Genomic DNA, 72089 nt, shown 5'->3' with positions numbered 1-72089 from the left:
TGTGTTGTGTCAGTAGCATGTCTCGGATATTTCATTTTAATGGTGTAATAATGATGGCTATAAGGCCAAGAGTTTGTGTTTAAGTTTGGTTATTTGATGGTGTATTAGTCACCATCAAAGTCTATTAGCATTTATGTGATGAAATAGGAAAGTTGGAACCGAGTTGAGAATGAAAACATTTTGTCCAGATGACACTCGACCGAGTGGTTGCCTACTCGGCCGAGTAGCCTCCTACACTCGACCAAGTGGCCTACCTTGACCCTTGTTTTGTTGATATTTGACCAAATATGGAGCGTGTATCCTTATTTCGTGGTTTATATTAGTTTACTTGTGTTTGGATGAGCATGTTGACCTTACATGGGTGATATTTTGTGAATTGTTTACGTTTGATTATTTGGTGTGGCATTTTGCAAGTAAATGGAAATCGTTGATTCGCCGTGAGTGGATGATGACGGAAATAATGTGATAATCTTGTTTGATGTATGTTAATCGACGTGATTTTATTTTGTTGTGTGAAAGTAAGATGAAAAATGCAAATTACATGTTGCATAGTGACTAGACCTGTCAAACGGGTCGGGTCCCGGGTCGGGTCATACGGGTTAGGTCAGAATACGGGTCGGGTCGGGTCATACGGGTCACGGGTTGGGTTAGGGTCAGAATACGGGTAAAGAATAATATTTTAACATCTTTTTTAAACGATTTTTTTATTTAAAAAATATATTTTTAAAAAGTAAAACTATTATTTTAATCATATTCAACATTTAAATTAATTATATTGACATAATTATTAAAATAAAGTTTTTTTAATAATTATTTATTATTAAATATTATAAAAGTTATTTAAAATTGACTTTTTAGTTGAATTTGCAATTTAAGTAATAAAAAATATAATTTTTTAACTATATTTTCAAATATAATATATAAATATTAATATTTTGAATAAAATTCTTGATTTTCCCTTGACCCAATGGGTCGACCCGTTCGGGTCAGGTCTCGACCCTAAAATAACGGGTCATTTCGGGTTCGAGTCAAATGGGTCGCGGTTTGAAAAAATCGGGTTTGTAACCCTAAGAAAAATGGATCGGACAGGTCGGGTCGAGTTTTGACAGGTCTAATATTAGTGGACTGTTTGCATGATTGCGATTGTGGTCTTCCCTATGAGAGGAAGTGTTGATGATGGATGGGAACGGATATGGAAACACATGTGTGAGCATGTGGTGGATTTAACGCGGTATATGCGTGGCATGGTGTCCGGAAATGGGAATGTTAATCATGGTTGACTCACATTACGAGTAATTTTGAATTATTTGATTGTTTCATGCAGCCCGCATATTCGTGATGTGCATACATGTGAATGTATGAGATTTGACGTGGTATAGATACGTAGTATAATCGAGTTATACCCCATGATAGATATGTATATATAACCAACATGAATGAGAGTTGGTTATGGGATTATAGAGTGGAATAGTGGGTTTAACCTAACACTTGACCTTCGGGAGGCTTGTAGATGGGGTATTATATCAATGGAATTATATCTATATGAGATTTGATTACGGATTTGAAATGAGTAAGAAAGAGTGTTGAACCTGGAACATAGACATTTGTGGAATTTAGCAATGAATGTATGACAGCACATTATGAGGTTTACTAGTTGAACTTCGAGACGAAGTTCTCTTTTAGGGGGAGTGAATGTAACAATTGGGAATTTAAATCAGGAAAGCGAGCATAATATGCACTTGAGTAGTGTATGAGTAAATAGAGGATATATGATAAAGGAAAACGTGTGAGTTTGTGTGAGCCTGGTGAGATAGGTGAGAATCATATTGACATAATGAGAGTGATGATGACAGTAAGAACCTTGAGAGAGTACTTGAGAATCGGTGATGAGACTTAAGGAAAGAAGAGCTAGTAGGGCGAACTTCGGGGACGAAGTTCATTTTAAGGAGGGAAGACTGTAATACCCCGTATTTTATAATTATATATTATATTATATTTCTACGAGTTATGTTATAATAGACGGTAATTATAATAATGATAATAATACATCGTATGAATGCATGTACTCACCTCCACCTACCATTATATATACCCTCTCACCTTATCCACCATCTTATCCACTCAATATCTCACAAAATCCACACAAACCAAAGAGAGAAAAGAGAGAAAGAGAGATTAGGAGAAATGGAGATTTTGTCCCTCCACCTCGAGATTATAAGGTAAAACCGTCTTAAACTTATTTATAAAATATTTAATTAATACCATTAACCCGCCTCGACCTTGACCCGTCATTGACCACTACTCGGACCTCCGTTGACCGCCCAAATGGTTGTTTGACCGAGCCTTTATTTGAGTATTTGTTGTTGTTATGTGACCGTCTTAAGACGGATTTTTACCCCAACTTTCATGGCTGTCTTGGGTGGGTTGTGTTGATGGTTGAGTGGGTGGTGTTAGGTTGTCGAAAATGGGTGTCAAAGGGGGGTTACACGGGTTAGGCTAGTCGGGTTATGTTTGTTGTTTGTTGTTGTTGTTGTTGTTGTTGTTGTTGTTGTCGGTTATGGTGGTAGTCGTGGTGGTTGCTGGTGGCAACGGTGGTCAGGGGCACCATAAGGTGGTTGGTGGCGTCCGGCCGTGGCTAGTGGTGGCCGTGGTGGGGTCGTTTATGTTGTTGTTCTTGTTGGCGTCGGTGTTGTTGTTTGTTGTTAGTATGAAAGCCGTGGTAGCCGGCTGTCCTTTTTTACCGTGGCCACCATGGTTGGTAGTGGTGGTCCACGGTGGCAGCCACTGGTTGTAGGTGGTAGTTAGTCGTTGGTGTTGGGTTGGTTTTGCGGGTTTTAGGTAGATTTAAGATGGGATTTGAATAGCTTAAGACTGGTTTTTATTTAATCAATTGAATTCGTATTTAATTTAATTCAATTTGTTAGTAATTAAATAGATTTAACTATTATATTTAGGTGACGGTTTTTGTGGAAGATTATTATTTGTCGGATTATTTGCGGAGTATGCTAAAAGGTAGGTTAATCCTACTCAGTTTTAATATATGTCTGAATGGTCATGTGAGTCGTATTTTAATGGTCGTTGCATTATAACATGATATTGGCTAAGAAGATTGGATGGGTCGGTAATTTGCATGTTGTGTGTTATGTTGCATTTATTATATTTGTCAAGTATATTGGATAATATGACGGTTGTGATAGTTTGGTTGTTGTTGAGGAGACGAAAAGTGGTTGGGAGACCGTCTTCGGCTTGAGTCTCCTCCTCCCCCTCAACCCCCCTCTCCCTCCCAAGAGGGATGTGCACATTAATGACTTGAGTTTGGAGGGACTCGTGTAATTGAGACACGACGTCTGGCATGGGACCCGGTTGGCTTCCGGGCTTGGTACGCTAGGGCGTGTCCCGGTACCTGTTTGTGAGTTGTTGTGTCGTGGGCATTTCCCTGGCACCGGTGGTTGTGAGTACGTCTGGGCGTGTCCCGGTACCAGCATGGTGGTTGTTTGATAGCGTGTCATTCGTATCATAGTCATGTTGTATATTTACACACTTGTGTCGTGTCGCACTTTATATATTGAAACTAATGTTTGTGTGTCTCTGTAATTGTCACCTATTTCTGGGGTGGCCTGTGTCGCTCCATATGATATTTTCGATCATATGGGGAGCAGGTTAAGTACGTGTTATCTTTGGTAGAACGTGGGAGACGGTACGAGCCTTGATGACATCCGAGTCAAGTATAGTTGTAATACCCGACATTTGTGGGACACGTGAGGGAACCCACATGTACTCGGGAGTAAATGATGATCCTCCTACGAGACCAAGTAAGACCTAAACTAGACCTACTAGACTGCCAGTGGACCGAGTAGAACCCCTAGTGGACCAAGTGAGTTGGCACTCGGTCGAGTAAGGGTATACTTGACCGGGTGAGTGCCACTCGGTAGAGTGAACCAGTCACTCGGTCGAGTGGTACTGCGCTGTACCTGAGAAAGGAAATTCGGGATCTCACCCTAGCCTATTCATTCTCCTCCTTCTTCCTTCTTACACTAAAACCCTCTCCCCTCTCTCCAAAATGCTCCCAATGCCCTTCCCTTGGCCTTGAAGATTGGATTAATGGTGGAACACCTCTCCTTTGTCCTGATCTACCTTTGTAAGTAGAAATCTCATCTTTTCCTCTTTGTCTTATGAGTAAATTCGAGTTATGGTTTACTAAGAGACGTTAATTAGTATTTAGTTATGTAAAATGAGTAATTAGTAACTAATAATGAGGGATTTTATGTTGTAAATTAGTATAGAGTCAATTGTGATAGTTATTATATGATTTATGTAGGATGAGACGGTTTTATGAGATGGATACTTGGTGATTTCGATTAGCTTGTGGATTATGCTAAAAGGAAAGTTATTCTACTCGGTATCAATATTGTATATGCATATTTGGGTGTCTTTCGTCGCTGGTGCATTCATGAGTCGGTTAGTATGTATGTGGGATTGAAGTCATGAATTTGGTCATAGGTTAAGTGTTGTTCTTCCATTTGTCATGTATGGTTGTGAGTGTGTTGTGCTGGAGGTCTTTGGTGGTGGTACTTGATTATTTAGGAGACGTAAGACGGTTGGGAAACCGTCTTGCGCTCGGGTCGCCCCCTTGAGTTTCCCACTCCAAAGGGGATGTGCACATTAATGGCTTGAGTCACATAGGGGCTCGTGTGGTTGAGGCACGACGTCTGGCAGGGGATCCGGTTGGCTTTCGGACCCGGTACGTCTGAGCGTGTCCTGGTACCTTTATGTGAGATGTGGTGTCATGGGCGTGTCCTTGGCACCGGTGGTTGTGGGTACATATGGGCGTGTCCCGATGAAGTAAAACTCTCAAGACTCAGATTTTGATTGAAACTGACTCGATTTGGACAGTGAATGAGACTGTTTAATTGTGATAAAACGACTAAAAACTAAACAGAAACTCTGAGGATTGCAATCGAACAGTCGACAGAACTGTTTATAACCACGGTTCCAGAACTCTACAATCGAATAGGGTAAAGGATGTGATTGGGATATGACTTAATCCAAGCACTAGGCCACTAGACTAAGCCTAAGGATAATTTCAAGCACACAGCAAAGAAAATACCCGACTCTAAGCACTAAGCAAAAGAGGATTTCCCAGCACTAAGCAAAGGAGATTAGTAGAAATCAATGTTTCTAATTTGTGTTTGTTCATTCATCAAATTCTGATTTTTACACTAAGGAATGCCTTGCTTTTATAGGCCAAGCAAAACAATCCTATCCATCCATCCAACCTAGCAATCTAACGGTCCAAAATACCCTAGAAAACCGGTTTCAAAAGGTGGCCCTAAGCCTTACACTAGTTCTTACACAAGTTAAAAATCTTAAAGGAAAAACAAGAAAAGTAAACTAATGAGGACAATGATAATTAGGACTCCTTGGAAGCTTCAAAAGGTCCGGCCATTTAAGGATATAAGAGCTAGAGCATGTAAGAGAGGCTTAAGAGGTTGTCTTGGACAAAATGGGAAACTTGAAAGCGACCCTTGTCCTTGGTGTTGCAAACCGTGTAAAAGGGACCACCCGGTTTGTTCCTTAGCCTTGCTCTATGACAACCACCTTCCCAAGACACCAACCCTTAGACAAAAATGCTCTTGACTCTTCATAGAAGACTTCTAAGCCGAAAAAACTCCATTATTCTTAGACGGATTTCTTATTTGGACCCTATTTCGGTCAAGGGACCAAAACCGGGTACAAACATGTCTAATGTGATTTGTTTTGCTTCACCCGATACCGGTATGGTGATTGTGTGGTGGAGTCTCATTCACATGATCATGTCACATCTACACTTATCGAGTCGTGTTATATGTTTGTGTATTGAAACTGACGTTTTTTGCGTCCGTGTAAATGTCACCTATTTCCGTGGTAACCTGTGTCGATCCATATGATATTTCTGATCATATGGAGAGCATTTGTTTACAGGTTAGCTTTGGTAGCATGTGGGAGACGGGACGAGCCGTGATGACATTCGAGTCAAGCATAGTTGACTAGATTAGTTTAGTAGTCATAAGTTCTATTATTCATTTCATTTATTCTCTTATGGATATGTAATTCCACTAAATATTTATTTATGTTAGTTGTTTCTCAATTGCGACTCCGATTTCATTACCTCGGAAAACCGAGAAGGTATCTTCTCTCAATTACCTTGGGCGGGTAAGAAGGGGTTGTTACAAAGTGGTATCAGAGCTTCGATTTTGGAACCTAAACAAATTAACCAAAATGAACCTAGGTGTGTCTAATAAAATGAACCCGACACGAGTACAATAGGATATCGGTTTTGGATGAGTGGGTGTCCTCATGTCAAAACTAGTGCATATTGCCACGGGTTGTCACTACGTGGGTGGTTACAAATAAGGGTGAATGATATAGACAATGTTGTGTGATTGCATGAATGATATGGTTATGGCTAGACTCTTGCATGCTACGAATTTCATATGTGTATGGAAGTTAAATTCTTAGATTAGTTTGAATAGTGTGTTTTGGAATTGATTAACATGTGTTGGTGTATGGCTAAGAGTAGTGATGGATGCTAGTGGAGTAGCCACTAGTGTTACGGTAGTGCATCATGGATGGTGAGTAGAACAACGAATGAACTAACTCAGAACGGGTCACCAATAGACGGTGGACTCCCGAACCTTGTATTGTCTTGCAGGAAATCCATCGATGAGTTTTATTGAAATTTAGACTCAAGGGGATCACTTGACCGAGTGCGAGTACCAACTCGGCCGAGTAAGCAAGCAATCGACCGAGTGGACACATTACTCACCCGAGTGGACCCAGTTCCAGGAGGTAATACATTCTGGCAAAAACCATCACTCGACCGAGTGGGTCATCCACTCGACCGAGTACGCTCGACACTCGACTGAGTGGGTTAACACGGGCTGGACCGCTCAGCTATGAGCTATTATTTTCCCCAATTCCTCATTCTTCTCTTCATATCTTCATCTCTTTCATCACCAAAATTCCCCCAAAAACCTCCATTGTTGCTATATTTTGCTTGGAATTCATCCTATTACTTCAACTTTCTCATCTAATGCCACTAATTCTTCAAGGTAAGCATATTCATCTTCTTCCATCTTTTTCCCCAATTTGAGTTTTCTTAGATCTACTCTTAAATCCTTTGAGTTTTGTTAATTAGTTGTTCATTTTGCTTAATTCATGATACTAGCAAGCTTTTTACACCATTGTTGTTAATAAAAATCAAATTTTTGTGATGAAATTTTGGCCACCATTGTTGAATTCGAAAATGGTGTTCTTGAGCCAATAATAGGATTTTGTTGATGGTTGTTGTGTCTAATTGGACAACAAAGGCTTAACCTTTGTTATCATGGTAATATGTATAAATTTCGTCTTAAAACTTCTCTTAAATTTTTGAATTTTAGACAAGTCATGCCCAATTTTTGATTTTTATGAGTAAAAACTTAGTTTAATTGCCTTATGAGACCATTATCTAATTGGTTGATAATGTGGTATGTGGTCCCAAAATTAAACCAATCTTGCCTTAAAATTTTGAGTGAAAGTTTTCCATGAACAATGCCTTTTCATATCTTAAGGATAATTTTTCCATGTTGTGGGATTGAGAATTTTATGGCTATTACTATTCTATAAGAATGATTAAAGGAAGTTTTATCTCAATTTTTTAAAAAATCCGACACTAGCCATGTCAAAATTTTAATTCCTTGTTTACTACTTGAGTCACTTTCTTATGATTTCCCCGAAAACCCAAACCATGATTCTTGAATAGCCTTACACTTAAAATTTGTTCAACCCAAAGATTTTAAATGACAAGGAGGCATTTCACTTGCCCGGACCCCTTTTAAAATTTTGCCCGACTAATTCTCATTTTATCGAGGTTGGCAAATTAAATTGATCACATTAACTTGTAATCTCGCAAGTAAGACTTTAAAATGTTGATAAATGGCTAATATGAAAAGAACTGGTGTAATGTGTCATGGTTGAGTCGAAATTTGACAAGCTATATGATGAATAAGAATAATACATGTAATTAAAGTCATGTTTTAAAACCATATTATATCACAAGAGTCTTTAACTTCCGGAAAAGAATTTGTAACATGTGAATTTTTTTGAAAAGTTGGTTAAAATTTCAAAAGAAACTATCTTGGAGATTCGTTGCATTTGACATTCATCAATTTGAGAAATTGAGAAAATCCTCATTAACACCCAACATTTGCTTCCAATTCTTACCTTTCCCGTTCCATCTCTTGTGTGTGATTCTCTGGTAGCATGGCAAGGAACGCTAGAACCGGTCATGGAAGGAATGCTCGCCAACCTCAACAAGAGACACCGCCTGCTATCACCCTCCTGTACTACCCGTCTATAGCTTTTGGGAGTGAGGAGTATCGGGACAACTTTGAGGTCCTAGCCACTAGAAGGATGGCCCCGACCAAGTGCATGTCGGTAAGTACCTTGGAGTCCCTAGGGATAGAGAAGGAGGTGCATAACATCTTCACAGTTCTCGGATTGGAGGGTTTGTACAACTTAGAGGAGAAAAGTTACCACAACCTCACCTTTGAGTTTTTGAGCTCCTTCACCTATGACAAAGAGACCCATAATGTGAGTTTTAGGCTCAAGAATACTCCTTTCAACCTAGGTAGTGATGCTTTTGCCGACCATCTAGGGGTCGGTAAGCGAGTTGTGGGTCACCATGATAAGGTTGAAAAAGACATGAAAGCTTCAAAGTATTATCATCTTTACATAAGCAAGGAAAAGGTTAGTATGAGTAATATGAAGACTAGTGACATTGAGCACCCCAACCTAAAGATTTTCTTGCGCTCCTTGACCAACCTCCTCTATGGGAGGAAGGATCCAAGCAAGCTCAACTCCACGAAGGTATTGATCTTGAGTTCCTATCTTAACCCCCGCCATGAAAGCCGTTTCCACTTCAATGTCGTATCTTTGGTGCGTTTTGCCCTTGGGAGGATGGCCGAGGCGGACCAATGCTCCTTAGATTATGGGGCCTTGGTGACTCGATTGGCCAAGAACTTGTTATCTTACGAACCGAGGGCGGTGGATGCACCCATGTCCAAGAAAGTGGTTTATTTCGATCTTGATTAGTTGAGAGCTAAGTCTTGGGTGGTATATGGAGAGGAGGAAGATACCTATTATTGGAGGGTTGATGATGAGTGGTATATGAAGCTCCCTTCCGTGAGGATCTACCACCAACTTCCCCTTTAGAGAGAGCAGGATCACCCCGCCTCGAGGCCCAAACATATACCATCCCTATTAGCCTCACTTTTGACCTAGATGATGCTACCGAGCAGCGGGAGGCGCCTGCGTTACCTACCTCACCTCGTGCTCCCGTCGAACAAGCTCCCACATATTTTCCCCACTCCATGCCTAAAACTGTGATACCCCCACCTTATACCGGGAACTTTGGCCAAGCCCCACCCACCTTTGACTCCAACTATCTCATGTCGTACCTCATCCACCGAGTGAACACTGACCTTGTGTTGAGGGACATGCACGAGGTGGCCTATAAACAAGGAGTACTACCCGTCCACTGCCCTAGCTTTTGGTCCGGACCCGGAGACACCTCCAGAGTCGTCAAGGCTTATGGTATCCAAACATCATATTGGGAGATCAACTTTCCTTTTGACGTGGGGCACTTGCGTGACCCATACATGGGTGATGCCGGGATTTATCCTAGCAATGTCTACCAAGGGAGTGGAAGTGAGGCGGGAACATCCGCGGCGGCGGAGGCCATGGACCTTGATGAGGTATGGGAGAAGGCGGCTCGTAGGGCAACGGAGGATGAGGAGGTGAATGAAGAAGAGGAAGAGGACAAGGAGGAGGAGCAAGCTCAAGGAGAGAGCAAGACGGGGAAGAGTCGTTCTGGGTGGGCAAGATTGGTGTCAAGCATTGGCAAGAAGAGAAAGGCCTCCGCGTAGTGGTTGTTTTATGCTTCGAACTCTTTAGGACTTTCGTTATCGTTTAGAACTTTGAACACTTTAATTCTCGATTTGTAAGCCAGCCATAAGGCCAATACTAGTAGATGTTGTGTGATTTAATGGTGTGGTAACCACCGTTGGGACTTCATTGCATGTATGTTCGACCATAGAGGAACTTGGAGGCCATTGGTGGCCGAAAATTTGGACTACCCAGTAACACTCGGCCGAGTACCTTTCTTACTTGACCGAGTGGCAGTCTAGTCGGCTGAGTGACGGCTTCACTCGATCGAGTAGGCCGAAAGGCCAACCAGAAAAACTCCTGTAAATACACCCACTCGACCGAGTCGTGTGACCACTCGACCGAGTGATCTTGACTCGGCCGAGTAACCGCTGAATTAGACCAAGTACAGTGAAATTTGACCCTTTCTAGGAGTTTTGGACCACCTACGACGCATTTGACCTTGATTTTAGACTATGCCGACCTACTAAGAGTCGATTAACTATAGAAAACCCACACGATAGACCTTTATGAATTGTTTACTCTTGATCTTGCCACTTGTTTGGGTGGTATAAGAAAATAGTCAAGCTAGAAATGATTATATGATGGCATAAAGTACATAAAAGTGTGCAGGCATTCCGTAATAGTAGTGGAAAAGTAAATAATTGTAGTAAGTACACACCACGTCAGGAGTTTGTAACATTAGTACATATGGTGGTTCAATATGATATGGGAATTATGCGTTGAATATTAAGAGTGGTTGAGCCTAGTCATAAAGAGTACTCATATACTTATATATACATATAGTAATTATACACATAAAAACCCCATCAATAGATATCGATCTTGGCCACGCATAACATATAGATATAGTAAAAAAAAAGTGGAGACCCTTTGGAAAACACAACTTGCGACAATAATGGTAGGTTATCGGGAGAGTATCGTGTGAGACTTATAGCGAACTTCGGGATGAAGTTCCCTTTTAGGGGGAATGAATGTAGGAACTCGGAAAATTTAGAAAAGAAAGAGCACGATACGTGGAAAAGTATTGAGAGTGAACAAGACCTAGAATAGATAGGATATATTTGTGTAACAATAAGAGTGACGATGACAAGAGAACACACGAGAACCGAGAAAGAGGCTCGAGATTAGACCGAGGAATATTTGGGAAAGAGAGTGAGTGGCGAACATCGGGGACGAATTTCATTTTAAGGGGGGGGGGGGGATTTTAATACCTGGCATTTGTGGGACCTGTACTTAGACCTAGGGACATGTGAGGGAACTCACATGTACTCGGGAGTAAAGGATGATCCTCCTATGAGACCAAGTAATACCTAAACTACACCTACTATACTGCCAGTGGACCGAGTAAAACCCCTAGTGGACCAAGTAAGTTGGAACTCAACCGAGTGAGTGCCACTCGGTCGTGTGGTACTTTGCTGTACCCGAGAAAGGAAATTCGGGATTTCACCTTATCCCAACCCTATCCCATTCATTCTCCTCCTTCTTCCTTCTTACACTAAAACCCTCTCCTCTCTCACTACAATGCTCCCAATGCCCTTCCCTTGGCCTTTAAGCTTGGATTAATGGTGGAAGACCTCTCCTATATCCCGATCTACCTTTGTAAGTGGAAATCTCACCTTTTCCTCTTTGTCTTATGAGTAAATTCGAGTTATGGTTTACTAAGAGAGGTTAATTAGTATTTAGTTATGTAAAATGAGTAATTAGTAACTAATAATGAGGGATTTTATGTTGTAAACTAGTATAGAGTGAATTTTGATAGTTATTACATAATTTATGTACGATGAGACTGTTTTATGAGATGGATACTTGGTGATTTCGATTAGCTTGTGCATTACGCTAAAAGGTAGGTTATCCTACTCGGTTTCAATATTGTGTATGCATATTTGGGTGTCTTTCTTCACTAGTGCATTCATAAATTTGGTCATATGTTAAGTGTTGTTCTTCCATTTGTCATGTATAGTTGTGATTGTGTTGTGTTGGAGGTCTTTGGTAGTGGTACTTGATTATTGAGGAGACGTAAGACGGTTGGGAAATCGTCTTGCGCTCAGGTCGCCCCTTGGAGTTTCCCACACCAAAGGAGATGTGCGCATTAACGGCTTGAGTCACGGAGGGTTTCGTATGGTTGAGGCACGATGTCTGGGAGGGGATCTGGTTAGCTTCGGGACCTGGTACGTCTGGCCGTGTCCCGGTACCTTTATGTGAGATGTGGTGTCATGGGCGTGTCCCTGGCACCGGTGTTGCAGGTACCTCTGGGCGTGTCCTGGTTCCGGTATGGTGATTGTGTAGTCGAGTCTCATTCACATGATCAAGTTGCATCAACACTTATCGAGTTGTGTTATATGTTTGTGTATTGAAACTGACGCTTGTTGTGTCCGTGTAAATGTCACCTATTTCCAGGGTGGTCTGTGTCGATCCATATGATATTTCTGATCATATGGGGAGCAGTTGTTTACAGGTTAGCTTTGGTAGCATGCGGGAGACGGGACGAGCCGTGATGACATTCGAGTCAAGCATAGTTGACTAGATTAGTTTAGTAGTCATGAGTTCTATTATTCATTTCATTTATTCTCTTATGCATATATAATTCCACTAAATACTTATTTATGTTAGTTGTTTCTCAATTGCAACTCCGATTTCACTACCTCGGGAAACCAATAAGGTAGCATCTCCCAATTACCTTGGCCGGGTAAGAAGGGTGTTACAATAGTTTGCCATAAGACTATAGTAGTCATGAGTTGTATTATTTTATTTATTTATTAATGGTTATGTAATTAACTAAACTTGTCATTTATAATAAATGTTTCTTGATTGTATCTCCGATTTACTGTCTCGGAAAACCGAGATGAAAACATCTCGCAATTACCTTGGCCGGGTAAGAAGGGGTTGTTAGACTTTATCACGACAACACCCGGTAAGTATATCCTCCACTGGCAGATGGATGTTAATCCATTTCTGTATTCCTTCAATTAATTTGCTGTTATAGCTGCATTTGAAAAATAAGTGAGTCAACGATTCACTCTCTGCACCGCATAGGTAACATGTATCATCATATGTAATGCTTATCCTTTTTAATCTAGCATTTGTAATTAGACTTTTGTGATAATACATCCATGACAGCATTATGCTTAGGGATATTCCAATTATTCCAAACGATTGCATGTCATTTAACAATCTCCCCTTTCTCTCGTAAGCAGTGGTAACCTTTTGAGATTGTATATTCACATCCTTTCTGAATAGACCATTGTTGTTGCTGATAATAATCTATCAAAATAGTCTTAATCGTGCAAAATTTCCTCTAGTGCCACGTAGTCTCTACTGGAGGATTATTGAAGCAAAACAAATCACATTGGGCATGTTTGTACCCGGTTTTGGTCCCTTGACCGAAATAGGGTCCAATTAACAAATCCGTCTAAGAATAATGGAGCTTTTTCGCTTTAGAAGACTTCCATGAAGAGTCAAGAGCATTTTTGTCTAAGGGTTGATGTCTTGGGAAGGTGATTGTCATAGGGCAAGGCTAAGGAACAAACCGTGTGGCCCCTTATACACGGTTTGCAACACTAAGTACAAGGGTCGCTTTCAAGTTTCCCTTTTCATCCAAGACAACCTCTTAAGCCTCTCTTACATGCTCTAGCCCTTGTATCCTTAAATGGCCGGATCTTTTGAAGCTTCCAAGGAGACCTAATTATCATTGTCCTCATTAGCTTACTTTTCTTGTTTTTCCTTTAAGATTTTAACTTGTGTAAGGCTTTGGGCCACCTTTTGAAACCGGTTTTCTAGGGTCTTTTGGACCGTTAGATTACTAGGTTAGATGGATGGATAGGATTGTTTTGCTTGGCCTATAAAAGCAAGGCATTCCTTAGTGTAAAAATCAAAATTTGATGAATGAACAAACACAAGTTAGAAACATTGATTACTACTAATCTCTTTTGCTTTGTGCTTAGAGTCGGGTATTTTTCTTTGTTGTGTGCTTGAAAATTATCCTTTAGTCTTAACCTAGTGGCTTTGTGCTTGGGTTAATTCATATCCCAATCACATCCTTTACTCTATTCGATTATAGAGTTCTGAAACCGTGGTTTAAACAGTTCTGTCGACTGTTCGATTGCAGTTTTCAGAGTTCCTGTTGACTTTTTAGTCGTTTTTATCACGGTTAAACAGTCCATAACACTGTCCAGATTGAGTCCTTTTTAATCAAAACCCGAGTCCTAAGAGTTTTCACTTCAAATTGGTTATCAGAGCTTTAGGTTAACACAATTCCATTGTTGTGTTAGTCTTGGGTTGGTAATCCTTCTTGTGAGTCCACTAAACCTCAACCACATTCAAAAATAAAAAAACAACCGTGAGTGAATAAAGGCTACTTGGAATTGAGACTCAAGTAACACAACTCTCCGAGAAATGCGACCTAATGATAGACTCCTTCAATGCTATCATGGCTAACATCCCAACACCACCAAGAGGCCGAGGAAGACACCCACCTCACCGTGGTAGAGGACGTGGCCGAGGGTTTGGAGCAAGAGACCACGAAGCCAACCATGAAGAGGAGGAATTGCACTCGGATGAAGAGGGTTCTTTCATGGAGACCGAGCATGAAGAGCATCCTAAAGACCTAAAGGTAGAAATTCCGGACTTCCATGGTAGTTTAAATCCCGATGACTTACTAGATTGGTTTAGGTCAATTGAAAGAGTCTTTTAATTTAAATCATACTCGGATGCTAAGTCTTTCAAGGTTGTTATTTTAAAGTTCAAAGGTTATGCATCTCTTTGGTATGAAAACATGAAAAACCAAAGGAAGAGGGATGGTAAGAACCCATAAAATCTTGGTCAAAATTGAAAAAAAAGCTTAGTGACAAGTTTATTCCCAAAGAGTATACTCAAGACATGTTCATTAAACTTACTCAACTAAAACAAGATCAACAACCACTTGAGTCTTACATTAGGGATTTCGAACAACTCACTTTGCAATGTGAAATGAATGAGAAACCGGAACAAAAAATTGCTAGATTTGTCGAAGGGTTGGATGATAAAATTGCTAATAGAGTCCGAATGCAACCATTGTGGTCTTTCAATGAAGTCGTGAACTTGGCTTTAAGGGTGGAAAAATTGGGCAAGGGAAAATCCTCCAACTCAAAATTGCCGACCAAAACAACCACCAAGACTACCTATGCCAAGACCAAACCCAAGGAAATCCACACCCTAACCGTGACCCCCACACTTGACAAAGGAAAAGGCATTGAATCCTCACAAAGAAAGACCTTACCCCTCAAAAAATGTTTCAAATGTCAAGGCTATGGTCATTTTGCCAAAGAATGTCCAACTCAAAGAGCCCTTAGTAGCTTTGAAGTGGTTCATTGGGGAGAGGATGAGATTCTTGTGTGTGATGAGGGTGAGGAAACCGAGGAAACTAAGGATGAGGAGGTAGTATTGCCGGATTCCGGGATGAGTGTAGTCACTTGGAGAGTGTTGAGTGCCCAACCATTGGAAATGGATCAAAGACAACAACTTTTTAGGTCTAGGTGTACCATTGGAGGGAAAGTTTGCAACCTAATCATTGATGGAGGTAGTTGTACTAATGTGGCCTCTAGTGTCCTTGTTGAGAAGCTTTCCTTAACCACCCAAAACCATCCATGTCCTTACAAATTGAGGTGGCTTGACAAGGGAGCCGAATTGAAGGTTGACAAATAATGCCTAGTATCCTTCTCCATTGGCAAGAATTATGTTGATAAGGTTCTTTGTGATGTTCTACCTATGGATGCTTGCCATCTCCTTCTTGGTAGACCTTGGGAGTTTGATAAGAGTGCGGTGCATCATGGAAAGGATAACACTTATTCCTTTGAGTTTGACAAGAAGAAGATCACACTAGCACCTCTTCCACCATCCTCCATGCTTGAACCTTGCAAAGAAGTGATGCTAATCAAGGAGGCCGAAATGGTCCCCGAAAAGAGTAATGAGAAAAGTATTCATGTTCACCTTGCCGAGGGTGTATCCAGGGAACAAAACGAAACAGTCCCTAGCATGGTTCAAAATCCGAACAAGTTCTTTCAAGATGATCCACCTAATGTCGAGCATGTGTCCAAGGAACAAGAAGAGCCGTTCACTAATACGGTTCGAACAAGGGTCGAGGTCCATGAAAATGTTCCTCCAATTGCTAATACAAGAGTGAAGGCCGAGGTCCCTCAAAATCCTTGGTTCGACTATGGTGTCCATAAGTTCAAAGACAAACTAGGGGAATGTTCAAAGTTAAAAGAAAAATCTAAGTGGAGTAATACCAATGATCAAGTCCAAGAGGAGCTCTTTGCCAAGATTGGAGCCGAGAGTACCCTTGGTGGGGTGCAAATTCATCATCCCATGTCTCCCACCCCTAATCCAATTGGGAATGAAAGCAAGGACAAGTCAAGTGCCTACTTGAACGATCAAGGAAATAGGGTCAAGAAACGGGTTCAAGAGGGGATCCTTAACAATGTCCAAACCGTGAGCGTCCAAGATGGTGTGCATTGTGACTACTCCGTACACCCTATTCCAAGTTTAATTGAAGATGAGCACAAGGCCAATGACATGGGCGATAGGATCCAGACAGTCAAGAAGAGTGTTCACTCAAGTAAGCAGAGGAATGGTGTCAAAGAACGGGTTGAACAAGGACTCACTCGTCATGATCAATTCATGGCCAACAAGGAAAGGTCCAAGGATTCCAAGCAAGGGACAAAATTCAGAATTGGGGATCAAGTTTGGGTCTGTTTATGCAAGTTAGGAACCCTTACAAAAGGGGATAAGCTCATGCCAAGAGAAGGAGGTCCGTTCAAGGTCACTAGTCAAGTTGGGTGTGACAAGTATAAGGTCGATTTGTTGGGAACCCATGCCACATTCAATGTTAGTGATTTAAGTCTTTGTGATGAAGAGCCTAGTGATGAAAATGCCGAGGATTTGAGGACAAATCATTCTCAAGAGAAGGAGTTCGAAGCAAAACAAATCACATTGGGCATGTTTGTACCCGGTTTTGGTCCCTTGACCGAAATAGGGTCCAATTAACAAATCCGTCTAAGAATAATGGAGCTTTTTCGGTTTAGAAGACTTCCATGAAGAGTCAAGAGCATTTTTGTCTAAGGGTTGATGTCTTGGGAAGGTGATTGTCATAGGGCAAGGCTAAGGAACAAACCGTGTGGCCCCTTATACACGGTTTGCAACACTAAGTACAAGGGTCGCTTTCAAGTTTCCCTTTTCATCCAAGACAACCTCTTAAGCCTCTCTTACATGCTCTAGCCCTTGTATCCTTAAATGGCCGGATCTTTTGAAGCTTCCAAGGAGACCTAATTATCATTGTCCTCTTTAGCTTACTTTTCTTGTTTTTCCTTTAAGATTTTAACTTGTGTAAGAACTTGTGTAAGGCTTTGGGCCACCTTTTGAAACCGGTTTTCTAGGGTCTTTTGGACCGTTAGATTGCTAGGTTAGATGGATGGATAGGATTGTTTTGCTTGGCCTATAAAAGCAAGGCATTCCTTAGTGTAAAAATCAGAATTTGATGAATGAACAAACATAAGTTAGAAACATTGATTTCTACTAATCTCTTTTGCTTAGTGCTTAGAGTCGGGTATTTTTCTTTGCTGTGTGCTTGAAAATTATCCTTTAGTCTTAACCTAGTGGCTTTGTGCTTGGGTTAATTCATATCCCAATCACATCCTTTACTCTATTCGATTGTAGAGTTCTGGAACCGTGTTTAAACAGTTAAATCACGACTGTTCGATTCGATGCGCTTTTGAGTTCCTGTTGACTTTTTAGTCGTTTTTATCACGGTTAAACAGTCCATAACACTGTCCAGATTGAGTCCTTTTTAATCAAAACCCGAGTCCTAAGAGTTTTCACTTCAATTATACTCTTGCCAAGGAGTAGTTTTGATGTATATGTTATTAACCTATTTAATCCATAGATGATCTGGTTTAGGTGTTATCTACCATACAAGCTTATCAACAACTGCTTTATTCTAAATTAGGTTACTTTTTAACCCCAAGCCTCCTTCCTTAGTAGGTTTACAAATCTTGTCTCATGAAACAAGTGGAGTTCTTTGATATTCAGCCCCCACTCCCCCCCCCCCCCCCCCCACACACACAATAAAAAGTTCTACAGACTCTCTATTCTAGCAATTACTCCACAAGGGAGTATGAACATTGAGCCCCAGTAAGTATGAAAAGATTTAAGAACTTACTTAATGAGGGTAAGTCTACATGCATATGAGAGTTTCCTGACTCGAAGACCACTAATCTTGACAATAATTTTATCAATAAGAGGCATACAGTCCTAACTATTCAATTTTGTAGTCTTGATAGGCCCTCCTAGATATCTAAAAGGAAGAGCTTGCCTTCCACCAGACCTGATACTTTAATGATTTATGCCTTAATGGATTCTCTAACCCCATTAAAGTAAGAACTTGACTTACGTTTACTCATCTTGAGGCTTGAGGTTTTGGAGAAAGTAGAGAATGTTCTGAGCATAATCATGATGGATACAACATCACCTTTACAGAAGAGCAATAAATCATCTACAAACATTAGATGAGCGAGCTTGAAGGCCTTACATAATTGATGGTAGTGGAATCCTGGTTCATCAATTGTGTAAGCTAAGAGTCTGGAGAGGTAATCCATTCAAATAGTGAACAATAATACACTACAACAAAAACGCGGCATAGTGACGGACATACTGACGGAAAAAACAAGCTGTCAGAAAACACGGGATACTGACGGATATCTGACGGAATTTCCGTCAGTACTGATTTCTGACGGAGATTCCGTCAGCTATAATTGGCGCGTTGACTAAGTCAATGGCGCTAAAAAACATCTGACGGAAATTCCGTCAGTAATATGCATTTACTGACGGAATTCCCGTCAAATGGCTCTCACACATAGCAGTGCAGGAAAGCTGGTCAAAAATTGGGAGATCTGACGGAATTTTCGTCAGTAAAATAAAAAAACTGGGGAATTTCCGTCAGATGGCTAAGATATTTTGAATATAGTGTGCATCACAACTGTCACAATAATTCACCAACTGACGGAAATTCCGTCAGTAGTTTTGAAATCCTAACGGAATTTCCGTCAGTTAGTCAATTATTGTGACGTGTACAGTTATGTGCATTATTATCCTGATAAAGTGGGCCTCTGACGGAATTTCCGTCAGTAATTTAGAAATACTGACGGAATGTCCGTCAGGAATTCTATTTAACTGATGGAATTTCCGTCAGATGTGCCTTTTATCTGAAACCCGCGATCATTCCCTCGACACTTTACCAAAATTTCCCCCAAATCAATTAAAATCGCCCTAACCCTAACCTTCTTAAAACCCGACACCACCACCACCCTCCTCCACTTCCGGCGCCGCCACCACCACCACCAACACCACCACGTCGTTGTCGTCACTATAAGGTAATTATCGTTGTCTTTTATTCCTCTCGCCTTTCTCTTTTTCCTTTTCCTTTTCCTTTTCCTGTTTTAAATTTTTTTTTCCATAGCCACCCCTAGCTGCCGCCGCCCCTTGCAGCCTTTCCTGCCGTCATCTTTCTTCTTTCTCATTCTTCCTTTTCATTTTTTTCTTTGCGGAGTTAATTAGGTATTTCTCCTTTTAATTTTTTTTGTTTAATTAGCGTAATTGATTTAGAATATTAGTTATTATTTTAATTGTTGTTGAATTATTGTTGGTGTTTATGCATGTTGACTTAGGATAGAAGCCAATTTTGTTTAAATGTATGTGGTTAAATTTTAATGTATGCATGTAATTTTATTGTTAAAAATTAGAATTATTGTTAATAATATTTTTAAAAATTGGAATTGGGCACCCACACTCTTGGTCGGAAGAGTTGCTCCGATGCTTTCAAGGAATTGGTAAGTATTGTTTATATTGCTTTTAAAAAGTGGTTAATATATATAATTGAAAAATATATACTTGATTTTACTTGTTTCCATACTAATTTCAGGGTCAAGAGGCCACCCCCCACAAGTTGTTCACGAAGACGAAGAAAAATAAGAAGGGCGAGTGGGTTAACCCTAGAGCGGCTGAGATTGACGTAAGTTTTTGTATTCAATTTAATATTTATTTTTATTACAAAGAATGATAATATATTTCTTATAAAGATAGGTATATATATATATATAAATATATATATATATATATATATATATATATATATATATATATATATATATATCATTTCTGACGATTTTCTCTTTTTTCAGCGTGATTTCCAAGCGGAGATGAGTCAACCATTGCCACCTGGACAGTCTCCCGACGAGATTCGGGCGTACTACAAGGTTGTGAAGGCTTTGACGAGAAAAACCGGATGTTTGGGACCGGAGATAAAGGGGCCGAAATATGGTATGATCTTCCTAATAACAAAGCTTCCCGACGGTCTTTCTCTTATGCTCCTAGCATGATTTCACAGCTTTCCACCCAAATAAATGATGAGCGAGCCGCTCGAATTGCTCTTGAAAGACAAAGTTTCGTGAACAAAGAAACAAATGGCGGCAATGCAAAAGGCTTGGGCTGATATGCAAGCATCTCAACCCCCAAACACGTGTTCACAATTTCCTCCACATAGGCGGGATGACTTTGGCGGTGGTGATCACGGGTTTGGAGGTAGTTTTATTAAACCTATAGGTTAGAGCCTTTAGGTTAGATTAGTGTTGTCGTCTAGTATGGACTATGAAAAAACATTGGTGATTTGTGTTTAATTAGTAAGACAATGTATGAATTTGACCGACTTTTTATGTACAAAATTTGCGTTCAATTCTCTTTTGTTGTCTATCGATTCCCGCAATAGCGATCGGCCTGAAAATGAATTCCCGCTTGGCGGTCGACGATTGTATGTGTTTTGCAGGTTTTGGTTGTATTTGAAATGATGCCAATAGGCATCGTGGCTGTATTTGAAACGATGCAAAAACGCGTATCGTGGTCAAAGGCAAAGCAGAGTCAGTCGTTTCCAAATTTCCCGATTTTTAATAGAACTGGCGGAAATTCCGTCAGTAATTCTAAAATACCGACGGAATTTTTGTCACTGCCTGTTTTTCCTCATTTTTCCAGAAACCAGGAACTGCCACCTGTCCAAAAACCCGACGGAAATTCCGTCAGTAATACAAAAACACTGACGGAAATTCCGTCACTTCCCTCTTTTTTATGTGATTTCAGAAAATACCAGGAACTGCCACGTGTCCAAACAACTGACGGAATTTCCGTCAGTTATGTGAAAAACTGATGGAATTTCCGTCACTTCCATCTTTTTTACGTGATTCAATTGAGTGTCAAAAAACTGCCACGTGTCCTTGTGTGACGGAAATTCCGTCAGTTTTTCACATTACTGATGGAAATTCCGTCGCTTGCCAGCTAGAAATAAGGACGGTTTTCCCGTCAGTGATCCGTCAGTGTTTGTGAATACCGACGGAAATTCCGTCAGGATAGGATTTTTACTGACGAAATAAGCTGACCCTGGTTCCTGACGGAGTTTCCGTCAGGAAATGCAAATACCGACGGAAAAGCCGCCAGTATGGCCTGATTTTTTCCGTCGGTATCCCGCGTTTTCGTTGTAGTGATAGAGGGTACCCTTGCCTCAAACCTCTCTGACCTTTAAAGAAACCAAACTTCTCCTTTGAGGTTTAAGGAGTAAGTAGCAGTTGTAACACATTGTGCTACCCAAACTCTAAACTGCAAGGAAATTTCATGGCCTTCAAAATTTGATTCAGGAACGCCCAGTCTGTAGTATCATATGGCTTTTGCAACTCCATTTTAAACATATACCTTGGGAAAATAGCCTTTCTCTTGTATAATTTGATTAAGTCCTGGCACATAAGAATATATTCAAATAAGCTCCTTCCTTGTATGAATCCTCCTTGATTAGGAGAAATTAACTCAGGCAATATTCCAGCAAGTCGATTGTACAACAGTTCTGATATGCACTTATAAATAACATTACAACAGGCAATGGGCCTGAATTGCAAAACAGTTTTAATGTCAAGGGCTTTTTAAATTCTCAAATTTTCTGCTACAACATTTGTGTTTGCTTTATTGTAAAACTGAGGGGTTTTACATTTTGGACCCGTGTAAGACCCGACTCGTCCTCGACCCACCTAGTGCCCAAGTCCAACATATCATTCTTGACCCGACCCTTCACACGTCTAAACCCACACCCGCCCTAGGCCTACCATCAGCCCGCCTAAACCTATAGGAAAGTTCTAGATTTCTTTATTCATTTCGACCTACAAATGCTTTCTTTCAAACGTGGGGTTCAATTATTTCCTTATATAGAAAGATCCTAGGAAGTAACTTTATTTTCCTAGGAAGCGTCAAATCACTTTACCAATTGCTTTGTCTCACTTTTACATCATCAAATTTTCTTCTTTACCTCCACTCGGTACTGATACGAATTTATGAATTGCCTAGCATTGAAGAGATATCATCAACGGAGCATTGTATTTCCTCCGTTTTAATTATTCGGATAATTCACGTGGTACCCTTGGAGTTGGCCACTTTGCACAAAAAACCGAAATTTTTGATCCGAAAAACTTAAAGAGGCCATAACTCGTATTTACGAACTCAGAAAGTGAAGATTCTTTTTTTTTTCAAATCGATCATCTTTCCGAGTACTACGATTTGAAAAAAAAAAATTGACGAGTTTGGAACTCGTGACCAGGAGATATGCTCAGTCAAAGTTTTTCGGTCGAAAAAACTTTGACGCACAATAACTCCTAGTAGCGGAATCCAAATGCGACAATTTTTTTTTTTCAAATTGTATTTCTCGGAAAGATGAGCGATTTGGATAAAAAAAATCGTCACTTTTGGAACTCGTAAACACGAGTTATGAGCTCTTTAAGATTTCCAGATCAAAAATTTGGGTATTTAGTGCAAAGTGGCAAACCTTAGGGGTACCGCGTGAATTATCCGTTAATTTTTATTTATCATTGATACTGGTATAAAAATTAAAAAGAGGGAAAGGGTTATTTGAGAATATTGTTGTTGAGTGATGGTCAACAATATGTTATATGAATGATCTAATTACCCTTTAAAAATACTCTCAATAAAAAAAAAGAGTAAATTATAAATAACTCTCTTGTATAATTGACTATCTGAAATAACCCCCTTTTATAATTTTTTATTCAAATAACTCTATTTTAAAACATGTTTTTATACAAATCAATGCCTATTCACCAGAATGAGACTTATTTTTTAATTTTCCGGCCAAAAATTCATTTTTTCCTTCATTTTTTACATATATAAGATATTAAATTATTACTTTGCCAATTTTCTTACTATGTTATTCTTTAAAATAAGACATTGACAAATTTATGCTTGATTCTTCTTCGTTCAGAGTGGATGATTTGAGTGTATTATATTTGAGAGAGATTTGAAATTGGTCACAAATTATGAAAACATAGTAGCGAAGTAGGTGTTACGTTATAAGAATGGTAAATCGATTAAATTATAAAAAATATTTCTAGTTTGGATGAAGAGGCATTGATTTGTTGAAAAACAAGTTTTATAAGGGAGTTATTTAAATAAAAAATTATAAAAATGAGTTATTTAAAAAAAGATGAATGTATAAGAGAGTTATTTGTAATTTACTCTAAAAAAAATTAAAAAAATAAATGAGATACATCACACTCACAAATGGAATAAGTAAACAAATAACCAGGACGAAGGTATTAGTAACATTTCGAAATATGCGGTCTTTTCTAAACAAGGATATTTGATTTAAATAAATACGGAGTATTTGTTAATTTGAATTGATGAAATAAGCTTTTAAATTATTTTTTATTATTTTATGTTATTCTATCTCACCAGTTTTAAAATTAAAATATTACATACCTTACTTTTATTTCTCAACATTTTAGAAGCAATGACAACTTTTAGGCATGGGTTCCGAGAGAAGAAAACCATGTCGCAAATGTGAGAATAGCTTTATATAAAATATTCTGTATATCGATTACATACATTTGACTATTGCTAACAATTTTTTTTATAATTAGACTATATATTTTGCCACATACATCACATTTTCATGGTTGCACTACCAAAACTTTGTGTTAGTTTGAGTGAGAGATACTTCTAACATTCCTACTTATTTGTGATTATCAGTAAGTCCCTATTAGAATAAGTACCATAAACAAAGTAAATCCCTATTAGGATGGCGGTATATGTCTTAAAAAAAAAAAAAAAAAAAAAAAAAAAAAAAAAAAAAAAAATCTGACGCCCCTAACATAAACTCCGTATAGAATAAATGTTTTTGTTATTTATTTAGCCATCATTATTTTGTTTCATTTATTTACTAATACTTGACCTGTTTTATATATAAAATGAATATTACCTACTTAAACAATAATCTGTGATTTCAAACTGTTAATTTTATACTTCCCTGTTTCTGTACTGCATAGAACATAAGTTTACCATCAAAATCACAGGTCACAGCTATCACATCCGAGTTAAATGTATTACACAAGAAGCAAATCCAAGCAAAATAGTCATAATTTAAGTAAATACCCTGTATCAATGTATCATGGACCAATGTTAGGCCCTACACATCTATAATGTTTACCTTATTCATGAAAATACCATTTCATATCGAGTATATCAACTAGAAATATTTACAGTCTATACTAGTTCAATTTTTGGTTGATTTGATGATGGACCGTCTTCAGACATTATGAAAACTCCAATTACACTTAGTAACACGTAACTGTGATATCACTTCAAGTCTTCAATATATACATCACATAAATGGGTATTATAACTAGACCTAACAAAATTAATTCCGCCCAAATAACAGTGGCGTATCTAGGAATTAGTCGTCGAGGGTGCGGAAAATTAACAAGCCTTGCATCATGAGTAGTAGTGGGTTTATGTTTTGGCGACTGGGGCTAGAATATTGCTTACTATTTACGTAAAATAAAATTTTATACACTTCTTTCTTATGAATAGGCTTATACCCTTATATTATATTATCAAACATTCCCAAAAAACATGTACCCTTTTGGTATGATAATTATGTTTATGTTACATACTACTATAATATTTTGGCGAGTTATGTCTTATATTCACTATAATTGCCATGGACGTTTCGAACCGCATAATAAAAGCATAACTTATTTAAGATTTGCATCCAATATAAAAAATTTATCTAAAAATGCCATACTTTCATATTACCATGGGAATAGCTTATGAACCATAATGAGACAAATTCAAAGAATGGAGCACTGAAAGTACCAAGAAACTGCATTAAATCCTCTTACGTAAGAAAAGAAACTCTAATAGCATGAAACGAGAATCGAACACAAGACCTTTAGAAACAAAACTGGGTGCAAAACCACTGAGACACAGCGCACATACCGATATATGAAGAACCTAAAAATAAATATTCTGTCTAACAGGGGGTGTAGATGCATCCGCTGCAACCCCCCTTAGATACGCAATTGCCAAATAATTTGATTAGACACCCGAACTACTCAAGGCACAAGCTTCACATGAACCCGAATAATTATTGTAACACACTACTTATTATTCATAAATAACTTGATGATAGTTGACTTGAATGACCCGGCATGATCCTACATGACTCGAACTCTTGCAACCCGAAACGGACTTGCCCAAGCAGACTCGACTTGACCTCTACCTGAATAGTCGATTGGTCTGTTTGCCAGGTCTATAATCATAACCAAGTAACAAATTCAAGAAAAACAGTAATTATTGCGTGAGACGGTCATTGTGTAAACAAAAATTCATTTAATAATATTAAACGACTAATATATATATATATATATATATATATATATATATATATATATATATATATATATATATATATATATATATATAATCGAGATCCCGTGCGAACTAAATTAAGGTGCGAACTGTACGAACTGACTTAAAAACAAAACACAGCTATACAAACACACGCGCTTAATTTAATTCCCATGTTACTACCTTTTCTCTCTCCAAAGTCAAAACAAAATTACCAAACCCCGACATCCCTCGCCCTTAACGTTGCCGGAGCTCAGTCTTGAACCTTGCCGGAGACCACTGCAACTCCATCACCGTCGTTCGTTTCATCAGCTTATCTTCGACTCCGGCCGGTGCCGCACTACCACCACGACAAATAGAGTTATTTTTAGTTAAAATAGATTATATTTGACTCGAAATATTCCAAAAATGTCATTAGTGCGGTTAGTTTTTTTTTAAATTCTTTTTCATATTCCATAGATCTATGAACTAAATCACAATTTTTAACAAAAAAATGAGAAAAAAATGACATCTGAAAGGATGGTACAGTGGTTAGATGTTGGACCGAGTTTGTTATTCTGAAAGGAGGAAGGAGGCGATGGTACAGTGGTGTTAGTAAGGGGTGGCGATATGGTATGTAGTGGGGTTAATGCGTGTTCAAATGACGAAATCCTCGACGACGGAGAAGGAGAGGAGTGATGAAGTTCTGGGATAGGCGAGTATGTTGATGGCGCAATCTAAAAAGATTATTGATGTCGTCGGCTCTGTTTAGGGCGGTGGGTGGTGTAGCAGGCGTACGTGTGGGTGGGCTCTGGTGACGGTTTGTGGTGATCCGTGGTTGGAGGTGGGGTTAGTGGTGTTGGCGGTAACGGTAGTGGTGGTGATGTGGCGGAGCAGTGGATGCACATGATATTACGGTCGGACACACATTGTATTACTACCAGATACACAAATTGATTTAAGTATCCCGTACTAATACTATGTGTATCCGATACTAATATCATGTGTATCTGAGATAGTTTGTACGGTTCGTACAAGACCTTAGTTCGATCGAGTTGTGTCTCGAGTTGTTGAGTGCAGATGTTTCAGACATAGTGATAATTTTGCGGAAGCATGAAGTTGCTTGCAATCTGTTTTCATGCTTAATGTGCAAGGAGTTAGATCTTAGACATATTAGGCATACCAAATTTTGTGGTAAACTGTATGAAAAGGAGCTTTGCTTCGCCTCTTTCAGTTTCCAGGCCAAAACTAAAACCTTCACAGAAGTTGAATGGGCTGATTGTACATCATCGTGAGTTCGTGACTTCAGCGGTGGTTATGGAAAAGGATACAAGTTACCCAGACAGAACAGAGGAGGTTAGGCGAAGCCACAAGTCACGAGTCCCACGACACAAGGTTGGAATTCCAAAAGATGCAATATTTGTTATTGTGATTGTCGATTGGAATTTGGAATTAAACATTTTAGCTTGACCACTTTTTATAAGCAGATACGCATATTAATTATGCTGGTAACACGAAAATAGATGATAAAAATATGCAGTACTCGACTAAGACGAAAATTGTTATTAAAATGTACGATGCACTAAATAAACAGAACATGATAATTTGCTTCTGACTACTGTTCTTTACTCTTCACAGACATAACTCAGCCCATAAAAAGACCCGAGTGGATCTACACAGAATTAAAATTGGCTCGAACTGTCTTCTAATACGTACATTTAAAAAAATCACCTAAACTCATGTTAAAAATGATATAATCACAGAGATCGGCTTGCGATTTTATAGGTTGGAGACAAAATGAAGCCGGAAATAAAAATGAATATGTTTAAAGTTGAAGTGTTTGAGCAAATTGTACCCGAGTTTAGACACAACTTAAAGCATGGCGAGATCAAAATTGATACCGTTTGACGTTAAATGGATACAATATAAATGGCAGAGGCAGACAATTTTTGTTGCTATTAGAAACGAATATCAAATTTATCTCATTAAACTCGAGAAATTAAGAACCAAGCTAACAACAGCTACTTGGTACTTAGTACAAGTATTTTTAAGACCGTAATAAGCGTGAAACCGATCTAAACAACACACATACCCACCATTAATTATTGTCCCATGCTAATCGGATGTGTGTTGTTCAGACCGTATCAAATGTTAAATTTAGGATACCCGTCCCCTTGTTTGATCTCATGAAGTTGCTAGATACACTCGTTTAAATTTCTAGATACGTATCTCTAGATAGCTAGATACACTTCTTTATGTTTCTAGATACATCCCTCTAAATAGCTAGATACACTATATTAAGTTTTTAGATACATGCTTCCAACTAGCTAGATACACTTGTTTGAGTTGCTAGATACATCCCTCTAACTAGCTAGTTACATTCCTTTAACCTTTTAGATGCATACCTTTAACTAGCTAGATACATTCGCTAAATTGCTAGATACATACTTCTTACTAGCTAGATACACGCCTTTAAATTGCTATATACATCCCACTTAATACCGGAAGAGTCTAGGTCCACTTCACATGAATTTTTCATACATTATTTTCCAGAAACAAGATTATACCACATGGTTCATTTGTAGCCTTGACGTCATCAGATTTTTTTTTTTTTTTTTTTTTTTTGTCATCAAGGAGCATTCAATACTTTACACAAGTATATACTAGTTGAGCAATCAAATGACCAAATCTTTTAAACTACCATCGTCAACTACATAACCAAATAGCCATATATACCTCCATTAAATTCCATGAACACCTCACTACCCGTCATTAAACTACCATTGGCAGCCCATTTCACATCCACCAAATACCAAGAACACCTCAGGCCAGCACTGTCCACGAGCATCAACCACGGTCTACTCAAATTTGCCGTAAGGTCCCAGGGGTTGTGGTGATGGTGGTGGTGTTGCAGTAGTGGCGGTGGGTGGTATAGTACTTGGTGGTGCGGTGGTAGGCGGTCATCGTTTTAAGTTTCGGCTTTGGATACATACAATATGACGCTAGATACACATACGAGGAGCCCAGATACACAAATCGATTTGTGTGTCTTGGAGTACTCATGCGTATTTGGGGGTAATAATATGCGTATGTGAGCATAATAATATCTTTATCTAAAGGTAAATAAACAACTGGGAGGGAGGGAAGTGTTGATCTTTTGCTCATGATTGCAAGGACATAAATAATGTTCTACGCCATAATACATTAAGTTGATTGCAAGGACCTATAAAAAGCATAAATTTCTACCAAACCTACTGCACAACACTCATTCTGTCATTTTCTGAAGAAAATATTTATGGTTAATGTGCACACATTCTATAGGCTATAAATATAACTACAATAGGTACATGTTTCCGGTGTATAACAATTACTGAATGGCAGGGTCGGGGTTGCACCTCACCGACTGCCGCCAAATGAGCTCCTTGATTTCCTCTGAAAATGATGGCTGTTGAAAATAAAAACTGAATGGATGAAGACAGATTGGTTCTTCATTTATATCACGAAGAGGGGGTAAATATGGGTGTTAGAGCGCCTCATTAACTGTACAAAACAAGAAAACCAGTATTATGTTGAAAACAGGTTATACTTTTCCATAAATATTCTGCAAGTGATTGCTCAGGTTTGACAACAACGCGTATGACAAAAGTTAAGACATCATGTACCCAATTAATAAAACCATTAAACATAAAATTGCTGACAATACACATTAAACACAAGTAAATTATGGGATGAAAATGGTGTTACCTTAATGAATACGTACCATTAAATGACCAATCAGTCTGGTACACGGGCTCACGTTTTGCTATACAAGGAAATACACCAGCCACAATTGTTTGGGTGCATTCCTGCGGGACTATTTATCTAACATACTCCAGAAGGTAAAGAAAAGCGCATTATCGCCATTTCCATCGTTTTATACCAGTCCTTGGATTTCACACCCAAACCCCCGGCTACTTAAGCCCCTCGTCATTTTCAATCGTGCAATCGTACAATTTACGAGAATACCTTTAATACCACCTTCGGATATACATTGTATTGCTACTAAATACACAAATCGATTTGTGTATCCAGCATTAATACCATGTGTATCCGGATTATTATTATTTTGTGAGATCCACATTTAAAGAAAAAAACTGAAAAATCAAATAATTATACGCTTCTAGCAAACTAAATCAATTTAATGAAACATTCAAACAACCACCAACATTACTAAACCACAGTTGTTTTCTAATTGTTCAGATCTACTAACCTGAAACTTAAGAATGAAACACATATCCCCTCGCCGTCGTTGATCGCCCTTCTCTCTCTAGAAATAGATCGATTGTGTGAGGTCACCGTCGCCGACAAAGTAGGTTCGGCGACAACAGAATCAGTCACTGGTGATGTTCTTCGGTGGTCCGATAAGCGATGGTGGTGAAAAGGCAAGGAAAACTAGAGGTCGTGGTCGTCGGCGATGCGTCGACACTAGTCGTGTGTGATGCGTCGGCGTCGTTGTATCTCGCCGGCAGCGACAGCGGCAGCAGCTGAGGATGAGTGATGTGACAGGAGAGTGGATGGAGGTCGAGGGTGGGGTAGAGAATAAGAAAGAAAAAGGGTTAAGTTTGTATAGTTGGTTTTTACGCGAGATAGAGTAACAGTGTATATTAAATCTTAGTTCGTACAGTTCGTACCATTACTCAGTTCATACCTGAACCCGCCCCATATATATATATATATATATATAACCAGCAACATAGTGAGAAGCGTAAGAACTCCACCTTACAAAATTTTTTTCTAAAAAATAACGACATATTTGGATTCGGCATAGAATGTTATGGCTATGTAACATATTTCTTCGTCCAAAAAGTACAAATTATTGATGGAAATTGCGACGAGAAACATTTTATTAATTTTCATGCACCTACTACTTATTTTCATGTATCTAACAATTTTCATGCACTTAGAACTCGTTTTCGTGCACCTAGAGCCTGATATTTTCATGCACCTAGTAATCATATTCATGCAGGTAACAATTTTCATGCACCTAGTATTCGTTTTCGTGCATCTATAGTCATTTTAGTATACGTAATTGTATTTTTCTACATTAAGTTTATCTTTTGTTAATAAAATCAAAAATTATACTAAAAATGTGTTTGAATAAACTAAACTAAGGTTAAATGATCCATCAAAACTTTCAGAACAAGATTTGATGATGATTTAGTAAGGGTTCTCATGGTTCTCATTATGTTAGTGTTACCAGGATCACGACTATATATATATATATATATATATATATATATATATATATATATATATATATATATATATATATATATATATATATATATATATATAAATGAGATCTAATGAGTCCACCAAAATCCATTGAGTCTATAAGTCCTCTTTAGGACCCTTAAAAAGATGGGATAGAGAGATGAGATTGAAAGAGAAAAAGGGAGGATTAGTGCAAAAATTAGGGGATTAATGCTAACTAAATACTTTCCCTCACTACCTTCACTAATCAACCACTAATTGTACTATATATTATTTATTTTTCACTCACTTCTCTCTCATCTCACACAATTATCATTCCTCTCTTCTCTCTACAAACCAAAAAAATCAAATAAACTCAATTCCTCTCAAAAATCCAACAAAAATCAAAAACCAAATAATTCAAAAAAAAATTTACCCACTTCCTCACCTACCCGACCCCACCACCCCACCCCGACCACCCTCACCTCCCTCCTGTCCCGCCACGCCCCCTATGACACCACCACACCCTCACCTCTCTCCTCAATCCACCACCACCACGCACACCACCACAAATCCACCACCTCTGCCACCACCACCTACAACCACAAACAAAAAAAACCAAAAAGTCAGATCTCAGCGGCCCAATACCACCCGACACCACCTCCTCTCTTCCCCACTCTCCCTCACGCCCCCAGATCCGCCACGACCCGACACCACCTCACTCGTATAATTCAAAACCACCTCCCACCACCAACCCAAATAATTCAAAACCCAAAAAAAACATCAGATCTACTGTTTCAACCACCACCGTACCCCTCGCCTACCCTTTCAACCCTCGCCTACCCAAAACCCAAAAACATCAATCACCAACAATAACCACCACTTCAACCCTCGCCTACCCTTTCAACCACCACTGTACACCTACCCTTCTACCCAAAAAATTGAAAAATAACAAAGATCAAAATCTTAACAAATAAAAAAACAAAACTTAATTGAAATTTTAAAAAAAAACGAAAAAAAAACTGAAAAAACAAAAAAAAACAAAATGGAAAAACAATGTATCAACCACGACCACATTACCGAAAACATAAAAAAATAAAAACAAAAAAAACAAAATCTGAAATAAATAAAAATAAAACAATAAAGCAAGAAAAATGAAAACAAAAGAAGGTAGACGGCGGCAACAGACTTAACCATCAACCATCAAAAAATCAAGATTTTTGAGGAGTGGTGTGCGACAAGGGGAGACGACATCGAGGAGAGGCGGATCTCATTAGTATGAGGATGATAGGGCGGCGGAGAAGGGAGACGGCGGCAACAGACGGCGTCAAGGTTTGTTCGAAATTTTTGAGATCTGATGGTGAGGACGATAAGGCGGTTCTGGTGGTGGTATGTCAGCAGGTTGTTGGTGTGTCGGCATCAGGTGATGTTGTCGTGGTGGTGTCTTGGTGTTGGGGACGAAAGGGTGATTCTTTCACCAGATCTGGCCGAGGGTGGTGTGGTGTTGACGTCGTGGGGAGGAGGTGTGGGGCTGGAAGTTGGCGGTGGTGGGGCTGGAAGTTGGCGGTGGTGGGTGGCGGGTGGCGTCGTGGGGCTGGAAGATAGTGGTGGTGGGTGGTGGGTGGGGCTAAATGGAGGGGTGGAATATTTGAGTTTTTTGTTTTGTTTTGGGTTTTTTGTTTTGGTTTTTTTTAGAGAAATATGGGAGTGAAGAAAGAGAGAGAATGGAAATGAGAGAAGTATGAGAGAATGAATAATGATGAAGTGAGTAGGGAGATTAGAATAAGGAAGAAGTTATACAGAATTATGAAGAGTTATACAGAATTAGGGAGGAGATTAGGATGGGAGATTTATGGCCTTCCATTTAGATGAAATCTCATCCATCCATCTCTTATATCCAATGATCCATATGAGGACTTAGGGACTTAAAAGATATAGTGGACTCATGAGAACCCTTCTCTCTCTCTCTCTCTCTCTCTCTCTCTCTCTCTCTCTCTCTCTCTATATATATATATATATATATATATATATATATATATATATATATATATATATATATATATATATATATATATATATATATATATATATATACAAGGGATCCGATGAGTCTAGGGTTTTAAATGAGTCCGTCCTATCATTTCAGACCGTCAGATCCAACACAATGGACGCACAAGATGCTGACACGTTGCATGTCATACGTCAGCCTCCAGAGTTGAACAAAACCTCCAAAAAACGCGATGTTTCAAAATTTCCAAATTTTTTACTTTTTCTCTCCTCTTCAAACATCTCTCAACCGTTTTCCCCAAAAAATATCACCAATACACCGTTATAACAATCAAAAAAATTAAAATCATCAGTTGCTTCAAAAATCAAGAACAATAATCGTTGATATCACTCAATAATAGGTATAATCGAAATTCAAATCTCCTTTTCATGGTGTATATAAGTTTTATCATTTTAATTTTAGTATTGTGATATTAGTTTGTTGTTTTCTGCTTCAATAATGGTGTGTAACAATGGTAATTTGTATACACGATGATGAATTGAAGCAATGTTAACAAAAAAATGCAGGAATCGAAGAAGTATAATGACGAAAACGAGTAAAAAAGTAGATTCAAGCCCTAAAACGAAAAAGGGGAAAAGAAAAAACAAGGATGCAGACGATGAAGTTGCTACTACTAATGCGAAGAAACTAAAGGTGACTTTGAAGAAGAATGTTGGTAATGAATTAAAAGCAAACAATATGGAGAAAGACGTTGTTGAGCACGCTGAAAAGCCTAAAAGGAAACAAAAGTATGTAGTGTTTCTATTCTTCATTAAGTTGTAGTAAATGATTATGTATCATGTTATATTAATGAACTGTTGATGTTGTTTGTTTACACGGTTAACCTAATTTGTAAAACTATCATAGAAATGGATAGGAATGTTATACTGAAGAAATATGTATGTTATAGTTTCTATTTGGAAAGTGGAATGTGTAATTGTATCAGTAAACTGTCATAGAAATGGATAGGAATGTTATACTGAAGAAATATTTATTCTGACTGTTAAGCAATGTGTCTGTTACTGTTATTCAATGTGTCTGTTACATTAGCTGTTATTGCATGTTACAGTGAGTGAATTTGTTATTTCTGTAATTTGATTTACATGACTAAATTGTTGTTGTTGTTGTTGTTTATTTACTTTTTTGTAACATGTATAGTTTATGTTGCAGGCCTGTTGAATTTGTAGTTAAATGTCGATCAACAACTTTGGTCAAAATTATTAACAATCTTACAGATGAACAAAAACAAGCAGTTAAAGAGATTGGGTTTGGGGGCCTGTTAGAATTGAAAATAACCGAATTCCCAAAGGGGATAATAAAATGGGTGATAAAGGCATTCAACCACAACAGCTTCCTGTTCAAAGCTTCTGGTACAAAGGAGTTTATTCTGAAAAAAGATGATATCCATGACTTTTTCATGTTACCTAGGCAAGGTAATGAAGTGGAATTTACACCGATTGGTCGTTGTAAACAGTCAGCAGAGGAGCCTTTAAAAGAACAATGGCGCCAAAGGTTCGGATTAGGAGGCACAACAGAGATGATCAAGATGAACCAATTATCTGAAAATTTAAAGCAAACAACTGAGAGTGGAGATGACTTCAAGCGGATGTTTGTGGTCTACAGTATGTGCACATTCTTAGCACCTAACACAAGTCATATCCTAGATTTCAAGCTGCTTAACGCTGTCCAAGATGTTGCGAAAATCAAAGATTTAGATTGGTGCAAGTATGTGTTTCAGAAATTGGTTAAAGTAGTGGAAGAGTTTAAAGGTGGTAGTAAGAGTCTTTGCGGATGCACTATGTTCCTCATGCTGGCATACATGCATAGAATCGAGTTTAGAGGAGAAGTACAACCAACTGAACTTCCATTAATACAACATTGGACAGATGAAAAGTTGAAGAAAAGAGTTGGTGATGAGAAAGATGTAGGATACTTGGGGGATGGGACAATGACAAAGACAAAATATCCAATTTGTCCGCAAAAATCGAAACTCTTTCAAGTAAGGGGAAAAAAAGATGGGAGTCAGAAAACTGGAATTGAGAGAGGGAAAGTGTATGTAGCAATGGAACTGCCTCCAGGAATTGAATCAGATGAACAGTTAAAGAACAAGGCCATTGATGTAAGTTCAGAACATAGTAGTTATTGTAAAAATAATTTTTAATGCTAATTCTTTTAAAAACTTAAATAACAGTTGTACTTATAATTCTTACTTGTAATGTTATACAGGACATTCATTTGCTCTTCCTCGAGATGAAAAGGGATTCTGACCTTTTCCATGCAAGAAATGTTGAACGTATGCAGATATTCAAGCGAAAAGTAGGGTCGGAAACAGGTGTTCCTGATAAAAGAAATGCAGAATCGAGTGCCCCAGTTGCTCCAACACAAACTCAGCAACTATACAAGAATCCCATGTACCATGCTTATATGAACGAGTTGGTGAAGAGGACTAAACATGCCCAAAGCCTTGATATACCTTCTTTTGAAGAGTTTGAAGAATTAATTAATGCATACAACAAGTCCTTAGATGAAGAACAACAGAATGCTACAAAGACAAACCAGTCACCACAGAATATTGCAAAAGGCTTAGAAGAGATTGTTTTAAACATAGTCAAGGAAGCCGTAAACCCTGCTGTTAAAAAAACATTGAATGAGGAGACAACAGACAAAGGGGAATTGCTGAATTCACAGAATACAAACAGCAGCGACTTCAGCTACGAGTCTGACCATGGGAATGAGTATAAAGACATGACAGAGACTCTAACTACAACAAACATGGAAGAACCAGCAAATGGAGATTCAGATGCCACCGAAGACAGAACAACTGATAAGCATTCATATCTACTACACACAAACATAGAAGAAGAATGCATGGATGTAGTCGATTATGATTTTGGATGTTCACTGGTATGTGAACATGCAGAAGAGGAGACAATTCTGTTGTCGGAGTACATGATTGAACATAGTGAGTTGATGACGCCTCTTCTTCGACAAAGAAAGGAGGTACTAGACTACTATTACCTAACTGACCACAACTACAAGAATGAGTAAGTATAAAACTCACCTTTTTACATTCGTATATATTTTCTATATTTGTATGATATACATTTGCATATTACAACTTCTTCTTTTTTTTTTTTTTTTACAGTGAGAGATTAGCAACATTTGGATTGCTGCACTTTCTGTCAAAGGATGATGCAAAAAGTATGATGGCCGATGAGTTGATAACAACATCAGTCATAGAATGTTGGTCAATTATGCTTAATGAACTGATTGTCAAGAGGGTGGTGACTGATGAACCCTACAGATTATATTTGGGAATTAATCATATGGTATGTTATTCTGAAGGGTTATATATGTTATAGTAACTGTAGTAGTATGTTATACTGGTAATTTTATTGTATGTTACTCTGAAGGAATGTATATGTTATAGTAATTGAAATAGTATGTTATACTGGTAATTATATTGTATGTTACTCTGAAGGAATGTATATGTTATAGTAATTGAAATAGTATGTTATATTGGTAAGCATAATGACAACATTTAAGCTTTCAATTTTCAGGAACAAATCATTAGCTTATTGACAACAGAAGATGATAAAAAAAGGCGGAGGATATGTGGAAGAAATATTTAATGCATGGAGAGGATGGTGCAAGTGTTGCAAAAGTCCATTGAATTTGGATTCTGACATGGTAAGAAAAAATAGTTTCAAACTTTTTCAATAAGAAACTATAAGAATCTATGACTGCCAATATCTAAAAAGCTTGTTTCTTGACGTTTTCGTAGGTATTCATTCCAATGATATTTAATAAGCACTTCTTTTGTGCTTGTATAAATTTCATTGAGAAGAAGATTGACTACTTAGACAACAGAGAGTATGGAGGGGTCTTTACAGAAAATGAGTATGTCGACATGACAATGATAACAGTACGTTTTCTAGTGGCTTTTGCAATTGCAATTTGATATATTGTTGTAAGCTTAGAACTGAGTATCTGAATGTGTTTACAGTATCTGAATGTGTATTGTTGTAATGCAGGCCCATATGTTTAGAGAATTTCTAGCTGAAAATGGTGTTCAAAAGGGCGGAATGGTTAAAAGTTTTCCAATGAGAAATGTGCAATTCAAGTGGAAGTGTACAGAATTGTATGAGAATGTCGACTGTGGAGTGTTTATGATGTTTCACATGTTGTTTTAAGTTGGTAAGCTATTTGATTGTGACCTTGGAAATGCGACAACGAGGATTGTATGTCGGGCAGAGATATTAGCAATACTTGTGATGAGTGACCTTAATAGTACACGAGATAAACTGATGGAGAAGGTTGAAGAAATCAAGACTGAAAGAAAAGCTTTACTGCCTGTGCTTGTTGAGCAGCGTAAGAAAAAGGCTGAAGAGGAAGCAAAGAGTAAGGGTCTTGTACAAACTCTTTGGATACATATTATATTCCATACGTTTTGCGACTTGTAAGTAATATTATTTGCATGAACTGAAAACAGGACTTGAACAAGAACAATTATGGTCAACACCAAAAGCAAAAAATCAGAACAGCTGTGATGACTATCTGAAGACACCTATGTCAGTCTTAGGCAGTCGAATAAAGGGAGCATCAGATAGCATTGGCTGCACATTATACTGCGGAGAATCAGAACCTAATTCTATTCTTGTGTCAAGATTTATGAGAAATAATAAATCGCGTTTCTCATGGATATTGATTACGAGGAAGGAAGTGGCTGATTATTGCTTTCTGGATGACTACATATTTGATCAAAGGTATTAAAAACTGAATCTTATCTACTGTAAAAAAGAATGTAATTACACATGTAAGTTGTTAACTGGTAATTTTTTTTTGGACATAGAGAGTCCGTGGTGGTGTATAATGCAAAAAAGAGTTTAACAAGAGAAGATATACAAACGTTGATGCCAACAGTACATCTAATTCAAAATGTCGTAGAATGTTGGGCCATGCTACTGAATAACATAGCACACACTGAGAAAGGCACAAAAACACTTATGTTTTTTGGAATAAATCACAAGGTAAGTAGTCATACTGATCATCTTTAACTGTTACTGTGATTATGCATGTATGTTACAGTGATTGAATAAGTCTGTTATTGTGAATGAATGTGCATTCATTTGACTTGTTATTAATATATCAGGAGGACATCAATGCTCTGGTTGAAAGAGAATCCAATGGTACACAGGTTGATACACAAGCTAACAGTGTGTATGAGTGTTGGGATAGGTTTATAGCTCATAACTCAGAATGCAATCTTGAGGCAGAACTGATTTTTATCCCCTTATATGCTGGAAGACACTACTTTTGCATGTGTGTCGACATGTCAAGCAAGAAGGTGGATGTACTCGACAGCGTGATTCGTAAATCATGGAAGGATAGCAATGTGTATAATATTACAAGAGTAGTGGTATGTGTCAATATCTATTCGCACATTCAAATATTCAAATAACACTTTGTGACAGTTTTAAAAGACTAATTAAAAGAGTGTTGTCTTGTTTGATGTAGGCTGGTGTACTCAGTGATTACTTGGAAAGTAAAGGAGTGAAGGATGCAGAGGCAATAGCAGGATTCCCTATCTTTGAGACAAAATTGCCATGGCGAACACATGATGCCACTGACGAGGAATCAGGATGTTTTTTAATGATGCACATGATTGCATACGAGGGGGAACCGTATGAATCTGAACTGGGCAAGAAGATTACAAGGCGCATATTTTGTACTGAAATGGCAGCATCATTGGTCTTGGCAGACATAAATGAGAAGCGAGCTGAAGTTACTGCAAAGGTGGATGCATTAAAATGTAAAAAAGAAGATATGTGGATAGAAATTAAGCGTAGAAGGGATGAATCGACTGAAAAGAACAATGGCAACACTGAACCTGTTGCAACAAATCCCAACGTAACTGAGATTCCTGTGCTACATTCAAGTCCATAAACATTTGCAACGTATGGGAGGAGAGTGAAACAAGCAGCAAGGAGAGAAGGCTATCCAAAAAAGAAAAAAGTAGAAGGTGGAGATGCTGGAAAGAAATGAAGTTAATTCATTTTGATGTATTTTGTAAATGTGTTCTGGAGAACATATGTTAAAGTAGTTAAAACAGATTGTTATGGTAATTGTGTTTCATTGTTACAGTATTGAATGAATGATGTTATTGTGAATTAATATTTCTGTTAGCATGTTATACTTACAATTTGTTGATATTATTGTAACAATGCCTGTTACAGTAACATCATTAATATTTCTGTTACAGTAGTTGTATTACGATGTTTTAGTAACAGTTTGACGATGTTACAGTGGAACAGCGGGATTACCTAGAAAATAAAAAATGAAAAATAAATAGTGTCTCTGTTGCAGCAACACTTTAAATATGTTATAGTAACGTTAGAATGATGTTATTGAGAATTACAATGACATTGTCTCAAGTACAGTGATTTTGCTGCCAAAATCATCACATTGACATTCTAAATGTTGTAACAGTAGTTGTATTATGTTGTTTTAGTAACAGTTTGATGATATTACAGTGAAACAGCATGATTACCTTGGAAAAGTAAAAGGAAACAATCCACAGTGTCTCTGTTGCAGCAACACTTTAAATATGTTATAGTAACGTTAGAATGATGTTATTGAGAATCACAATGACATTGTCTCAAGTACAGTGATTTTGCTGCCAAAATCATCACATTGACATCGTAAATGTTGTTACAGTAGTTGTATTATGATGTTTTAGTAACAGTTTGATGATATTACGGTGAAACAAAGATGATTACCTTGGAAAAGTAAAAGGAAACAATCAACGATTATGCATTTGCGAAACACTTTGAATATGTTATAGTGACGTTAGAATGATGTTATTGAGAATCACAATGACATTGTCTCAAGTACTATTACAGCAAGCATCATAGTTTCCAAAAAACTGTGTAGATATAAAACTGTATGTCTCAAAAAATCACAATAATCGTTTGATTGGACTGTATTTTCTTATAACCTAAAATATGACGAATACAAAAAACGTAAAGTAATGGTAAAATTGAATTGTATTAATGTCCATGCTGATCATCACTAATTCCACAAGTGCAACAACATCAATCAAACAGCATCATCATCTTCTGAAGTTGCCTGTGAAGAAAAGCAACAGTAAAATGATGTTAATCACAGTAACAATGAAAGTTAATCTGGAAAAAAAGCAAGATAATTAGATAAAATGTAAGAGAGAATACATCATCTAGTTCCTTTTGAGAGCAATTGCGTTTGTCATGGTTAGCCATCTGTTTGCAGCAGGCGCAAAGTCTTTTAGGCTTCTGTGCTTTTGCTATCGACTCGTTCCTGCTGGACAAAAGCCTTTTGCCGCTACCCTTGTTCCTGACTTGTTTGGGTGGTAAGATCGTCACTTCTGAAGAACTTGTAAAACCCAAAAGCTGCTCTATCTCTTTCTCCTTGGATAATACCTCTGATGAGGACAAAGGACTGAATTCTTCTATAAAAGACTTCAAAAGAGCAGCTAATTCTTTGATGCGATCAACATGCAAGCTTTTTGCAACACCGATTGTCGAATAGAACTCTGACCAAACATTAGAAATCTCCATCTTGATAACATCAGCAGGGTCACAGTCCTCTATGATATTGCCAGGAAGAATTGAGAAAGGGATTCTATAGGAAGCCTTACACCAATGGGGAACGATGTATTTGGAAGGAATGCTTTTAAGGAGATTAGCTAAGAAAACCCAATATACATGCTTGCAAAGTAAACCTTTACTTTCAAAAAGTTTGCAACTGCAAGTAACCTCTTATGTTGCGACATTATATGAGACCTGGAATGTAGAATATCTCAACTCATCATTAATGTCATATACACGAACGTCCCCATTTACAGGCATACCAGCAAGGCCGCAAGAAGAAGTGTTCTTCAATTGAACTTGAACATCATAAAAAACATTATGGGTGGAGACAGATGCAGCATGTAACTCAATTTTAGTAGCCACCGCAGAAGTGACTGGTAAATTGTGCTCACTATCCTTATCATGACATTTTTGCAAATAACGCTGTTCTTCCATGCCAGTTTCAAACCGCATCCAAAACTCAACCAAAGTTCCAAAATGAGTCTAATAATGCTTATAGAAGGAATTTGAACTCTCGGATCTCTGATTTGTTCTTAACAACCCTCCCAATGGCATGTCTCTAAAATAGGCAGGGATCCAACAGTGCTTCTCACGATACATGCTTGATAGCCATTTATGGCCAACAAGGTTGAAATCATTCATAACTGCAAGCCACTTCTCTTCAAACTCTTTTGGTTCTAAAGTAGAATCCTAAACAACCGAATGCAAACGAGAGAGAAAATCAGTCTCTTTGCATATGTTTGCACCTACTTTAGAACTAACTTTTTCCATAATATGCCACATACAAAAACGGTGGCGGGCTGTTTTAAAAACATTAGGAATAGCAAGTAATATCCCAGCATCTTGATCTGTTACGATACATAAAGGCTCCTTTTGACCCATACAATCCAAAAACTTTTTGAAACACCATGTAAAGGAGTCTTCATTCTCATGATCAAGCAAACTACAAGCAAATGTGACAGACCGTTTGTGGTGATCAACTCCAGTAAACGGAGTGAAAATCATACCATATTTATTAGTTCCGTATGTAGCATCAAAGCTAAGGGCATCACCAAACTCAGCATAGTTCTTCCTAGACTCAGCATCTGACCAAAACACCCTGCTTAAACACTTCTGATCATCAATCTCGTGTGCAAAGTAGAAACCAGGTTTAATTTTTGCTAGCTCTTCAAGATGATTAACAAAGAGAGTTGCATCCTTTAAACCTATATAACATTTGACATCCCTAGCAAAATTCTTAAAATCTGTCAAAGTTGCTCCAACATTAGCATAACCATCTGCATATTCTTTGCATTGCTGAAAACTAATGGACGCTCCCAGCTGCAACTTTGAGTTATCAATGATTAACTTTTTTTGGAAATAGGAAAGTTTCCTTACAACTTTCTGGAACTCTTTGTCGTTAATAGAGAGAAGACGGTGATTATGGAAAGAAACAAATTGATCAACTCTACAACCTCCACCCCCCGTCGCTTCAACCCTCATCATTGCTGGACACCCAATCCTAGTAACTTTAACATTCCTTGAAACATAAGGCTTAACAGTAGAATCTTTCTCAATAGGACACTTCAGTTTATTTTTATTCTCTCTGTATCCTTGACGATTACAAACAATAGACTTCCTCAGTAATTCACCACCACGGGTACGTTTTGTAGTATACAGCCTTGGCTCAAACCCACAGGAAATTGCATATACCACAAAAAAACACATTGCTGAATCAAAGTCAACAAACTGCATTTCAGTTTAGGTGTGAACGACTCCTCAACTAGCCTAGTACATCTCTCACTACCACCAGGAGTGTAGCTCAATTGAAGTGGATGTATTGCTGTTGGATGTGATGTGCAGGTTTGGGTAAAAACAGATTCACGACAAGATTGAACCTCTGAATAATGTAAAGGTAAAAAAAACAATCAGAGAATAAACAAGGTATATTACAGGGGTATGTCATATATGTTACAACAATATATCATGGCTGTTACGTTAATGCAGCATATGTGTTGCAGTAACTGAAGATGTGAAATTAAGAATGAAACAAAACATGTTACAGTGATTGTACAAATACTGGTACAGTAATGTATCATATCTGTTACAGTAAGTGACATAGTGAAGTTGTGAAACTTTTAACTTATATTCAAATATAGCATGTAACAGTAATGTAGCATATGTGTTACAGTGGCATAAATATCTGTTAAAATAAACATGTGGATTAATGAAAATAATCAATTAAAATTCAACAATAAAAATAGCAGAAAACACATAAATTAGCATAGCATGAGTTCTAATCAATGAAAAATAGGTAAAAAAATGCACATGCATGTATAGAGAAAGGAGTGTAAAACGAAAAACAGAGAAACGATGTTATAACCGGGATGAATGTCATCTTCAACGGAAACATTAGTCAATGGAGTAGACGGAACTGTCGACATTAAAATAGAGACCTGCAAACACAAAGTAAATACTGATTAAAACGATGAATAAGCTAAAACGAACAATTGAAATCATAATTTGATGAAAACGAAACTGAAGATGAATTACGATTGAAGCCTTGTAGAGAAAAGTGCAGAAAATACCTAAAACCAAAGAATAACAGAAACGGATTTAGATGACGATCAGAGTAAGCTTCAACAGCTGTGCAGAAATTAAACAATAAATCGTCTAAGAACAATAACAGTAATAAATTAGGAAAAAACAGTAACAAATTTAACATAAATAATGAGAAGTACAAGTAAAGATGATAAGCGAATTCACCAGAAAAAATTGCGAGTTGAAGGTGAAGTAACAACGTGAGAGAATTTTGAAGAGAGATAAAGAAGAGAGAGAAAGTTGTTATGATTTATGAGGAAGATTACGCAGAAATAGGTGTTTGTATAAAGCTGAGTTGGAATATAAATTTGAAAATAAAAAAATAAAATCTGAGATTTAATCTCAGCCATACGATTGAGTTGATTAGGAGATGATCGGATGGCTAGAGAGAGATAGAGATATAGGATCTATTGAGTCTACCCTCTTATATATATATATATATATATATATATATATATATATATATATATATATATATATATATATAGAGAGAGAGAGAGAGAGAGAGTTAGGTTCTTGTAAGTTTTGTTTCTTATGGTGAGTTTGTGCTTGGAAATCTCATCACTAGATTATATTAGAGATGAATGGCCAAGATCTAATCTTACCTGTCATATAAAATCACTGTCATTTACTTATTTTCTCTTTTTTCTAGTGTTACTCTTTTTTTTTTTTACTTTAATTTTTTTATCTCCTTTTTTTTTTACCTCGTGTTATTATGCTGTTATTATGCTTTTTTTTATGACTTTTTTTTTTTACCACGTGTTATTGTGCTGTTATTGTTATTCTAGTGTTATTGTGATGTTATTCCGGTATCTATATTTTTTTTACTACTCTGATTTTTTTTTTTTTACTTTAATTTTTTTACTATTTTATTTGTACCTCGTGTTATTATGCTGTTATTGTGCTTTTTTTATTTTGGGATATTCTCTCGTGTACCCCTCAAATTTTTCATTTTCTATGATATACCCCTCTTTTCATGCAAAAAAACTTTGACCGTCAATAACTCTTGGCTACAAGTTCAGAATACGATAAATTTTTTTTTCAAATTGACCGTCTTTAAGAGGTCTTCTGTGTGAAAAAAAATTCACCGACGTTTTAACTCGTAGTCGGGAATTATGGTCGGTCAAAGTTTATTCATTAAAAAATGTTTGATCAACCATAACTACCGGCTACGAGTTCAAAAAGCGGTCAATTTTTTTTTTTTTTTTTTTCAAATTGAAGGCCTTGACGAGATAATTGGTTTGAAAAAAAAATTACCATTTTCTGAACTCGTAACAGAGAATTATTGTCGGTCAAAGTTTTTTTATGAAAAACGAGGGGTACACCATATAAAACGAAAAAGTTCAGGGGTACACGAGAGAATATCCCTTTTATTTTTTACTTTGATTTTTTTTTATCTTTTTTTTTACCACGTGTTATTGTGCTGTTATTCTAATGTTATTGTTATTCTTGTGTTATTGTGATGTTATTCCGGTGTCAATTAGATTTTTTCTACTACTTTAGTTTTTTACTCTTTTTTTTTCACCACATGTTATTGTGTTGTTATTTTAGTGTTATTGTTATTCTGGTGTTATTGTGATGTTATTCCGGTGTCACTTTGATTTTTTTTACTAATTTAATTTTTTTACTCTTTTTTTTTTACCACGTGTTACTGTGCTGTTATTCTGGTGTTATTGTGATGTTATTCCGGTGTCACTTTGATTTTTTTACTACTTTAATTTTTTTACTCTTTTTTTTGACAACATGTTATTGTGCTGTTATTCCGGTGTTATTGTGATGTTATTCCGATGTCACTTTGAGTTTTTTTACTACTTTGATTTTTTTACTCTTTTTTACCACGTGTTATTGTGCTGTTATTTTGATGGTATTGTTATTCTGGTATTATTGTGATGTTATTCCGGTGTCACTTTGATTTTTTTACTACTTTGATTTTTTTTACTCTTTTTTTCTCCCGTGTTATCGTGGTGTTATTGTGGTGTTATTGTAGTTTTATCCGTGTGTTATTGGAGTATTATTCTGGTGTTATTGTTGTGTTATTGTTATCTTATACAACTTCAATTTTCAATAGATGCAATAGTGACTCGCGCACTCACCAATCAGTGTCGTCATCTCCTCCATCTTTATTCTTATACAGACTAAAAACTGATTCATCTAGGCTTTGAACTATTGTCCCTTTTAAACTTCAAAAAGATTGGTGTATTGATAATAATGTCTTACACTTGCTCCCATTCACAACAAAATTCACATGATTCATAATTTCAAACTAACAAGTTGGAAATGAATCGCTACATTTTCTGTTATAACCCAATTTCATAACCAAACCCAAGATAAAACAGTAGTATGCTTTTGAATTCCGGCAGGCCAGCATATTACACACTACACATAGGAGAAAAAATGTGTTGATCTGGTTTACTGTTAAAATTTAACAGCGGCATCGGACTAAAATTCAGTCGACTGCCACTAGCAATAGAACTTACCACCCCGGTACACAAGGCTGTGTCAACCAGACTGCTCACTTTCTCCCACATCGACACCAACCACCCTGAATCACCATATTACTTTCTCCCACATCGACACCTGGTTTTAATTCACAAAATCGCATTTGATGTAATACCCACCATGATTAAGGACCCTTTTGACCAACCCTTTTGACCACGGTAGACCTTAGGAGGGGATAGGTGAGAGGATAAGTGAATATAAGTGACATATGCAGTTGGTTGCTCGACCTAGTAGAGACTACTCGGCCGAGTAGTGGGAACACTCGACCGAGTATAGCTGCAGTTGACGTGTTATTATAAAACGTAAATTCGCAAGTCTTAATTCATTTTCGACGGTTCCATTTCACCCTAACCCTAATTTATCCCTCTCTCACCTATCACCCACCTTGCCCTACATTCTTATCTAGCCTAGATTATAACCATGGAAGGGGACGGGGTTACACATGAAGGATGCGTGTGAGGATGTCGCCGTCGGTCCGCGTCACGAGGTAAGTCGCTGTTTTGCTGTCATTTTCAGTAGGCTCTTGAGGTAGTCTTATAATAGGATATGGTTACCGTTTGTAGGATGCGTCTCGGAGTCTTGCTTGGCTAAGTGTCGATGCATTTCATGGTTTGACGATAAGGAAGGGTTTCCCTACTCAGTTTTTTTTAATTGATTTGAGATTTGTATTGTATTGTGTATGATTGATTGTCCACTGATCTTTGTGGGAGTGTTGGTGTTGGTGTTGGTGTGGTGTTGATATTATGATGATTGTGGTGGAGTCACTTGCGGGAGTGGCTTCACACCCTAGTTCGCCCTCCGTGGAACCCGTCACGGGAGGGGATGTGTACATTAAGGGACAGGGATATCGCTCGTTGATGAGCGGGGCTTAGGTGGGGATTGGCTGCGGTCCTCCCACTGGCGGTGAGGATTACCTGTTGCGATGGGTAATCTGGAAGGACTACACACTTTGGTGTGTAGTCGGTTATTGTGTGAGATTGGGAGATCGAAGGAGGATGATGATCATTGAGTATCTTTTGTGCCTGTCTTGCTTTGGTTATTCAGTAACTGACCCCGTGTTGTGTTTGCAAAACTGTGGTGATCCATTCGGGGATGGTGAGCAGTTGGTTTAGCAGGTACAGTTGATCTGTGTGCTGATGGGCTTAGAGGGGAATCGAGTCACCATGCTACCGGAATTGATGTCCTGACGCATGAGCTTAGTAGCTATCATAGTTATCACTTTGTATCACGTTATGTAGTTTTGGTTGTAAAAGCTTATAGAATTATAATATAAATGTTCTTTTATTGTTTATTTGATCTACTACCTCGGGTGACCGAGATGGTAACACCTTCATACACTGGGATGGTCCTTGGTAAGGCATCTTGGTGTGCGGGGGTGTTACATTAGAATCGATTCGACATCTCAAAACACAATCTAAATTCAACCGAAAATCAACATTATTTTCATTGAACATCAAATTCGAATAAAATAATCACATTTAGTTAAATTAAATGATTATATTAAAACTTGCTAGAAGCAGCCATGGAAACCACGCCCTGAGGACCGCGTCGAGAGGAAGATAAACGCAGATGTGAGTCAACCTGCTGAAAAAGCGACGACTGAGTTGACACCGACGATTCATGCTCGAGAAACGATTAACGAAGACCTGTGAACTGCATTGAATTACGAAAAGGAGACATTGATCGAGTTCTCCGTCCTGATTTGCTTCATAATCTCAATTCCCTAGGAATTCTGATTACATCGTCTTGATTAGTACTAAGATGAGCGAAGAGCTTGACGGATCTGTGAGGAACAACTCGTCGGCGGTAGACATTGACTCACCGATTTTCGGCGAGTTAGACGAGTCAACTCGGTGGGAGAACTCGAACGAGGCAGGAGGCGATGAAGCGTCGGAAGTTGTCCGAGAAGTGGCGGACCTTTCAGTGGTGATGGCGTAGTGCATGGTCGGTTTTGAGAGAAACAACGTTGTTTGATGGGGTTGTTATGGTAATGGTGGTTTTGGAGTTTGGAGAGTGAGGTTAGCATTCATGGTTTTATGTGAAAAGTGGAAAGTCAATGTGAGAAACAAAACCTTGATTATCGAAAACTTACCAGATGTCGGTCTTTTTTATGTTCTTTTTGTCAGTATAAGATCTCAGCCATCTATTTGCTATCATCTAATGGTTGAGATTTTAAAGCACAAACTCACCATAAGAACCAAACTCACGAGATCCCGCCTCTCTCTCTCTCTCTCTCTCTCTCTCTCTCTATATATATATATATATATATATATATATATATATATATATATATATATATATATATATATATATATATATATATATATATATATATATATATATATATATATATATATATAGGTGGGATCCGGTGATAACGATCATTTGGTAAGAACGAACTAACCAGCCCATTACTTAATTAAACTACCAGCCCCCTAATAAATTACGACACTACCAACCTTCTATTAACAACACACTACGCAAAAGACCCAAAGCCCAATCATCCCACCACAACCAGATTCCGGCGACCTACACACTCACCGCCGACACCGACTTCATCGCACACCACCGTCTACAAGACGCTGGCAGAGAGACGACCACCGTCGTCACCTCTACTGCCCATCCCACGTCGCCTTTATTCGACATCTCAAATCTCCTGCTAACGGAGCTCGAAGGACGTCAAAATGGTGCTCTACCATCGTACCTCTACTCGAACTGCGCGGACGCCACCCACGGCGTCATTTCGACTTCCACCCAAAAGCTTCTCTTCTGGTTCCTTCTCTCTTTCTCGTCGGTGGATTTCAGATTTACAAATGACAGTGGTGATGGTGATCGGAGCTCCGACTATATCCAAACCATCTCCAATTATTTTCGTCCTTGCTCGCCGGAGATTCACACTAGTGACAGATAAGTCATCGCAACAACTAATCAACACCAATGTATGATGTATCTACTTCAAATTTTGATGTATCTACTTCAAAATTTGATGTATCTAGACTCTATTTTAATGTATCTTAACATAGATACACAAAATTAGTTATGAGGTACATTAAATTTTGTTTGAGATACATTATTTTAGAAACCAGATACACTGGGTTCAATTGGGAATTTAATTTAGGGGTTTGTGGTGCTCAACCATGGCCGGTGATAATACGACGACACTAAACACACCTTCGTTCACGCAGATTATGGTGGACCATCGATGAGCAACCTCGACTCTCAAAGGTCACCCATTTCATCTTATTGAATATCACTTTCTCCTTCCTCGTTGCTTTTTGTTAGTCCGGTCACCACCGTCGATGGTTTCTAGTGTTAGTAGGACTGGGCGTGTGAGTAATGGTGGTTGTTGATGGTCCCGTAGTGGATCGATTGTTGTGGTGACGGCGGGACGATTGTTTGGTGCGACGATGGAGGAGCAAGAAGAAGGGACGGTTGGTGGCGAGCTGCGTCGGAAGTCCGGCTAACGGCTGCCAACTGGCGGTGAGGAAGTTTGGGTAGGATAAGGATGAGTGACGTTGAGGATGGTGCCGGCGTAGTCAGAGCCTTTGGGTGGCAACGGTGGATGACGGTGGCAGAGTTTGTGATGGGTGTGTCAGAGACGATGGACGACGATGACAGTCAATGGAGATGAGATATAGGCAGTGATGTCAAGGAGTTATAAATGTGTGAAAAGAGATGAAAAGGGTTGTCAGTCACTTAGGCGTGGGTTTATTTGTGTAATTTACAAACGTGTTCTCACTTTTTGCACCGAATGATCGTTCTCACCGGATCCTAAATATATATATATATATATATATATAGAGAGAGAGAGAGAGAGAGAGAGAGACAGAGAGAGAGTCGGGATCCGGTGAGAACTGCTAAATATTTGAGGATTGAGGATTGCAATACAATATCACGCGTTCTTCAATACAATATCACGAAAAAATCATACTGGTCCAAAAAAAAAAAATTATAATTTTTTTTTGCGCAGCTGTTTTTTTCGTGTGAGATTGTTTCGAATAACATGTGATATTGTATTGAACAACCTGTGATATTGTAATGAAATCCTCAATCCTCAAAAAGATAGTGTATACTCACATGATCTCATTCATATATATATATATATATATATATATATGTATATATATATATATATATATATATATGTATATATATATATATATATATATATATATATATATATATATATATATATATATATATGTATATATACTCTCTCCCATCCAAACCAAAGGTAAAACTTGCTTTTTTACACTATTCATGGTCGTAGGGAATCGTGGATATTACTCTCAATCTATATGACAAAATATATTCATGTGAGAAATTGTTTGATTTATCGTTATGAATGTTATAAGAATATCAATTTTTTTAATTTTTAATAATGTGTAACTTTGGTGTGGATGAGAGGGAGTATAAAATGGGTTGAAGCGCTGTGGATGCGACACGTGTCAACCAAAGATTATATATATATATATATATATATATATATATATATATATATATATATATATATATATATATATATATATATATATATATATATATATATATATATATATATATATATATATATATATATATATATATATATATATATTAATTACAATGAACATTAAATATAAACATAATAAATGCTATATAAATTTTAGCAAAGTATTAATTAGAATTTAATAAATGTATTATAAAATTACATATAACAATTACGATGATTTGATTCTAAATTTATTAAAAAATTATCTTGATAAAAAATTTAAAATGTAAATAATTACGTTCATTGCGAAAAATGCTTTCAATTGAGTATAATTTTCATTATATATATTGAAATATTTTGATATGTAGAGATGATTAAAGTGAGTGCTCACAATGAATAAAATTTACGTAAAAAAAACATTTTAAGAAAGTGATAAAACTTAGATTATTACATCCATTATGAAAAACATATTTGGAAGAGCTATTGTATTTGTTAAAAACAGAACTTAAAGAATATTACAAGAGATAAGTTTTTTGCGAAAGGGGTAACTAAGCCCCTTAACTTTGTTCAATTGTGTTGTGAAATTAAGCCTCATAAGTTTCATTTGAAGCAATCAAGCAACCTTAAGTTTCACAAAAAGTAAAATTCAACCCCATTTTGTAAAATTTCACCAAATTCTTATATTAAATCACTTTTAATACAATTTAACAAATATAAAATATTTTGTTTTGTAGTTTTAGAACTTTCATATTTATATTAACTACTGAGAATTGTTTTTTTTATTGAATATTATAGTATATAGACAATTTACTATATATGTGTGAATACTATGTAAATTATAAAAAATTTACTAAATATGTATGTAAAAGCGTTCTTCAATGATTAATAAATTATGTAGAAATTCGTAAAGTTGCAATTAGTAATTTTTATTATTTAATAAAATGTTTAATAGTAATATAAAATGATTTAAATATAAGATTTTGGTGAAAATTTAGAAAATGGGGGTGAATTTCACTTTTGGGTGACACTTAAGGAGCTTGATTATTTCAAACGAAACTTATGGAGCCTAATTTTACAATTAAATAAATTTAAGGAATTAATTACCACTTTTGCGAATAAGTTTTATAGTGTCGTAATGAAAAAAAATTATATTTCAGAAATTGAAATACATATGAGATTTTGATAGGTTTAAATATACGGAAAATTCATGTGGTACTCTCGAACTTTGCCATTTTTCACGTAGTATCCAACTTTTTAAGTTTGTGCACATCATATCCTTGAAATTTGATTTTCAAGCACAACATGTCCTTTATATCGTTTTTAAAACTTTCAATTGAGCATAAATTATAGATTAGAAATCGGAATTGACTAATTTTTTTTTCCAAATTGATTAACTCTTCGAGATCTACAAATTGATAAAACGAAATTGGTCATTCGGAAATTTATGATCAAAGATATGTTTGATTTGAGGTTTTCGTTAAAAAAAACCCTATAAAATGTTAGTCGGCGATTTTATTTTTCTCAAATCGTAGATTATGACGAGATAATTATTTAACGAAAAAAATTGGCCGATTCTGAATTCCGATCTAGGAGTTATGCGCAATTGAGTTTTTTTACAGCGACAAAGGGATATGTTGTGCATGAAATCAAACATGGAGGGTATAATGTACACAAACTTAAAAAGTTGGGTACCATGTGCAAAATTACAAAGTTCGAGGGTACCACGTGAATTTTCCGTTGAATATATTATTATAAACGACATAAAAAAGTAGAAAATACGTTACATTTTCTTTTAATATCTTCAATTAAATATGTATATATGTCAAGTATAAAATTGTAATACTACGGTTTTCTGTGTCTTTGGGTACTCTATCGAGTGGGGCTTACTCTGTCGAGTAAGTAAGTTGTTTTACGAAACAGTGTTCTGTCTGATGGGTACTCGATCGAGTAAGTGTGGCACTCGATCGAGTAAGGGTCACTCGATCGAGTAAGTGACTTACTAGATCGAGTAAGTGCGTATTACGGGTTATTTTAGCTGGGTTTTGTTAATAACGCGAGATTAATATAAAAGGCTTCTGTCATTATTCTTAATCATTTTTACTTCTTAAAACCTTTCAAGAGAAGAGAAAAGAGTTACGTAGTTCACATTCGTCACGTTATTAACAAATCCCAAAGGCTAAGGTGGTCGGAACGTCGTGTTCTTTACGCCGTTGAGTTCGTCGTGTCGAGGTAAGATCCTTATATAGTTTTTATGTCGTTTCATTGAGTTTGGTTAAAACCCTAATAGGGTATATTTGGGGATTTTGGGTGTATTGTATGGATTGGGTGATAATTATATGATTATGTGTTATAGGAGAAGGATTCGTAGAGGGACATTGCTGTTTAGCTGTTGTGACGGTCTTGTGGCTGCTATCCCAGGTAGGGTTTCCCTACTCAGTATTGATTACATGGTTGTATGGTGATTAACTTTTGTTGTTGTATATCGTATTGACATTGGCTTCTGTAATGGTGATTGTTGGTAGTGTATTGTGATTGTATAAGGTGATTGTTGTGTAACTGTCTGTGATCTTCGGGGTGCGTCCCTGGCTGAGTGGAGTCACTTGCGGGAGTGGCTTCACGCCCTTGATTCGCCTTCTGTAGAACCCGCCACAGAAGGGATGTGCACATTAATGAACATGGGTTTATCGCTCGGATGAGATGAGCGGGGCTTAGGTGGGAACGGCTGTGGTCCCCCATTGGCGGTGTGGAATACTTGTTGCGATAAGTATTCTGGCAGGACTACACACTTTAGTGTGTAGTCAGGTGTGTGGAGTTGTGACGGAGTTTGGGTAATGTGTTTGTGTATCTTATATATTGTATTTTGTGTAATCAGTACTGACCCCGTTTAAATGTTTTAAAAACTGTGGTGATTCATGCGAGGGTGGTGAGCAGTTGTCTAGCAGGTATACTATGGATGCGCGCGAGATTAGCTGGGATGGAGTTGCCACGAGTCTGATAGTAGTCTTCCGCTGTGTTGTCTTTATACTTTTGTTACTTCAACTGTAGTTTGGTTTTAGAACAGTTGTACTTTACTTTATAGTTGGTTTTGTTATGTAATCACTTAAACTTATTTATTAAAGTACGTTCTTTTATGGTCTATTTGATATACATTGCCTCGGGCAACCGAGATGATAGCATTCTCATGCTTTAAGTGGTTCTGGTAAGGCACTTGGAGTATGGGGGTGTTACAAAGTGGTATCAGAGCGGCGATTTTGTAACCTGTAACTAATGAACCCAATGAACTTAGGGAGTCACAATAAAATGAAACCGGGTAGGAGTTGTTAGGAGCTAATTTAAAGACTTGGGAGACGGCCTAAAGTCGCGAACTCTCTCTACAACTTTAAACCGGTCACTATGGGGGTGTCATGGTATCGCTATGTGTTTACTAGTGTTTTATTGCGTATGTTGGATGATGTGTTGTATATAAATGTTGGAAAATGATGAAGTGGATATGTGATAAAGTGTTGTGAATAAGCATGTTGCATGATAGTTAGTTTTCAATGTTGTTTGGAATTGTTGGAAAAGTATATGAGAAGGATGAATGACATGGTGGAAAAGGGAAGTAGTACATATATGATAATATGTGATGAACAATAATGTTGCAGGATGTATGATTTATAATGTGGCTATGCTAGTAACATGTGATTAGGGGATGTGATATGATTATACATAATTTTTTTTGCGTAAAGTTATATAATAAGTTCGTATACTTGTCTACTATTGTATCATATGCACTTGTTAGATGAAGAATGTGGTTGACATGGATGGATTGATTGGAAAAAAAATATGGGTGGCAATTGCATGAGAATATGAATTTCGTGAATATGAATATGTTTAGGTGACGAAGTGGATTTGTAATATTGTTGTATAGTAACATAGAAATAGGATTTGTAATATATGAGTATGTTTTGTTTTACGAAAAGTTATAAAGTTAAAGCATGCGGGTAGTACATGATTGGTAAGTTGAATGTTATATGAGCATGATAGATGTTATTGTTTGACTTTTGGTAGGTAGTAACATGTGGTTAGGGATAGTGGTTTTACAAGTATCGAGTCTCTTTTGTTCACTTTGTTGATGTTTAAGTTGTTTGAAAGAGAAGATCAAATAGTTATGTTGTTCGATTATAGAGAGGTTGTCTTTAAACTGTTATAACTTGAGATTTATAGATGATTTTTATGTGATTCCAATTGGAGGTGATAGCTTGTTCTTTTACAATTCTAACGATAGGTCACACGCCCAAAATGACCAAGAAACGAGTGAGATATGACCGTTTTACAAAAATTGGACAGTGCTGAGAAATTCGTAGGGTATTCGATCGAGTGCACCCCTTGTTACTGGATCGAGTAACCCTTACTCGAACGAGTAGCCCTGGTAATTTCTTATACGTGCTTCTGACCTTCGCCTACTCGATCGAGTAGGCTGTACTCGATCTAGTGACCCCTGTTTTGGGTCATATGCTTATCTTTTGACTTCGTTGCATATTATGTTTAATTCAAAGGTGTTATTTTGCTTCTTTATGCATTGTTTTACGTGTATGTCGGTCTTGATGCGTAAGTTACTCAATATTATGATGTAGTGAGTGGCACCTTATGGTGGGTATGAGTTCGGTGGGGAGGACATGAGTTATATGTGGTTGTGATGGATAGTAGAAAAAGAAAAGGAACTTTGATGAGCTGATTGAGGCATGGTGCAAGTTTCGTGCGACGAGGTGAGTGATAAAATTGCATATTTGAGTAATGTAAAGATAAGTGTACATGAGTAAGGAGTGATGTAAGTGTAAGGAACGTGAGAATGAAAAGATTGAAAGGAAGGATGTGGGTAGTAGAAACTTGAGAAGTGTAAGGAGTTATGGAGGGAGATGGTTAGATTGTGTTGGTTAATAATATATGTAATGAAAGGTCGTTGGAGGAGGATGGAGAAGAGTGGTATATAGTGAACTTAGATGGAGACATGTCGCGACATGTCGCGACATGGATTTGTAGATAGTGAGTAAGTTTGGGAGATTTGGTTTATTAAGAGGTAAAACTAGTGTGTGCTTTTCTTGGGCAATTAACGGTATGAAACGAGTTTTGGTTTGTGAGTGATAGCATGATGAGAGAATATCCATGGTAAGAAAGATTGAGATGGTACTGATATGAAATAATGGAATTTGAGTTTTGGAGCAACGAAAAAGGTAACTGGATTACTAGAGAGTTAGGTACAAGGAGTAAGGAGATGAACTATTCATTGGTATTGTTGAGTGTAAAGAGAAAAAAAGGATAAAAGCAAGCTGGAAAAAAAAAAATGTTGACCGGAGTTATGTGATATAGAAGTAAGGAATCGTCGAGATGTATGATACCATCATGAGGATGTGAGTTAATGGTTATATAGGAGTTTCAGGACAGCATGATTAGTCATGAGTTTCGAGGAATTAAGGGAGTAAGAAGTTGGTAGAGTATCTGCATGATATGAGATTTTGGTGGAGAGTTAGATGACGATATAATTAAGGATAATATTGGGAAGAATGTTGAGGTAAATTTTGTTGGTGGATTTGATGTCGTTATTTGGAATGCTAAGCAAAGATAGGAAATGAACTGTTATATTTAGAGGTGAGTGTAAGAGATTTGTTATACGAGCATTGGTGGTATTGTGGTGTTGTCACTAGTGGTTAAGAGTAATGATAAATAGTAAAGATAGTCATTTTAAAGAGGTTGATTTTATAGAGGCCGAAATGATATGTATGGTTGTGAGAGAGTATAAGATGTGGTTATAGGAGACGGTTGCTAGCAGTTGAGTATTAGCGGTACGGTTATATTGGCAGGAGGTGATGGTTATGCGAATGGGAGAATGTGTAATGAGGGGTATACGAGTTAAGCTCGGGCGAGAGGTAACATTTATCAAGTGGTAACTTACGTGTTCAGGATTGACTAGTTGGATGTGGTTACGGGTCTATCATGTGTATAAATGTTCGTGTGAGGTTCTGACCTCACGAGAAGTGGTATGGTGTGATAGTTATAAAGTTGTTATCTGATTATTCTGTAATATATGTTGGGTACGGTAACCTGATGGGATGATATTCAAAAGTGATAATCTGGGTGAGCTGGCATGGTTAGTTATACTGATATGTGTATTCATGACATATGTTTATTCCGTGAAAAGGTATGGATGATATTCATGAGGTTCTTATTTGTTTATTCTGTATGTGAAGAGACCCAATTTGATTAAGTTATGTTGATGATGCCTTAAGACAAATTAATCTCATTATTATTTAATCGTGTGCCTCTTAAGTTTTAACCATGTAGCATGAAGCTCCAATTGTCAATTCAAGGTTATCAAGATAGTCATCATGAAGATCAAAGATGAAGATTGTCATTAGTGCTAATGTCAAGTGTTGTAAGGAGATCCTTAACTCGAATTTACGTTTAGGTGCAAAAACAACAGTTCAGTCAACTGTTAATTAAGGCTCGTCTTTGAAAGAAATATTTTGAAATTATTTGAATCTTTGTTAAAATACTTTCAAGTATCACAAATGATTTCTGGAAATGTTTTGAAGTCTTTTGAAGAAAATTAAGCTTTCAATGTCTTGCTAAGGAGTTTGCTTACACAATAAGACACTTTCTATAAATGGGTTGTTTGCCTTTTACATTTATGGAAATGTTTATGGTTCCCATAAACACAACCATTTATGCTTGTTTTTTGTTGAAAAACCCAACCCATATTTGTGTGTGTGCACAATCTGATTTCTTGCATTCTTAGGCATCGATTTCTCGAGGAAGAATACTTTGTTGCTTTATGAAGAATTCGGTTGACTTGTGCATGTTGCCCAAGCAAACTACTTACATTATTTTAATAGCTTGTGCTTATGAGTGTAAGATATTCTAATGTGTAAAGTATACTACTTGGACATTATAAATAGCTTGCTTAAATCATTTTTACAAGTGTGTAATAACGAGTTTAAAACTGAAAAAGACTTAAGCTATCAATCGAGTAAATTAACTTTGCCCAAACCGTTTTTCATTTCAAATCTTTGAATCATTTTGCAAGTTTGTTTATTTATCTTTTGAGTCTTTTATTGAGTTACTACATTGCACCTAATCGTTTAGTCGTGTTCAAGGATCCCATGTTTTGTAGTTAAACTTTATCTCCTCCGTTCAATTAAGTGAACAACATTGAGATAAGTGGAGTCTTGTAACAACCGGGTAGAACCAAACCAAAGTCTTAGGATAGAGTTATCCTTAAGCATGAAGTATTAGAAGCGGAGTAGGTTTTGAGCACGGAGTCTTTCGGCGGAGTAGCCTAAAGCAAAAGCCTTATTGCGGAGTAGCTTTAAGCACGAAGTCTTTCGCCGGTGTAGCCCAAACCAAAAGTCTTGGAAGCGGAGTAGCTTTTAAGCATTAGCAACCGGAGTAGGTTGGGGAGTTGTTTTATTATTCGAGGTGGTCTTAGTTTGTATGAGTTTACTTCTGAGATGTTTAATAAAATAACGTTGGACGTAGGTCGCGGAGTAGTGACCAAACCAGTTTTAAAAACATCGTTTGTCGTGTCTATTTCGTTTTATTTCCGCTGCACACTCTACTCACGTTTTTATCTACAGAATCAACTGTTGAGTACACTGTAACTTCTACTTGCTGAATCGTTGTTGATTACTTCTAACTCTCTAGTTCTAAGTATCGACTTCTCCTTTCATCTAAGCATAGTTTAAAGTGTTTAAGAGTTTTTAAATAAGCTTTCATTAAGCTTAAATTTTAAATAGACACCTAATTCACCCCCTCCCCCTCTTAGGTGCTCTCGCCCGTGACTCTTCAATTGGTATCAGAGCCTTGTGCTCTTGATAGCTGGTTAATTACCAGAGAGTTGATCCTATAGTCATGGACGGGAAACATACTAAGTACCCTATCTTCAAAGGGGATAACTACTCCTGGTGGAAGCACCGTATGGAACAATACGTCAAAAGTACGAATTATGAGTGTTGGGTCATTATTCAAAAAGTTCCCCTTGCTATAATGGTTACTGACTCTGATGGGAACAGTGCCGTAAAAAGTGAGGACAGTTATGTCGAGGCTGACTATCGTAAAGTTGAGAAAAATTCTAAAGCCATGTCCATTCTTCAATATGACATCAGTGAACAAGATATCAATCGCATCTCCGGATGTACCTTGGCTAAAGAGATTTGGGACACCTTAATCCTTGCTTATGAAGGAACGTCTCAAGTCAAGAAGCATCGTATTGACCTTCTCATGCAACAATATGAGATGTTCAATATGATGAAAGATGAGTTAATCAATTGTCTTTCTTCTCGCTTTTCTAGTATTGTCAATGAACTTAAGGGTCTAGGTAGAGAGTTCTAATCCGAGGATATAGTCCGAAAGATCCTTCGTAGCCTAAGTGATAAATGGCAACCGAAGGTGACGACTATTGAGGAGGCTAAAGATCTGTCCAAATTGTCCCTCAATGAGCTAATGAGCTCACTCATGGCACACGAGTTAAGTCTCGCAAAGCGCTCGGGTGAAAGTTCCAAAGCTAGAGGTTTCGCTCTCAAATCAACCTCAAGTGATGAGGAAGATGATGGAGATGACGAACAAGCTATGTACTCACGTAACATGGCGGATATGATCAATAGTCACAATCCTAAGAAGTTCAACAATTCTAATAGAAAACATTTTCAAAAGAAGAGACCTTATTCCACGGTGGCTTGTTTCAAATGTGGTGAGAAAGGTCACCTTATCAAAGATTGCCCCAAGTGGAATGAGTTCAAATCTAGATAAAAACGAGATTTTGCAAAGAAAGATTTTAAGCATAATGTCATGTGTGCAATATGGGGTGTATCTGATTCCGATGAGGATGAAGTTCTTGAGGAAGAATTAGATGCCAAAGTTTGTATGACAACTCGTCTTGATCTTGACGGACCCAAGTCTTCAAAGAAAGAATCCGCACTCTGCCTTATGGTTCACTCCGATGACTCCAGTGATGACTCCGACACCGAGGTAATTAATCTCAAGAACAAGGTGAGAACTCTTTCTAAGGATAAGAGTTGTTTGATGTTTGATGATGTACTTGACAAGAGTCTAGCTAAAAATGATAAACTCTATGACTTGCAAACTCAAATTGAGGAAATTGCTGAAAAAAATGTTGGTCTTAGAGAGTGTCTAGACGAGATAAAAGAAAGTAACATCATTCCATCACTCAGAAAAGAAATTAAGAAATTGAGAAAAGAAAACCTTGTTCTCACGAATATTGCTAGCTCGTCAAAAGCAACAGTTGCCTCAACTGTTGTTTCTGATGTTGAAAAAGAAAACGAGTCTTTAATTATTCAAGTTGATAATTTGATTAAAGAACGAGACTCGCTGCTAGCTGACCTTACCTAGTGTCGGCATGATAAAAAAAAACTTGAGCAAATCGCTTTGTTGCTTGGTGATGAACGTAGTCATGCTAAATCCGCTTTTGACAAAGTAGGCAAACTAAATCTTGACCATCTTGCTAAAATTGAAACATTGACCAAAGAGTTGCATGATGCAAAAGAGTTTTACAGGAAATGGGAAGGTAGCCAAAATATTTTAGACTCTCTCATAAATCAGTCCCAAAAATCTAAAGAGAAAGCTGGACTTGGTTTCAAAAGCAACAGTTCAGTGAACTTTAACTTCCGAAACCAGGAACCAAGCAAGACTGATTTTCGAAGGAGAAAATATGCAGGCCTTCCTGAGTATGTTGTTTGCAAATTTTGTGGTAAGACTGGTCATGAATTTAATGGTTGTCCTAATAGATTAAACGACTTAAATAGGAACATCAAGGTTACTAAAAAGGAGTGGGTTCGCAAAGATTTGATTAATAATGCAACTCACAAAAAGGGATACAAATTTGTTTGGATTCCTAAACTAACCTCTTGATTTATTATAGGCATTAGTGAAAGGCAGCAGCAATTGGTACTTGAACAGTGGATGTTTACGTCATATGACGGGAAGTAGAAACCAATTTCTCTCACTAGAAGCCTACAATAGTGGCACCGTGACGTTTGGTGACAATAAGAAAGGTGAAATTATCGCAATCGGGAAGGTTGGTAAGTCATCGTCACAATGTGTCGACAAAGTGTTGCTTGTCGAAGGTTTGAAGCATAATCTCCTTAGCATATTCAATTGTGTGATAATGGTAATATCGTTGAATTTTGTGCTAGTGAATATCGTGTCTTAGATGGTAATACAAGGGAAGTTGTTCTAGAAGGAAAACGTGTTAAAGATGTTTACTTGACTAATCTTTTTGCATTGTCTAGTCGTACCATGTCTTGTGTGAGTGTTTTGAAAAAGAACGACCCATGGCTTTCGCATAAGAGATTAGGTCACGTAAATGCTAGAACATTGAACACCCTTAAGCGACTTGACTTAGTCGATGGCATTCCTAATATAAAATTTGACTTTAATAGCTTGTGTGATGATTATGCTAAGGGGAAACAAGTAAGAAGCTCCTTTAAATCCAAAAAGTTCGTTAGTATATCTAAACCTCTTGAGTTACTTCATATTGATCTATGTGGTCCAATGCGTGTTAGAAGTAAAGGAGGTAGTCGTTTCTTATGTGTGATTGTTGACGATTTTTCACGATTTGTTTGGCTTCTCTACTTGAGTTATAAAGATGAAGTATTTGATGAAATTTTAATTTGGTTGAAAAAGGTCCAATACAAGTTTGATAAAAAGCTCATATCTTTGAGATCTGACCATGGAACCGAATTTAAAAATTCCTCATTTATTACTTATTGTGATGAGCACGGTATTAGCCATAACTTTTCCGCGCGCGCCACACCTCAACAAAACGAGGTTGTAGAGCGTATGGACCGTACACTTGAAAACATGGCTAGGACTATGCTCATTAGTAGTAAGTTGCCAAAGAATTTTTGGGCCGAAGCCGTCAACACATCATGTCACATTTATAACCGGGTTATGATCCGAAAAATGCTTAACAAAACACCCTACGAGTTGCTTAAAGGAAGAAAGCCTAATTTATCTTATTTGAAATGATTTGGAAGCAACTGTTTTGTTCACAACAATGGAAAGGATAATTTGGGTAAATTCGGTGCTCCTAGTGATGAGGCCGTATTTTTCGGTTATTCGGATCGTATCAAGGCTTATAAAGTGTATAATAAACGAACCATGAAAATGGAAGAAAGTGTGCATGTCATATTTAATAAGTCTAGTCTTTTTCATTCTAATACACAAGAAGAGGATGATGAAGATGATGAGGACTATGAGCTTGGAATGATCCGACATGACATGGATGATGTACACGAGGAGAACGAACAAGAGGAGCTGAATCAACAGTCGGATCAACTGTTGATTGAGGAACTGGCCAACACTACAACGAAAATGCGGCATAGTGACGGGCATACTGACGGAAAAAAGAAGTCGTCAGGAAAAACGGGATACTGACGGAAATCTGACGGAATTTCCGTCAGTACCGTTTCCTGACGGAGGTTCCGTCAGTTATATTTGGCGCGTTGACTAAGTCCATGGCGCTAAATATATCTGACAGAATATTCGTCAGAATAATACTATTAGTGACGGAATTTCCGTCATTAGCATTCACACAGAGTAGTGCATTACAACTGTTAGACAATTGAGCCATCTGACGGAAATTCCGTCAGTAAAATAAAAAAACTGACGGAAATTCCGTAAGATGTATTAGATTTTTGAATCCACTATGCTTCACAGCTGTCACATTATTTGACCAACTGACGGAAATTCCATCAGTAATTTGAAAATACTGACGGAATTTCCGTCAGTAATTCTATTTAACTGACGGAATTTCCGTCAGTCGTGCCTTATATCTGAAACACGGGTTCATTCCTTCATCACTTTACCAATTTTCGCCCAAATTAATTAAAATCGCCAACCTTATCAAACCCGACACTACCACCACCCTCCTCCACTTCCGGCGCCACCACCACCACCACCAACACCACCACGCCATCACCGTCACTATAAGGTAATTATCTTTGTCTATTCTTCCTCTCTCCTCTCTCTTTTTCCTTCTCCTTTTATTGTTTTTAATTTTTTTTGTCCACAGCCCCTCCTTGCCGCCGACCGCCGCCTCTGCCGCCGACTGCCGCCCCTCATCCTTCCTTTATTTTTCATTTTTTTTCTTTGTCAAGTTAATTAGGTATTTGTCCTTTTAATTTTTTTTTAATTAGCTTAATTGATTTAAATACTAGTTATTATTTTAATTGTTGTTGAGTTATTGTTGGTGTTGATGAATGTTGACTTGGGATAGAAGCCAATTTGTTTAAATGTATGTTGTTAAATTTTAATGTATGCATGTTGACTTAAGACAGCTATGTAATTTTATTGTTAAAATTTTGAATTATTGTTAATAATATTTTTAAAAATTGGAATTTTTGTAAATTAGATTATTGTTAAATTTTGTTAAATGTTAATTAGAATAGATATGAATTAGACTAGATATGTAAAATGAAAAATAAGTCATGTTAGTTTTTGTTAATTGAAAAAGTGGTCATTGTTGTATGTTTTGTTTTTAATATTGTTAAAATTATTATTAATATTGACCTATTACCCGTTCAAAAATTACTCACTAGGAGTAATTTTTGAATAGTCCCCGTTTTGGGACAGACTTTGTACGTTTTAAGTCACTTAGGTAGTAAACATGTGCTTGTGATTTGTTAATGAGGAAATAGTTTGGTGACAATTCCATTAATGTTCTCTAAATGCATATATGGAGTAATTATTTATTTTACATTGTGTATTTGGAGAACGGATGGGAATTGCTGCCGAATTTTTTTCCTCATTAATAAATCACAAGTACATGTTTGCTAGTGACTTGAAACGTACATTGATGGGTTTAGGTTGGAGTGATAAGTGTAGATACCTCATTTCTGCACCTCCCGCAAGCCACCCACACTACTACAGATACAGGCTATAACAACGGTTAAAAACCGTTGTTATATAAAAAAGCGGACGTTGTTAAAGTGTCCGTTGTAAAAGGTTTTAACAACGGTTGGTTTTCTTAAGGAACCCGTTGTTAAAACTATTAACAACGGTTTTAAGTATAAAAACCCGTTGTGAAAAGTGTGACTCAATTTTGGGGGGAAAGTTATAACAACGGGTTGTAATATACAAAACCGTTGTTATAACTAAAGACAACGGGTTGTTTCTCAATAACCGTTGTTGTTTGTTTTTAAAAAATAAAAAAAAATTAAATTAAATATTACTAGATGCGTGCATAATTACGACCCGTTATAATTCCGATGCATGCATTATTACTGCCATCCCTGTGCATATGAATGGACAATATGGAATGAGAAGGGTTATAATAAGATTTGAAGCAGCAGAGAGAGATATGATGATGATTATGGCACAACTTCCTAACATATATATTAATTAAAAAATAACTCAAACCACACATTACTTAGTATAAATACATGCACTATCTCAACTAACATTCCATTATCTCACTATATATCTCCAAACCCTAACTGCTAAAACAAACTCCAAATAAACCCTAATTAATCTTTCAAACAAACTTCATTAACAAAATGAATGATATCATCCTTAAGACTCTTACTATGATCGAGAACAACAACAGTTTCATCCGCCGGTTGCTCCACATTGAGGACAGTTTCAGGAGCTACCTTGTGGATGCTCGATCCAGATCTTGAAGGACGCCAAAAAGATGGCTTGACAGAGCAAGAAGATTGTAGTTATATGACGATATAGCAATCTGGAACGGAACCTCCAAATAGCTAAGGAGGAGAGGATGGATATCATAGAAGAGAATAAGACTCTCTATGAAAATATAAGAATTGCATTTTTATTAATGTAATTTTTTTTTAATTTATGTATTTACATATATATATATATATATATATATATATATATATATATATATATATATATATATATATATATATATATAGAGAGAGAGAGAGAGGCAAGATCTAATGAGTCCACCACTTCCATTGAGTCCATAAGTCCCTCTAAGGGCCATTGGATGGACTAAATGGAAGGTTGAGATGAATTTGATTAAAGGCCTTTAAAAAGAAAAGGAAAAAAATGTGGATGGTTGGATTGAGATGGATGGTTGAGATTAAAAATTACCAAAAAAATTTACCACTAATCAAATTTCTACACACTAATTAATTTTTCTTTCTCTCTCTAGCCCCTAATTAATCAGTTTTGACTTTTAGATTTCAGAAGTGTAAATGTAATGTTGTATGAGTTTTACAAGTGTAAATGTGACGGAAATTTTGAATTTATATAATTTTAACACTTTACAAGTGTAAATGTGAAGTTTTACGAGTGTAAATGTAACATTTTAAGAGTGTAAAATTTATTTTTGTGACGGAAATTTTGAATTTATATAATTTTAACACTTTACAAGTGTAAATGTGAAGTTTTACGAGTGTAAATGTTACATTTAAAGAGTGTAAAATTTATTTTTTGTGACGGAAACTTTGAATTTATATAATTTTAACACTTTACAAGTGTAAATGTGAAGTTTTACGAGTGTAAATGTAACATTTTTAGAGTGTAAATTTAATTTTTTGTGACGGAAATTTTGAATTTATATAATTTTAACACTTTACAAGTGTAAATGTGAAGTTTTACGAGTGTAAATGTAACATTTTTAGAGTGTAAATTTAATTTTTTGTGACGGAAATTTTGAATTTATATAATTTTAACATTTTACAAGTGTAAATGTGAAGTTTTACGAGTGTAAATGTAACATTTTTAGAGTGTAAATTTAATTTTTTGGTGACGGAAATTTTGAATTTATATAATTTTAACATTTTACAAGTGTAAATGTGAGGTTTTACGAGTGTAAATGTAAACATTTTAAGAGTGTAAATTTGATTTTTTGTGACGGAAATTTTGAATTTATATAATTTTAACATTTTACAAGTGTAAATGTGAGATTTTACGAGTGTAAATGTACCATTTTAAGAGTGTAAATTTGTTTTTTTGTGACGGAAATTTTTAATTTACATAATTTTAACATTTTACAAGTGTAAATGTGAGGTTTTACGAGTGTAAATGTAATATTTTAAGAGTGTAAATGTAGTATTTTAAGAGTAAATTGGTCCTTTGAGTGTAACTTTGGTCCTTTATAAGTGTCACTTTTGTCCTTTACGAGTAAAACTTTAGTCCGACTACCAAAAAACACCACCACCGTCGTCCTTCACCACCAACTCATATCCACAAAAATTATGAGTGCAAATCTATATAATTTTAACGAGTGTAAATGTAAAGATATACGAGTGTAAATGTAAAAAAAATGAGTGTAAATGTAAAGAAATACGAGTGTAAATGTAAAGAAATAAGGGTGTAAATCTGAAAAATGCGTGTAAATGTAAAGAAATATGAGTGTAAATCTAAAGAAATATAAGTGTAAATGTAAAGAAATACAAGTGTAAATGTAAAGAAATACGAGTGTAAATCTGAAAAATGAGTGTAAATGTAAAGAAATATGAGTGTAAATGTAAAGGAATACGAGTGTAAATCTGAAAAATGAGTGTAAATGTAAAGAAATATGAGTGTAAATGTAAAGGAATACGAGTGTAAATGTAAAGAAATATGAGTATAATAAATATATTTATTAGATCTAAGAATAAAAATCATGATAATACGATTTTAAAATCTAAAACAAGACGATATTTAGGCTAAAAAAAAAAAAAAAAAAAAAAAAAAAATAACAACACACAAACCGTGACACAAAGTCACAGACACAAACCCTTATAAAACAAAACAAAACAATCACCAAATTAACACCTACAACCATTCTTTATAAAATAAAAAAAAAAAAAAAAAAAAAAAAACAGAAATTAAAAAGAAAACAACTATACATCAACAGCAACAACGTCTACCACCAACCTTTTAAGTAAAAAAAAAAAAGAAAAAGAAAAAGAAACAACGCACACACTGGAATCAACTTCAAAAAGAAAAAAAAAAACATAAAAAAACAAAAAACACAGATTTAGAAGAAGAGGTAGGTGACGGAAATCACTTTCAAAAAAAGTAAATACTCAGATTTCAGATCTAGAAGAGGAGGCAGGTGGTTGTGGGTGACGGTTGTGGGTGACGGAAATAGAGGAAGAGGCGCGACAGAGGAAGAGAGGGTGGCGGTTGTGGGTGACGGAAATAGAAGGGAGGCGCGATCTGTTGAGAGGTAGGTGAGGAGGTGCTGTGTGAGGGCGGCTAAGGTGGTGGCAGTTCGTGGGTGGTGGTGTTGTTGGTAGTGGCGGCTGTCGTGGTGTTTGTGGTGGTGGAAAAGTAGGGGTCATTGTTTTTGGGTTGTGAGAATGGCGGCAATGGAGGAGGCGGCCGTCGTGGTGGTGCGTGGATGGTGCGTGGTGGTGTTGTTGTTTGGTCGTGGGCGGGTGGGTGGTTGAGAGGGAAAGAATTTTTTGATTTTTTGAATTTTTGGATTTTTTTGGTTTTCTGAAATTTTTGGTTTTTAGAGAGATGGGAAAGATGATATTTGTGTGATAGGAGAGAGAAGTGGGTGGAAAAAGAAAGGTTATATAGTGAAATTAAGGATTGATTAGTGAGGTAGTGAGAGAGAGTGTCTTACATTAGCATTAACCCCTTCTTTTTGCACTAATCCCTTCCTTTTTTCCCTTCAATCTCAGCCCCTCATCCCATCTTTTCAATGGCCCTAAGGAGGACTTATGGACTCAATGTAAAAGGGTGGACTCACTTGATCTCTTCTCTCTATATATATATATATATATATATATATATATATATATATATAGAGAGAGAGAGAGAGAGAGAGAGAGAGAGAGAGAGAGAGAGAGAGAGAGAGAGAGAGAGAAAGGATCATGTAAGTCCACCTTTTTTGGTTGAGTCCATAAGTTCTAATCTAAGCCTTTGGATGAGAAAAAGAAAGGGTTGAGATTAGATCAAAATGAAGGAATGAAGGGTTGAGATTAGATTAAAATATGTGGCTGAGAATGAATTGAATATAAACCCTAATTCCTCTCATTTTTCTCATTTCACTGCCTCTCCTCTCAATTTTCTCTCTTCCTCTTCTCTCTCTAAACAAACCCTAAATCAACAACCACCACTACCTCCTCTCCTCTCTCTCTAAACAAACCCTAAATCAACAACCACCACCACCTCCTCTCCTCTTGTCGCCCACACCGCATCACCATAGCCGCCACCGTCCTTTTTTTTTCAGATCTGAAAAAACTCGTCCCATGCCGCCTCCCTCGTCAACCCCTGCCGCACCACGCCACACCTCCCCTGCCGCCTCCCTCGTCCGCCCCTGCCGCACCACGCCTCTCTCCCTTTCTCCTTTCTCATTTTTTTTTTCAAGATCTAAGAGTTTGGTATTGTTGTTGGTTGTTGCATTTTGGTGGTGGTGGGTGTGGGAGATGCGGTTGGTGGGTCTGCCGCCTCCCCCTTTTTTTTTTAAAAAAAAAATCGGATAGGAGGAAATTAGTGGTTGGTGTTGTTTGTTGAGGTATGTGGGAGATGCGGCTGGTGGTGCGCGTTGGGTCTGCCGCCTTCCTGTCCTTCTCTTTTTTTCTTTTTTTTTTTTTTAAAAAAAAAAATTCAGATCTGAAATAATAAGTGGTTGTTGTTGGTTGTTGTGGTTTTTTTGGTAGTGGTGGGACCGTGGTGGTGGTGCAGTGGTGGTTGGGGTAGGAGGTGGTCGATAAAAGAAGATTTATTAGTATAAAGTTACAATTACGGGGACTAAAGTTACAGATTCAAGAACTAGAGTTACACTCGAAGGACAATAAAATTACATCTCTATTGACTGAACTTTTTACCTCCGGATTAAAGTTACAATCTTGAAAAACAAAAGTTAAACCTGAAACGACTAAAATTACAATAGAAATGTATATTAATTTAAATTTTTACATACAAACTAATATATAACTAAAGTTATGACTCCAACGACTAAACTTACACTTGAAAGGGGGTAAAATTACACTCTTAAAAGTATATAAATTCAAATCTATGCATAGAAACCATCATACGACTAAAGTTACACCTTAACGGACTAAAGTTACACTTGTAGGGCAGTGAAGTTACACTCGTAAAATTACCTAAATTCAAATTTATTTATTTGAAGTTACATTTTAATACCATAAATTAATTTTTTTGTGAAAAAATGGCTTGAAAAGGTTGAAGTTACAGTATAAAAGTTAAAGTTACACTCAAAAGTCATTAAATGAATAAAGTTACACTCATAATATAGTAGAGTTACATTCAGAAAATGTGTGGCTGAGGATAGGACTTAGAAACTCAACCAAAATGAAGGACTTACCTGAACCTATATCTCTCTCTCTCTCTCTCTATATATATATATATATATATATATATATATATATATATATATATATATATATATATATATATATTAGTTAATTAAGTTTATCATGCATTCCTCTCTATCATCTTGCTTCTTCTTTGTTTTATTTTATTTAATTTGTTTTACTAGCTAATTAAGCGAATAATACTTAGAGAAATAAGATAATGATCGATAAAAACACATACATGCAAATGAAATAATTAGAAAAAGAAAATAATGACGATGAAAGACGATGAAACCAACAGTGACGGCGAGATTTACATGATAATTAGAGAAAGTAAGAGACGATGAAATCAACAGTGACGGCGAGATGATAAAGCGACGATAAGAAAGAGAGAAACAGACGATGAAAAAGTGTGTGTTTTGTGTTTGTGTTTGTGTTTGTCTGTGTTTGTGTTTGTGTTTGTGTTTGTGTTTGTGTTTGTGTTTGTGTTTGTGTTTAGGTTTGTGTTTTGTGGCTGTAGCTGATCTGTGTTTGTGTGGTTTATAGTATGGAAAGTATTGATAACGGTTGTTAAACAAAAACCGTTGTTAAAACGTTTTAACAACGGTTGTAAAACAACAACCGTTGTTAAATAAGTTTTAACAACGGGTGTAAAAAATAACCGTTGTGATTACTTTTCACTAACTTTGCGCCAATTTTGCGCCAAATTATTAACAACGGTTGTGCATGTTTAACCCGTTGTTAAAACTTATAACAACGGTTATATTACCATACCCGTTGTAATTAATTTTAGTAAAATTCGCGCCATACATTATACAACGTCTATTGTGATTTTCGTGAATAAGCGTTGTTAAAGGGGCGTTGTAGTTGCCTGGATTTGCAGTAGTGCCGGTGATGATTGGGCCGCATGTTTGGTATACGGAACGATTTATGACAATTCATAAGTTTATCGTCAAGTGATAGCTCAAATACTTGTGTCTACCTCATGGTTGTCATCTACGCGCCATTACGGTCGTTTTGACAGTAATTAGAGTACATTTGGAGTCCGGGTCAAAAAACCGTCTTCATTTCCTAAAACCGTCAAATCCCGAGTCAAAGCAATGTGCTTGTCTACCTAAGGTTAGGATGTTATAAATTTTGAGATTATATCTCATTTTGAGTCCCATGTCACTTCATTAGGCTAAACTTAAAGTTTACATTACAAAATGTGCATTTCATTTAGCTAAAATGACAACCCGACCTTTACGCCCATTTTACGAGGTGATAACGACTTTTTTGCGTCAGGCCTATTTCACAGAAAGTTCTAGATATTTCTTTTAGCTTTCCAACGCCACCGAAATCACCTTATTCCGAGTCTTGTAGAGAAAGTTATGCCTAAAATACGACAGTCTGTCAAACGCGCTTTCTTACGCAGGAGGAAACCGCTGGGGAAAGGACGCAGCAAGTGCTGCGCCTCTTCCAAGGAACGCAGCACCTGCTGCGCCTTTTCTCCAGGCTTTCTTTTTGTCCAAGTTTCCGTGTTTAACCTAGGTAATGTCTTTTTAGCCTATTTAGCACGTATTTCCAGGCATTTTTATACTGTTTATATAGTATTTTGCCCCGAATTGGCTACTTTGGTTCGTTTTGTCCGTTTTGTAGAAATGAACGCGAAAGTAGTGGAATCGTACCCTTTTTCGTCCTTTTTGCATGCATTTAGAGGAGACGGGATTTTCCAGAGTGAGATACTGCGTTGGGAAGCGTGAAGGCACGATTTATTAGCTAGGTCATTAGGCATCTATCTTTTATCTAACTTTCTACTATCAAACATTACTGCGTACTACATTCCTCTTCACTGTAACTTTACTTTGGGATTTACTTTGCTCGGATTCGATTGTTCTTTACGCTGGATTCGCACGATTGTAATTCCTTTCTCTTCTCTTAATAATAATCAACCGTTTGTTTGCTTTAATTCCTTGTTTACTTCATTTATTCCTTTGCCCTAATTTACTTTTATGCACTTTATTATTTATTTCATCATGTTTATTGTTAAATCGTCTTTTGTTATTAGTTTTGATCTTAATAGCGATATGAGTAGCTAAATTTAATGCATGTTGGGATTAGGGGATCTACGGTAGGAATGTGACGATGTAGTAAATGAAATAGATGAATTAATTGTGAGATTCTGTCACCATAGCAATTTAATTGTATTTATCGACTTAGTTGAGTGCACGCTTCTGGGTCATCTCTTTAATCTGGCTAAAATTAATCCTAGATCGAAAGATTGGACTAAATAGGCCTTCTATGAACCGTAGACTACCCTGACGAGAATGAAAGTTAAGTTAGTGGTATTTTAGGATAGAAAGTGGACCGAAAGGACCTTTTGCACATCCGTCTTGCATTAATTCGTCTGAGTTGTTTACAGCTGAGTCACTAGACTACCGTAGTGAACCGAATTCCTGACATGTTCCTTCTCTATCTGATAGTTTAATCCTTTTTCTTTGCCTTTACTGCTTTTGTCTCTACTTCTCTTCCTTTAAACTTCGTAGTTTAGAAAACAATTCAAACAACCCCCCCCCATTTGTGACCAAATAGACGGGCTTCTACAGATATCTTGCCTCCCTAAGGAGATCGACCTGACTTCCCTAGCTATATAGTTAGTTTAGTTAGTTTATTTTTGATAGGTACACGACAGACGTATCAAATTTTGGCGCCGTTGCCGGGGAGGCAATTGCCCTATCTGTTTTCGTTTCGTTTGTTTTATCCGTCTCGGGGAATTTTTATTCCTTGAGGCAGTTCTTATTTATTTTCTTTCAGTGTTGTTTATGCCCAGGTCAGACAGGTTTGAGTTAGTTGCAGCTGATTCAGAGTCAGAGAGATCATTTAGGCATAGACTCCATCTGCAAAAAGAATCACGAAAGGAAGACTTGAGTACTTTCGAACCAGAGCTACATCATTTTCTTTTCGCAGAAGATCAGTCTTTAGTAGAAGACATTCCTATTTCTGCCGATCAACCAGTAAAGATGCCAACAGTTTCTAGTCATTCGGTGCCTAAAGCAACCTCGATTCCAAAGGGTTTCAATCTCCAGACTGAGGATGGGAATACATTCGACATCCGTCCTTCCTACATCAATCTAGTAGAGAGAAATCTTTATAGAGGTGTGGCAGGCGAAGACCCGAGGAAGCATATGGATGTCTTTACAGACTATTGTTCTACTATCCCCGCCACAAAGGGGGTAACTCAAGACAAGATTAAGGAGGTCTTATTTCCTTTTTCTTTGACTGACTCAGCCAGGGAGTGGCTGACTGATTTGGACCGCACAGCTGCAGGGGTTACAGATTGGGAGTCTCTTGCTCTTGCCTTTTACAAGGGATATTTCCCTCCACAGCGCACCAATCTGGCCGAGGGCCAAGATTACCGATTTCAGCAGGCTCCGATGAGACTTTATATGAGGCATGGTCCCGATTCAAGAAGTTGGTGAGGTCCATTCCTCACCATGGTTTTGACCCATGGTTTATATCTAACCAGTTCTACAATGGGCTGTACGATGACCACAGAGCCATACTTGATGCGTCATCTAATGGGAGATTCCAAGGGAATACCGACGATGATAAGGGATGGGCCCTTATTGAAGAGATGACAAATCATAGTGCTGAGTATGGAAGCCCGA

At 37.1% G+C, this 72089-nt stretch overlaps 2 protein-coding genes and 1 long non-coding RNA gene across 3 annotated transcripts; all 3 read right to left on the bottom strand.

Annotated features, from left to right (window-relative positions):
- Positions 1-28882: 28882 nt before the first annotated feature.
- On the bottom strand, positions 28883-30371 carry LOC141640626 (uncharacterized). The gene is made up of 2 exons (XR_012543088.1): positions 29954-30371; positions 28883-29244 (listed from the first exon to the last, which is right to left on the bottom strand). It is a non-coding gene; the product is annotated as an uncharacterized LOC141640626 (long non-coding RNA).
- Positions 30372-40081: 9710 nt separating this feature from the next.
- LOC141640596 (uncharacterized) lies at positions 40082-41046 on the bottom strand. The gene is made up of 3 exons (XM_074449330.1): positions 40804-41046; positions 40213-40728; positions 40082-40111 (listed from the first exon to the last, which is right to left on the bottom strand). Exons 1-3 carry the CDS (start codon positions 41044-41046, stop codon positions 40082-40084), a joined length of 789 nt encoding a protein of 262 aa, XP_074305431.1.
- A 48-nt stretch (positions 41047-41094) lies between these two features.
- LOC141640595 (protein FAR1-RELATED SEQUENCE 5-like) lies at positions 41095-45309 on the bottom strand. The gene is made up of 6 exons (XM_074449329.1): positions 45285-45309; positions 43144-43178; positions 42974-43046; positions 42386-42490; positions 41362-42320; positions 41095-41301 (listed from the first exon to the last, which is right to left on the bottom strand). Exons 1-6 carry the CDS (start codon positions 45307-45309, stop codon positions 41095-41097), a joined length of 1404 nt encoding a protein of 467 aa, XP_074305430.1.
- Between the last annotated feature and the right edge of the window lie 26780 nt (positions 45310-72089).

This window comes from Silene latifolia, unplaced genomic scaffold (assembly GCF_048544455.1).
Source record: "Silene latifolia isolate original U9 population unplaced genomic scaffold, ASM4854445v1 scaffold_95, whole genome shotgun sequence".
NCBI lineage: Eukaryota > Viridiplantae > Streptophyta > Magnoliopsida > Caryophyllales > Caryophyllaceae > Silene > Silene latifolia.
Note: the sequence above shows the minus strand (reverse complement) of the source record. Positions and strands in the feature narration are given on the sequence as shown.

Coding starts and splice junctions, on each gene's coding strand:
- LOC141640596 (XM_074449330.1), bottom strand. CDS start 41,046: ATGGAAGAACAGCGTTATTTGCAAAAATGTCATGATAAGGATAGTGAG. Junction 40,729..40,803: donor TGAGATATTCTACATTCCAG/GTCTCATATAAT, acceptor TTACTTTGCAAG/CATGTATATTGGGTTTTCTT. Junction 40,112..40,212: donor CTCAAAAGGAACTAGATGAT/GTATTCTCTCTT, acceptor TTTTCTTCACAG/GCAACTTCAGAAGATGATGA.
- LOC141640595 (XM_074449329.1), bottom strand. CDS start 45,309: ATGGAGGAGATGACGACACTGATTG. Junction 43,047..43,143: donor TTCTCTACAAGGCTTCAATC/GTAATTCATCTT, acceptor TTGTGTTTGCAG/GTCTCTATTTTAATGTCGAC. Junction 41,302..41,361: donor TGGAAAAAGTTAGTTCTAAA/GTAGGTGCAAAC, acceptor TCGGTTGTTTAG/GATTCTACTTTAGAACCAAA.